This window comes from Petaurus breviceps, unplaced genomic scaffold (genome assembly GCF_028583685.1).
Source record: "Petaurus breviceps papuanus isolate PSGF00001 unplaced genomic scaffold, PetGlider_PUasm1.0 90822, whole genome shotgun sequence".
Taxonomy (NCBI): domain Eukaryota; kingdom Metazoa; phylum Chordata; class Mammalia; order Diprotodontia; family Petauridae; genus Petaurus; species Petaurus breviceps.
The window spans coordinates 5,266,195-5,327,602 of NW_027187351.1; the positions used below are offsets into that span (position 1 = coordinate 5,266,195).

The 61,408-nt window shown below is 38.0% G+C and overlaps 1 protein-coding gene across 2 annotated transcripts; it reads left to right on the plus strand.

Annotated features, from left to right (window-relative positions):
- Positions 1–852: 852 nt before the first annotated feature.
- FBXO9 (F-box protein 9) lies at positions 853–31,521 on the plus strand. Of its 2 annotated transcripts, XR_011164958.1 has the most exons (14): positions 853–1,032; positions 6,486–6,572; positions 7,460–7,618; positions 9,366–9,423; positions 16,814–16,913; positions 21,516–21,646; positions 22,585–22,699; positions 23,955–24,073; positions 24,316–24,406; positions 25,259–25,354; positions 25,492–25,585; positions 29,089–29,240; positions 29,915–30,010; positions 30,927–31,521. XR_011164958.1 is itself a non-coding variant. In XM_069070619.1 (13 exons), exons 1-13 carry the CDS (start codon positions 1,030–1,032, stop codon positions 31,033–31,035), a joined length of 1,314 nt encoding a protein of 437 aa, XP_068926720.1. In that variant the 5' UTR covers positions 864–1,029; the 3' UTR covers positions 31,036–31,521. The 2 variants fall into 2 exon arrangements, 1 of the variants encoding a protein (XP_068926720.1); XM_069070619.1 differs by lacking the exon at positions 29,915–30,010 and having other exon boundaries at positions 864–1,032.
- The last annotated feature ends 29,887 nt before the right edge of the window (positions 31,522–61,408 follow it).

The following is a 61,408-nucleotide window of genomic DNA, read 5'->3' on the forward strand; positions in this document are numbered from 1 at the left end:
CACTGCCTGCCTGTAGGCTGGGTAGGTGGACGGTCAGCCTTCCCTAGATGGCCGCACTGCCTGCCTGTAGGCTGGGTAGGTGGACCGCCAGCCTTCCCTAGCGCTGGCCGCGCTGGCCGCCTGTAGGCTGGGTAGGTGGACAGTCAACCTTCCCTAGTGCTGGCCGCACTGCCTGCCTGTAGGCTGGGTAGGTGGACCGCCAGCCTTCCCTAGCGCTGGCTGCGCTGGCCGCCTATATGTAGGACGCCTCAGCGCGCTGCCTCCTGAGTACTGGCCACACTGCCCGCCTGTGCGCCGGGCGCGGTGCCTCCCCGCCTCCCTACCTGCCTGAGTGTGGGACGCGGTGGCTCGCAGCCTGCCAGGGTGTTGGCAGCACTGCCTCCCCGCCCGCCCTAGTGCAGGGCGCACGGACGCGCTCTGCCTGCCAGGGACGCACGGCGGCTGGACGTCGGCAGGCCCTGGTTGGCTCCTCCCGCCCGCACCTGTTTCTGCGGCTGCCCCTAAAAACCCGACCGCGGCTGCCGCCTCGCGGGGGTCGAGCGAGAGGGAAGGGGGGAACTCTCGGGCCGCCCGTACTGGGCATGCTCAGAGAGCCTGGCGCAGTTTTCAGCGGCTGTGTATGCAGCTCGGGAGCAGAGCCGTGACCGCGAGCTGGCCCCGCTGACAGACGCCGCACCTCCCCGGGTAGGCCCCACCGCGCCTCGACTGGCCGTGGGCGTCTCCCCAGCCGGGCCCCGCCGCCCTCCGGTCCGCCCGCCCGCACCGCCCCCGGCCCGCCCCAGCCCGGCCGGCCGCGCTCTGGCGCCCTGCTCCGGGAAGATGGCTGCCGTCCGCCGGGCCCGCAGTCACTGCCGCTGCCTGGTGCGTTTCTCCGACCGAGAACTCTGCTAAGCCAGGCGGGCCGGAGGAGAAAGAAGAGACCGAGTCGCGACACCGCGCCCCTGGCAGGAAGAGGGGCCGGGCCCGCCCGACGCGGGGAGTCAGACCCCCGCCGACACCGCGGCAGCCGCCGCCGCAGCCGAAGCCAGCATGGTAATGGGGCCCGAGCGCGGCGGGGAGTCGTAGGGGGGGGGGGGGGGAACCCGCGCCGGGGGGGGGGTAGGGAAGGGAAACCCCTGCCCCCCCTTCCCCCCCCCCCCCCCCCCCCAGACCGGCTCAGGCTGATGGGAGGGGGACCCAGCTCCCAGTCCAGCGTCTGGCCGGTCCTAGGAGCTTACTCAATGCTTGTTGACTTAACGGAAGTGAAAAAAAGTGGGCTGGCTCCCTCCCACCCTCTCCTAGTCTTGTCAGTCCACAAGCATTCTAGGAAGGAATGAGACAAACATTTATTAAGCTCATACTATGTGCTGGGCTCTTTACAACTCATCTGATCCTCGCAAACAACCCTGCGAGGTAGGTGCTGCTGTTGTCCTCTTTTTACAGATGAGAAAACTGAGGCAGACCGGTTAAACGAACTTGCCCAGAGTCATGCCGCTAGCTAGTAAGGGTCTGAAGCTGGATATTTGCACCGGGATTTGAGTTCTTGCCACAGCCCTCCCTCTTCACTGCCCTGGCAACCTGTGGATTCCCATCACTCCCTTCCCTCACCCCCTCCAGGCAGTAAATAGTTATACCTATCCTGAAAATTCCAGAGGCTGCATTTTTTTGTTGAGGAACATTCAGCCTCCCTCCCCACCAAACCCCCAAAAGACAGGTTGGGTAGGAATCACCTAATTAAAGTGAGCCCATGGGAAAATTTTAGAAAGAAACTTCAGAGATCACAGCATTTGCTACTTTGGTCTTCTCTGGGAAGCCAGGTGAAATTTTCAGTTCTCTTTCTAGTTCATGGACATATTCTGCCTTTTTTTTTTTTTTGGTGTCGAGAATTTCAGGGAGGACAGGGCAGAGGAGCCCTGGGAACAGCAGGACCTAGGGCTGTGGGTGGGAAGGCCTTTTGGATAGGTTGTTCTGGTTGATAGCCTTACTTGCTGAGTTTTGGCAAAGGCTTCTGATGGGCAAGAAAGAACCCAGGCTACTGGCATGGGCTGTGTCCTTCCAGGTGGACCACTTTGTAATTATGCTTCAAGAGCCTGATGGCTGGGGATCTGTCTGGTACTGTTGCATACTTGGACTTGGAGCTTCCCATCTATATAGTCAGCTTTCATAGAATCATAGGATTCAGAGCAGAAAGGGAACCTGGAGATCTATAACAGCTATTCTTAAACTTTTCTGAGTCATGTTCCCTTTAGAGACCCCATTCTCAGAATAATATTTACATATGCATAAAACAAAGTGCGTAGAATTACAAAGGAAACCAATTATGTTGAAATAATTATTGAAGTGTTTTTTAAAAACAAGATTTTGGACCCTAGGTTAGGAACTCCTGAACCTATCCCTTCATTTTGTAGATGAGGAAACTGAGGGGCCAGAGATGGGAAATATATCTCTTTTGTACCAAATAAATTGCCAATTTAAGTAGTTAAATGTATAGTTTTAGCGACCAATGAATGGTCCCAAACTAAGTGGTTCAATTGCTGATAAATAGCTCTTGCCAACTTTTGCTCTCTTTTTTCTATTTCTTTTAATAGTGCAAGGAAAAATATTCTGACTTGCTGTAAATGAATAAGGGGGCTCCATTAACATGCTATAATTGTAAATTATTCCTGTAATTTTCCCCCCATATTATTATAAATTATTTAAATTAGTTTGGGGATAGTGGGGAAAGTATTAGATTGGAAAGTTTTCAAAGCAGAATGCTTTTCTAAAGTTTTATCTTTTAGAGAAGGATGATGGGAGAATAGTAGTATTCAAAAGAAAGAATATGAAAGTTAAATACTGTACTGTCACAAGATACCATCCCAAGGCTTTGGATCCCTTGAGTGTACCAGTATCTTGTTCCACCTACCATTTTGTACTTCATTTAGGGATTATGGGGGAGGATGTTGAAGGGTATGGAAGATAAAGGAATGGGAATTGGAGAGGATAAATGGCTATTAAAACTTCCACCAGTCTTGATGATGGTGCAGGAGGTATTCAGGTCAGGTTTAAAGTGTCTCTTTGGGCCTTTTGAAAGTAAACTTTTCATAGACCCTTCTTGACCTTAATTTGAATGTCCTAGTGAAGTTGGGTACAAGCGTCTGATGAAAACTTGCTAGCATCTCTTTTCTCCCTATCCCACACTTATTATTTCTTTCTTTGAAAACTGAAAAACTAAACTTGCTTCTAAACTTGGGATTTGATTCCTAGAACCAAAGCAAATTTGTTGAGCGCTGATTTGTTTTTAACTCCATAACATTTACTATTGATCAAACACTGTTCCCTTCCTCACAATTACTTTTCTGAAAACTCCTTAAAGGCTTAGCTCAAGACTTAAATGTTTACTATGTTAGTGAAAGGCTAGTTAGAGTCTGGCCACTGAAGATAAGAGAGAAAGGAAGACGTTTTCTATAGTTACTTATTTGCAAAGTAGTGCAGCAGGTTGAGATTACTGCACCTTACAAAAAACTAGTGAAAATATGACTAATGCAAAATTATTTTCTTTGAATTTTTTAAGCCATTATAAAGGAAACTCAAATACAACTAAAATTTAGTACCATAACCTTACTGTTTTTAGAACATTACTTTAAACTTCAGTTGTGTATTTATTCCTGGTGACCATAAGAGGAAGATACAAGGCAATTTCTTTGGTTGCCACAGTTTTTATGTGACTGACCACATTCAGTGTTGAGCAAATTCCTTTCCTATTTCTATAGTAACTAACAGCTTAACTTGTGGATAAGCTCATAAGAGCTCAGTTTTATTGGTAGTTGTAGAAGAAAAGACAGGGAAATATATCCTTATCTGATGTGGAGGGGAAAACTTTTTTGGGGTTTTTCTGTATTATTCACTAAAGCAACACATAAATACTAGTTATTCTTTTTAGAATTATTACTGATAATAGCAGTCTGGCTATACCCTACATTATGCACATCTAATATAGGAAAAACTGGATTAAAAAAAAACAAGTGGTAGGTAATATTAACAAATTGTCACCTTACATAATAATTTACTATAGCCCTACTAAAGAATTAATTTGCCTAATACATTTGAAAAATAATCCACTTGGTAGTAATTAGAATCACACATGTTTTTAGGAATATACCCTTATGGAAAATAAGCAATCTGGGTAATACCATGTTTCCCCGATAATAAGACACTTATTATTAGTTTTTTTTGGACAGAAAAACACCAGAGGGCTTATTTTCAGGGGAGGGCTTATTTTAATGAACATTGACAGAAATTTTAATAAACAGGTAAAGGTGAACAAAAAAGTGTACCTTCATTTAATAAGCAAATCACTGGGGAAGAACAGGATGATGCGCTCACTGCTGCAGCTCTGATTGGATGCAGCTCGGAGCCGTGCGTTTCACTGGGGGGGGAGGGGGGACGGTGCATACAGAGGGTACCGTAATGTAGCAGGGGATCACCTTCACTACAGTAGCAATCTCAATAGGGCTTATTTTCGGGGGAGGGCTTATTTTAGAGGAATCTTACACAGTAAGGGGAGGGCTTATTTTCGGGATAGGTCTTATCGGGGAAACATGGTAATTCATGTAGTGATTTAAAGTTTTAAAAGATGTTTTATTTCAACAATTTTATGTAACAGGCAGTTTTAATATTCCCGTTTTATAGTTGCAGAAGCTTAAGGCTTTGGGAGGTTATAACACCCACGGGCAAGCACCTAATACACTTGAGAGCCAGGATATAAACATAGGTGTCCTTACTCTCCGAGTTCATCTGTCTTTCAGCTACGCCACATTACCAAATACTTGAATGAAATATTCTAATTTACTGACTCTCAAACCAAAGAAAATAAAACAGAAAAATACCCTACTTAATGAATCTGGTCAACCTGGAACTTCACCTTTTTTTTTTTAAATATACTGAGAACAAAACTGATATGTACTATTTTCTGAGTAAAATTCCTTGGGGTAACTCATGGAAAATTTGTCCAGAAGTCAGGAACTACTTCATTTTCATGAAACTACTAGTAATTTAAGAAAAAAAATATTTTTAGGGCTTAGTACGTCCTAGACACTAACTCTTTGAGTCCTTTTTCTACTTCAGCTGGACTTAAAACCTTGTATTCTGATCACCTGCTATTGTAACTTGTACAATATACTATAAAGTACTCCTTGCCAGGTATGCGTTAATGAGCCAAATAAAACAAACCAACTAAAGACATTTATGTAAAAACAGAAACTTTCTCAAAATAAAAAAAGTTGGTAGTATGTAATGAAGGAACAGGTTTCCCGTTTCTTATTAGCTGGTGTTCTTTGACTATACATTTCTCTTTTTATCCAAATCCTTTGGAAAGTACCGAAACTGAAAGGGGAGTTAAAACAAGGTTACAAAACCAGATTATAATTAAATACAATGTAATATTCACTTTTCATAGCAGTTTCTAGGTAGGAAATCCCTTGGCCACTAGAAAGCCTCAGATGGGAAGTCGTGGGAGAGAGGTGAAAATCAAAACAGTACTTGTTAATAACATAGTTAAATGTATGGTGGTAGAGAAGGTAGAAACCATTGATGAAGATGAGATTGTGGAATTATTGGTGATGCATTAATTCTCAGAATCCTTATTTCTTATGAACACAATCTAATTTAATAACAAGTATTAATTAAGCACTTTCTCTGTGTCAGGCACTGTTCCAGTGCTATTGATACAGAGACACAAATCAGGCAATTCCCAAGTCAAAGTCCTCAGGGACCTTCCATTCTATTGGGATAAACTGCATATATGTTTATAGGATCAGGGATAGGATATGGACCTGTGATTTAATTGAAATGGGACCTCAGGTTCGGAAGCTCCCTCAGGGGACACCTTATCTACAATTTCTAGGCATAGAGGATTGCCTGTAGCTTGAAAGGTTGTGACTTGCCTGGAGTCACATGGTAGAGGTGGGACTGAAACCCATTTTTTCTTGCCTTTGATGCCATGCTAGTTTGGGACATATATACATACGTGCAGAAGAAATGTAAGGTAATGGGGGGCTACAAGGAAGAGGCAGTAGCAACAGCTGGTAAGATCAGGAAGGTCTTCATGTAGGAGGTGGTGAGTGAGCTGAACTCTGAAGGAAAGTCAAGATTCAGAATATAACATGTGTGGAAGAGCAGAAAGACCAGTTTGACTGTAACAGAGAATGTGAAAGGGAGAAATGTATAGTAATTCTGGAAAAACAGTAATGATAATAATTATAATAGTTAACATTTGTATAGAAGTTTAAGGTTTGCAAAGTAGTTTTACCTAATTTATTGCCCAGTTTGAAGATAGGTTGGAATCCAGTTCTGAAGACCTTTAAATGCTAGCTGACTTTGAACAGAAAGTGACATGTTGACTATGAAAATGAGTATATTGCTACAGTTGGACTGGCATTGTTTTTGGTGAAATTATTTTCAACAAGTCTGTCCTAGACACGTTAAGACCAGACTCTTAATTTTAAATACCTATGTTTTCCTCTCAGGCAGAAGCTGAAGAAGATGATTGTCGCTCTGATTCCAAAAGAGCTGAAGATGATGAAAATACAAGTCCTGAAGAAGCTAACCTGCAGGTATGTCATTTGTTGGTTCCATGAAACAAAATTGAGTACGTACTGTCACATGCTAAGAACTGAGCAGTTAAAAAGATGATTAAGACACGGAATGTCAAGGAATTTGTAATTCTATTACTGTGCCTTTTTACATTGGACATTTAGTTTTTGTTTCATTGTCTTTGGAAATAAAGAACCACAGTTGGAAGAAACTTTGAGATGATCAGTTCCAGCTTCTTGATTTTTATAGGTGACCAGTTTGAGCCTTCCAGAAATAATAGGAAATGGCGAATCATAAGTCTGAAAACCTGGTACTCACATTTACAATGCAATTTCCTTTTTTTTTTTAATTGCATCATAGTTTGTATTTTGGATTTTTTTTTCCTCTGTGGAAGTAAGAATCACCATAGTGTAGATTTATGTGTACTTTGAAAAACTTTAAACCAGGAGAAATTTTGATCATCCCAAAGAATTTTCACCAGTGCTTTTGTGTCAGAGATATTGATTGATGTATATGAATATCAGTAGACTTCCATTGAGTAATTCTTATTCTGTAAGTTATTTTTACAAATCTTAACTAAAATTTTGGCTTATCTATAACACAATTTCTTTGGAGTATTGTACTTGTTTCTTTTGGACCCTTACCCATGTACTAATTTATGTACTTTATTTCAAGTCGTTTGAAATTGAAAATTCTAAAGTAGATTTGTTATATATATATTTTATTGGTGAAATAAATTTTGTAATTTGGCAGACATAGTTATTGCCTTCTGGTCTTGTAATATTAGGTTTAAAAAATAGACATAGGTGTTACAGATCTATTTAAAATATTACTGTTTCAAAGTTGTGCTGCTCACTTTTTTAAAAATCTAAAATTATTTAATGGTGAATTTAAATGCTTTTTTAAGGCACAACTCCAGATGTTTCGAGCTCAGTGGATGTTTGAACTTGCTCCTGGTGTAGGTTCCAGTGGTTTAGAAACTCGATCATCCAGAGGATCAACAAGAGGGCCATTAGGGAAGGCCACAGATACCAAAGGAAAACAAGACCAGGCAAAAGAAGAAAAGGTAGGGTCCATGGGCCTTCTCTGTTTCAAGATCCTGACTGTTTAGACTACTAATGGATAGTCACTTGTTTTCTCTCAGCATTTGGGGAATAGGGGGATATTTAACTATACAAGCCTTGCCTTCCTTGGAGTAAATGATTTTTTTTCAGTAAATGTGAATTTGGAAAGATCTTGTTGACCACAGTAGTCAGTTTGTATTAGTTTGTAACTTCTTCCAAGTCAGAATAATTTGATAGTTTATCAGATTATCTATTATTATCTATTATTATCATTATTATCTATCAGATTAGCCAACTTTACCAAACTGAATGATTGGTACCAACATTGTATCCTTTGTTGGGCTCCTTTGCCTTTCTATGACTGTAGATGGCACTACTTTGTATTTGTTTTTCATCTTCAGGTCCTGTTTTGGGTATCAACTATGTACCTAGGATATCTCTTGGTCTTGCCAGTATACAGTATCCCAGAAGTCTTAGTGCCTTTTTAAAACTTTAATAGCTTAAAAAAAATACGCTAAGACTTTTGAAATACCTTGTATCAAGGTCTAGTGAGCTAGTGAACTCAGGTACATCAGTATCTATTTGAAAAGAAAGAATTCACTTGTCCAAATATTAACTTGTTTTACAAGAATATATATTACGCTTCTTTCTTGTGAGGAAGCCAAAAGATAAAGTAGAGCAAGTTTAGTGTAATTTCTTTTCCTCTTTTGCTCTGTTATTATATCCCTGTGAGGTGTCATTTTGAAAATCTTCAGCTAGAAATTAGTTCCTGTTCTTTCAGATGAAGCAGCTGGGTATGTTGCAATGGATAGAGCACAAGACTTAGAGTTAGGAAGCCCTGAGTTCCAAGCAGCCTCAGACATTTACTAGCTATGTGACCCTGGTCAAGTCATATAACCTCTGCCTCAGTTTCCCCATCTGTTAGATGGCAGTGATAATAATAGCACCTACTTCACAATGGTTTTTAAAATTTATTTATTTACTTTTAGTTTACAACATTCTGTTCCTCAATCCCTTGAGTTTCAAATTTTCTCCTGCTCCTTCTTCCCCTTCCCCCCATGGCAGCATGCCTTCAAATGTTGGATCTACAAATACCTTCACATTAAACATTAGTCAAGTTGTAAAGAAGGATTATAACCAAAGGAGTGAACAATGAGAAAGAAGAAATAAAACAAAACAAAAGAGAGCAAGTAGTTTGCTTCAATCTGCATTCAGACTCTGCAGTGCTTTCTCTGGATGTGGATAGCCCTTTCCATCATGAGTCTTTTGGAGTTGTCTTATAACCTTGCATTGCTGAGAGGACTGCAGTCTATCAAAGATAGTCGTCACACATATGGTGTGTCTTAATTGTATACAAAGTTCTTTTGGTTCAGCTCTCCTCACTCAGCATCAGTTTATATAAGTCTCTCCAGGTTATCATGAAGTCTGTCTACTCTTCATTTCTTGTAGCACAATCTACTTCACAATGTTGTTGTAAGCTCAAATAGCTAAAGTATATATAAAATGCTTTACAAACCATAAAACAATAATAGCTAATAATACTAGCTGTTATTATTATAAAAGAAGCAGACATGTCTTGTCTCATTATAATAATTTTCCATTTATATGAATTCTGACCTGTATATTCAAATAAATTTCCCTTAATATGTAACTAGACTTTAAATAATCTGTCAAGGCCATGCTGAATGAAAATTTATGTTTTTGACTTTGTAGTATTTTTTTTAATTAAATGTTTATATGTTTTTACAGGCTAGAGAACTGTTCCTAAAAGCAGTGGAAGAAGAGCAAAATGGAGCTCTCTATGAAGGTAAAATGCCCTGTCTAGACTAATACCATTTAAATACATAATTAGAACATTTCTCACTAGCAACTTTTTATTGTTCAGCGATTTTTGTCACAAGAATAAATTTGATGAGATACAAAGGGGACAGGATTTGAAGTCAGGAACATTTGGATTCAAGTCATATTTCTGACACATGGCCACAGACTTTGTGACCATAGACAAAGCCATTAACCTCTTAATGCTTTATAAAGCTCTCTAGGACTCTTAAGTTGCAGATAAATTGCTGATTTACATTGGAGGAAGGAGTTTCTGCACTAGAAGTCTCCTTTCCAGTGAAACCTCAAGTCTAGACCTTCTTTCCTATTTACCACTTTTATTTATTTATTCATTCATTAATTCATTCATTTATTTATTTAGGCCTTTTGGAGGGCAATTGGTGTTAAGTAACTTGCCCAAGGTACACGGCTAGTTTTTTTGTGTGGGTGTTAAGTGTCTGAGGCCAGAACGGAACTTGGGTCCTCCTGGCTCCGAGGCTGGCACTTTACTCACTGTGCCACCTAGCCACCCCCTACCACTTATATTTAAAAAGTCTGTTTTTGTGTTTTTATTGATATTGTCGATAAAAGTGTTGGTGCCAGAACAAACCAGTACCAGAACCATAAAGTTTTGGAACCAGTGAGGATTTAATGAAGAAACAAAAGGACAAGGCTTATAGAGGTCTCAGGCAGGGAATAGACTGGGGATGGGGCACCTCTTGATTAGATGGGGTTTGCTACTTGGGCCTTGAAGATGGGATTGGGGGATGTTTTTTTTTATTACCTGTGACAAAGAATAAAAAAGAAAGGTGGGAGGGAAACTAGTTCATTAAAACTAACCAATACACTAGCCCAGTCTAACAGTAAATGTAGTGTTCTACACCCTTGTCTCCCACATTTGATCATTGTAATTTTTCAGTGTCTAGTTTTGGTTTTGTGCTTTCCATTTACATTGTTGGAGTCATTATATACATATATTTCCTAGTTTTGCTTCTCTTTACGTTGGTTCTCTGTGTTCTTCATATTCATTGCTTCCTATGGTACAATTATCTCACAGTACAATAATCCACACTGTATTCATGTAACTCAATTTGTTTAGTTATTCTCCAGTTGATGGGCATGTACTTTGTTTGCTATTCTTTGCTACCATAAAAAGTACTGCTAGACATATTTTGGTGTATGTGGAGCCTTTTTTTTGTTTTTTGTCTGGGGCCTCCTTGTGCTATATACCTAGCAGTGGAATCTCTTGAGTTAAGGGATAACTGATTTCAGCCTTTTCCTTTATATAATTCCAAATCCATTTCAGAATGGTTGGACCAGTTCACAGCTTTAGCAACAGTGTCACTGGACTGGTCTTTCCCCACCTCCTCCAGAATTGATTGTTCCTATCTTTTGTCATCCTTTCTAGTTTGCTGGTGAAGTAAAATATCAGGGTTATTTTGATTTGTATTTCTCTTAGTATTGGTGACTTGAAGCATTCATTTATATCTATATGGCTGTTAATTGTTTGCAGTTCTTTTAGAAATAATTTTTGTTTATATCCTTTGACTACTTGTCTATTGAGAAAAAGAAAATCCCATTTTCTTCTTTTTTCTTTTTTTTTTGCCTTTTGGAGGGCAATAGGGGTTAAATAACTTGCCAAGGTTACATGGCTATTTTTTGTATGTGGGTGTTAAGTGTCTGAGGCCAGAACCGAAGAAAAGCAGTGTCTTCAGTGCATGATAGTGATTCAATATGTGCGTCGTAGATCCATCATTTCTGAAGGATAGTAAATGCTTTTTGATTGACACAAACTGAAATTGTGACACACATCAAACCTAGTGTTCATTTTCACAATAAAGTATTGATTAAAAATTCCTGAATAAAGGATTTAAAACATATCCACAGTATCTAAGGAAGTAATGCAGTTATTTAAGACCAAGAGCCATACCCTGATACACAGATAAGTGGTGAAAAGATACAGTTTTCAAAAGAGGTGCAAACTGTCAACAGCCATATAAAAGCTGTCTCTAAATCCCCAATGATAAGAGGCAAATTTTAAAAACTCTGGGGTTTTACATACATCTATGATATGGCAAAGTTTTTTTTTTTTTATTAAAAAAAACAGCTAAGCAGTCAAAGTTAGGGGGTCTGTTTAAATCCCACATTGCTGGAATTGTGAATTGGTTTGCCTGTTTTGCAAAACAAGTTGGAATCATGTGATAAATATAACTAAATTGTACCTTTGAGCTAGTGATCCCACTACTAGGCATTTACCCCTGGGAGGTCAGACATAAAATGCTAATATTTACCAAAATATTCATAGAAGTATTTAAAATAATTATTAAAGCCTTTTTTTGTTTTTGCACCAGTCATTTCCCAGCCTCCAGACTGAACCTTTTCATGTAGCAAAGAAGAACTTTTAACAAGCATTTATTAAGGGCTTTGTGACGGGTATTGTGCTAAGAGTCAAGGATAACCACCTCCTGCCCAGCCCCCCCCCCAAAAAAAAAAGAAAAACAAAACAAAGTGAAGTTAAGGAGCTCAAATTCCAGTGGGGGAGGTAACATGCAAACAACTATGTACCTGCAAAATGAATACAGTGTAAACAAGAGGTTAGAGCAAAGGCATCAGCAGTGGAAAAGACCAGGAAGGGCCTCTTGGATAAGGTGGGATTTGAGCAGAGTGTAGAAGGAAGCCAGGAGAACCCAGAGGCAAAGGTAAGGACATAGCATTCTAGACATAGGGGTCTGCCAGTACAAAGACATAGAGTTAGGAGTGTTGTGGGGGAGGAACAGCAAGAAGGCCAGAGTAGCTAGATCGTAGAATTCATGGAGGGTTGTAAAAGTGAAGAAGACTGAAAAGGTAGGAAGAGGTCAGGTTATGAAGAGATGTAAAAGCCAACTCTAGGTTTTTTATGTTTGATCCTGGAGGTACTAATGAAGCCACTGGAGTTTCTGGAGGAAGTGGAAAAAGGAGTGAAATGGTCAGGTTTGAGCTTTAGGAAGATTACTTGGGCATCTGAGAGGAGGGCCTGGAGTTCAAGGAGATCTGAGGCAGGAGGATCAACCAGGAGGCCTTTGTAGTAGACTAGGCATAAGGTAAAGAGGGCTTGGCCCAGGGCAATGGTTGTATGAGTGGAAAGGGTACATAGGAGTGATATTATGGCCATAGAAATGATAAGACTTGGCAACAGATTGGATATATGGGATGTACAAATGAGCAGAGGATGGTATCAAGGTCTTATATGGTGACCACATCTGACAAAGGACAATGATCTGCCCTAAGAGTTCCCCACCTTTCTGCCAGAAGGAGGGAATTATGTTCCAGTATCTGCTCTCCAGGACCATCTTTCAGTCACTCAAGGTTCATCTTCCTTTTAGTGATCTTTTCATTTACACTGTTGTAATCATTATATAAATTGTTCTTTTAGTTTTCTTACTTTATTTCATTCTGCATGGGAATATTTTTCTATGTTTCTCTAAATTACTTATATTCTTAATTTCTTATCTCATAGTAATATTCTGTTAAATTTGTGTATCGTAATTTTTTCGTCTGTTGCCCATTTGATGGATACCCATATTATTTCCAGTTCTTTGCTGTCACAAAATGCTGATATGAATATTTTTGTATTTATTGGACCTTTCTTTTTGTCTCTTAGTTCCTTGGAGGGAGCACTTGGGGCTCATTGAGTCAGAGGGGATGAATAGTTAGTTCATTTTTCATGCACAATTCAAAATTTATAATCCAGAAATCATTGAGCCAATTCACAGTTCTGCCAGTAGTGGATTAATACACTACCTATCTTGATACATCACTGACTGTTCCCTTTCTTGTCATTTTTGTCAATTTGCAGGTCATGAGATACAACCTGAGAGTTTTTTTAATATGTGTTCCTCTCACAGTTAGTAATTCTAGACTATGTTTTCACATGGTCATTTATGGTTTGCATGAATCTTAATTTGAAAACTAGTCTTACACTTTCAGAGAACTGGAAACAAAGTAGGCTTGAGACTGGTTATGGAATGACAGAGCACACTAGTTTGTCAATGTATTGGTATATTATTGGGCAGTAAGAATTGATGAATTTCAGGAATTCAGAGAAATATAGAAAGATGTGCATGAACTGATGCAGAAAAATAAACAGAACCATAAAGAACAATATACAAAATAACCATAATAATTCAAATCAAAAGAACACTAAAAAAGAAGCCAGATTCTGAGTAATTATAATGAGTGATCTTGACCTTAGAGAAGAGACAACAAGAAATAGATCATAGTGTGGTAGATGGAGCACTGGATTTGAAGTTCATTAGACTTGGATTTGAATCCTGCTTCAGAACTTTGGTAGCTAATGGGGCCCCGCCAGTTCATTTAACATGTATGAGCCTCAGTTTCCTCAGCTATAAAATGATGGAGTTGGACTTGATGGCCTCTAAATTCTCTTCCAGTTCTAAATGTGTGATCCCTTAGTAGCTGTGTGACCCTAGGTAAGTGTCATTGTAACCTCTCTGAGTCTCGGTTTCCTGATCTATAAAATGAAGGGTTGGATTTGATGACTTACAGGGTTAGCCTGGGTCTTCCAACCCTAAATCTGTGGTTCTGTGATTTCCTTTCTTATGACAGAGAGGTGGGAGATTAAAGGGGCAGAATGTTACATTAACTGGTAGAATTGTCATTGTGTCAGTTGTGGAAGAAAGTCAGCACTCTGTATTTCATTTTTAAAAAATAAATTTTTATTGATATCACACATTTTTATATATCACCAGAATTTCTCCTGCTGTCCCTTCTCTTCTGCCTCCAAGAGAGCTATTCAATATTACAACATTTTTTAAAGTGCGGGAAATGAAGAGGAAAAAGAGAAAAAAAAATCAATAAAACTAATTTATGCTTTGAAAGAGCCCAAAAATGTATGCAATATGCTATACCCATGTACTTCTGTACCTCTGCAAAGGAGTGGCCTGGGGGAAGGGGTATTGTGAGGATCAAATGAAATAATAGGTATTGAGCACTTTGGAAACCTTAAAGCTAAATAAATGCCAGTTATCATTGTTACTGTTGTTATTAACTTAATAATCATTAAATCACCAGGTCTCCAGTCTGGTGATGACTTCATTCCTTGAACATTTTATTACATTCCTACTGAGCTCAAGCAGTGTTTATAGAACAATGCAGAGCTTCCATAGTTATCTCTTGTTGGATTGGTTTTTTTATTACAAAGGAAGGGTCAGTTCTAATGTTGAACAAAATTAAATGTTTAACAATCTGACTGGGAGTGGGATTTTATATACATATGCTTTAAAATTTAATCGGTATCATTAATATTTTCTTAAGTCTAGACAATAAGCACAGTAAATCAAGCCCTAATTTGTAGCATTGCTGATTCCTAAGGTATAAATGATCATACTGGAAATTTAACAGGGTTCCAGGACACCTGCTAGTCAAGAGTGTCTTCCCATATTTCTTCTCTGGAGTTATACTTATATTTTGTAATTTTGCAACTGTATTCTGGTACTATATCCTCTTCCTTTCCTCAGCATTCCCTCCCCCCTAACTGATTGTCTTTTATTTATAGCATTCATTCTGAATTTTTATAGCACAGCTGAGATCTTAGTATCATTAGCTTCCACGGTTATTTTTCGTCAGGTAGTTTTTCTCTGTTATAAGGGATGGTTTGATTCTAAGGGGTGAGCTATATTCAGAAAGGACAATATAAAAACAAAAGGAATTAGTGAAATGTATCTTTAAATTTCAAAGAAATTTTTTTTTTTTAAGCAATCGGGGTTAAGTAACTTGCTCAAGGTTACACGGCCAGTTATTTCTGGGTGTGGTGCTGAGTGCCTGAGCCCGGGATTAGATCTCCAGGTGATCTCAACGCTGGAGCTGGTGCTCTTACTCTCTGTGCTACCTGGCCGCCCCTTGAAAGAATTTTTTTAAAAATTGCAAATAGACTACTAGGATGAGTAGAGGAAAGATATACTTTTATAAGGGATAGTTACAAAAATATGTATGTTGACATGTAGAGTATAGAGTAGTTTCCTTGAACTCATCCCATACTATTGCTTTTGAAAAGGTTTAGATGAGGAGAACATTCCAGGCATGGGGGAGAACAGCTAGTGAAAGTGCTTGGAGTAAGAAGATGGAACATCTTATTTGATGATATGAGGAACAAGCAGGCCAATGTCACTGGATTACTGGAGTACATGGGAGGGTGTAAACTTAAGAGGACTAGAAAGGGGAAAGAGGAATAGGTTGTGAAGAACTTTGAAGACCAAGTAGAGGATTTTCTCTTTCATCCTAGAGGTAATAGGGAGTCATTGGAGTTTATTGAGTAGGAGTGAGACTTGTGCTTTAGGAAAATCATTTAGACAGCTGAATAGAAGATGGATTGGAGAGAGAGACTAGAAGCAGACAGACCCACCAGCAGACTGAGTAGTGGATGTGTGAGGAGGACCTGACCCAAGTGGTCGCACATACCAGAGGAGAAGAGAGAAGGGGGCTTATGCAAGGGATGTAACAGAGGTGAAATCAGCAAGCTATGGCAACAGATTAGATATGGGACCTGACAAGGGTATATATTTTTAAAATGCACTGAATAATTAGGAAAGAAGATTAAGTAATTTTTAAAAGCTTTTCAGGCTTCTATTACTACTACTCCAGCATCAGTCAGGTGGTGGTTCCTTTAACTCCTTGCTTGTAATGGTAAGAAAAAGTACATTCTCTTTAGATAATTCTTAGCTGGCAGTAGTACTGTCCCTCTGTTGATTATTTCCTATTTATCCAGTATATAACTTGTTTGTATATTTCTTGTCTGCATATTCTTCCTCATTAGATGTTGAGCTCCACAGACTGTCTTTTTGTCTTTCTTTTTATTTCCAGGCTTAGCCCAGTGCCTGGCACAGAGTAGGCACTTAGTAAATGTTAGTTGACTATGACTGAGAAACTCCCCAAAATTGTGGAATGGGGAAATATATACAGGGGAAATTAGTGAAAATGGATTTCAAATCAAACAGATGTTTACTGGGCATTTTCTTTGCATATGTCCATTGTGCTAGATGTATATGGGGACTGGGTATAAAATACTTTTGGTATCTGCTCCCAAATAATTTGCAATCTAGTAAGGAGGAACAAATGTTGTAAGTATTTCAATAAGTATTACTATAAGTAAATACTTTTAAGTTAGACTTTGCATGATTTACCAGCTTTAGTGAGAAAAGGACATATATTTATTAACTAGATACCTTTCTAGTAATCTTGATTACTGTGAACTGCCAGTAATACAAAGGTAAATCATTCAGAAAACGGTATTTTTGGTGTGCTTAAAGAAAATCACCAAATTAAGCCACCATTAAGAAGGAACCTATGACAAAATGTGTTTAATTTCATTTTATTTCTTTTAGCCATCAAGTTTTATCGTAGGGCTATGCAGCTTGTACCTGATATAGAGTTCAAGATTACTTACACCCGGGCTCCAGATGGTGATGGTGTTGGAAATAGCTAGTGAGTATATAATTAGATCTACTCCATGGCAAAAGACTGATAAACTTAAGCATTTTTGTCCAGTTGACAAAATATATAATAATAGAATGGTGATAATTATGTAGTTTCAACCAAATTATATTTAGACCAACAACATTTTAGAAATATTTAAAGAATGAACATTTGGTAGTACAACATTGAAATAAAAATTCTAAACAGATCATTTTATTTTTCCCAAAATGGGTGATTGAGAAAGATTTTTTATTAAAAGCAAATTATTAAAAAGGATTAAACTGGATGACTTTTTAAGTCCCTTTATTTTAAATAGTACTTAATTTAGCTAAGGAAAGACTTGAGTATAATCAAACAGCCTTTTAAAACAATAATTTAAGCAAATACCTCCAATTCATATTCTTCATTCTACCTAGAATGCCCTTACTCCTGGCTCTATTTGTTCAATTCCTTCCATCCTTCCAAGACCCAGTTCAGGTGCCATTCTTGCCCTACTATGTTCTTTGATCCCTCCATCCAGAAGTAAACTTCTTTTTTGAACTCCCAGTAGCATTTTATATTTTCACACTCTATCTTGTATCATAGTTGTGTATGTCTTATCTTTCTTACTAATGTTTAAGCTCCTAGAGGGCAGAGACTATGTCTTATTCTTCTTTTACTTCCCTATAACATGTGGCACAGTATCTTTCATACCTAGTAGATACTCAATAATTTTTTAAATTAAATTTTATGTTTATTTTTAGTTTACATCATTCATTTCCACAAGATTTTGAGTTACAAATTTTCTCCCCGTCTTTCCCCTACCCACCACCCCAAAACAGCGATCCCACTGTATACCCCCTCCCCCAATCTGTTCTCTCCTATATCCTCCCTCATTCCACCTCTGACTTTACATTAGGGCAAGATGGATCTCTATACCCCAGTGCCTGTATATCTTATTTCCAACTTGCATGTAAAAAAATAATAATGACAATTTTTTTTAAACATTTGATTTTAAAACTTTTGATTCTAGATTCTTTCCCTTCCTCCCTCGTCACCCGCCCTTACTGGGAAGATAAGAAATTCAATATAGGTTGTACATGTGTAGCTATGCAAAACATTTCCATAATGGATATATTGTGAAAGATTGACTATATTTCCCTCCATCCTATCCTGCCCCCCACTTGTTCTATTCTCTACTTTGACCCTGTCTCTTTTCAAAAGTATGTGCTTCTAACTTCCCTCCTTCCCAACCTTCCCTCCCCTCCATCATCCTCCCTCTCATCCCCTTCCCCTCTACTCTCCTGTTGGGTGAGATACCCTATTTAGTGTATATGTCATTCCCTCCCTAAGCCAAATTCAATGACAGTAAGGTTGTCCCATTCCCTTTTGCCTTCCTGTTCTTCCCCTCAATTGTAACAGTTTTCCCTTACCTCTTCTATATGGGATAATTTACCCCATTCTGTCTCTCCCCATCTCCTCTCATTATATTCCTCTCTCACCTCTCAATTTCACCTTTTAAGTAATCATCTCTTCCTATTAAATTGATCCTATGTCCTCTGTCTATGTATACCTGTACACATATATAGACACACATATATATATTCATATAACTATATACTCTCCTATATACACACATGTGTGTATGTACACACACACATACATACATACATTTCTATTCCCTTCAACTATTCTCATACTGAGAAAAGTTTTATCAGTTACAATTATCGTTTCTCCATGTAGGAATGTTAATAGTTCAACTTTGATAAGTTCCTTATGATTTCTTTTCCCTGTTTACCTTCTCATGTTTCTCTTGCTTCTTGTATCTAATGTCAAATTTTCTATTCAACTCTGGTTTTTTCAGCAAGAATGCTTGAAAGTCCTTTATTCCACTGAATGACCATATTTTCCCCTGAAAGATGATACTCAGTTTTGCTGGGTAGGTGACTCTTGGTTTTAATCCCAGCTCCTTTGTCCTCTGGAATATCATATTCCAAACCCTTCAATCCCTCAATGTAGAAGGTGCCAGATACTGTGTTATCCTGATTGTGTTTCCACAATATTAAAATTGTTTTTCCTGGCTACTTGTAATATTTTCTCCTTGATCTGGGAACTCCAGAACCTGACTATAATATTCCTAGGAGTTTTCTTTTTGGGATCTTTTTTAGGAGGTGATCGGTGGATTCTTTCAACCTCTATTTTGCCCTCTAGTTCTAAAACATCAGGGCAATTTTCTTTCAGAATTTCTTGAAGGATGATTTCTAGGTTCTTTTTTAATCGTGGCTTTCAGGTAGTCCAATAATTTTTAAATTATCTCTCCTGGATCTATTTTGCAGGTCAGTGGCTTTTCCAATGAAATATTTCATGTTGTCTTCTACCTTTTCATTTGTTTGAATCTGTTTAAAAGTATCTTGATTTCTCATAAAGTCACTAATTTCCATTTGCTCCAGTCTAATTCTGAAGGAATTATTCTTTTCAGTGAGCTTTTGAGATTCTTTTTCCATCTGGCAAATTTGGCTTTTTAAGGCATTCTTCTCCTCATTGGCTTTTTGAGCCTTTTTTGCCATTTGAGTTAGTCTATTTTTTAAGGTGTTATTTTCTTCAGGTTAACTCTCTTTTCATGATTTTCTTGCATCGTTCTCATTCTGCTTCCTCTTAACTCTAATGTGTTAAAAAAAATTAAACAAAAATATTAAATTGTGGAGCTTAAAATGAGAAGTGAATATCAAACTCTAGATTTTAATCAGTGGAATATTTTTCTGTTTGGGCAGTATATTACTACTACTGAGTCAGACATGGAACAGTGAGTTTAATTAAAAGGTACTTTCATTTGGCTTCTTGGTAAATCTGGAAAGCAAACCTGTAAAATGAAGGGATCAAACTACATATATTTATACTACTTTAACTTTAGAGCTATGATCCTATAATCTACCCCCTCTATTCCACCCCACTTCCACCTCAGTACATAACTGAAGAGAAGGAAAGACACTACTACTAAAGTTTTATCTTTTGAGTTGCCACAAGCTCTTTATACTTTTAGAAACATTTTCCAATATAAATACTAAAGTTTCCAGAACCTATCTTAAATACAAAGTTTTAGAAAAACTGTATTAAAAGGAATTCACACAATTTGGTGTTTTTTTATTTTGCTTATATTGCTTTATAGCAAATCAAACTATTTACCAATTTGTGCTTTTAACAGTACAGTGTCCAGCAGTGGTGTCAAACTCAAATAGAAATCCCGAGGGCCATATATTAACTTAGAAAACCACAAATTAACGTTATTTGTGTTGTATTTTTATTTATTTTGTTAAATGTTTTCCAATTACATTTTAATCTTGTTCCCCAATGAATTTGACACTTCTAGTGTCAAATACACTCACAACTTTTCTCAGATGTGAGTGGGGTTAGTTCTCTAACAGTAACTTTTAGTAGCTTTTTAAAAAATTCATATAGGGATATCTGCATCACATTACTTGTTGAAGAGATTTTTGTTAAATATAATATAGAAATATTCTTCCTTTTAAAATAAACTTTTTTTTCTTTTTAAAGCAATTGGGGTTAAGTAACTTGCTCAAGGTTACACAGCCAGTTATTTCTGGATGTGGTGCTAAGTATCTGAGCCCAGATTCTATCCCAGGTCATCCCAACTCTGGGGCCAGTGCTCTTACTCACTGCGCCACCTGGCCGCCCCTTAAAATAATAAACTTTTAATGCTATGAGAAGTATTTAAGAATTGATCTCTTTTCTTAAGGAGTTGATGAGTTCCTTGCTTTTTCCTATAATTTTTTTTTCAGAAAATAGCACTTAAGTTTGCATAATAATATTTCATATTTATGTAGTACTTAAAGTTTGTAAAATGCTTTCCTTACAACAACCCTTTAAGGTTAGTGGTGCGATTATTATTATCTTTATTTTGTAGTTGGGATTCCTAAACTTAACTTGACCTTCTTGGGCAAAAAGCCCTTCTTGGCTCTCTAATTCTTAGCTTCTTCTGAACCTTTTGTTAAGTCTTTTTATCTTCATAGCTAACTACATTTGGGAAAGAAGGACGATGTTGAAAATTCATCTCTTTCCCAAAGCTCTTAACTGCAAGGTTGTTTGCACTGGTAGATGACTTAAAAGCCCTGCTTAAATTTTCTAATTGACTCTCTTCCTTTACTGAAGGCAGATGAAATTAGGACATATCTGTTGGGAAACTATTAGAAAGTGAACTGCCACCTGTGTATTACATCTGCTCTATTAGATTTCAATTTTCTTTCAAGAAGGACTTGATACATGAACCACTTCAACTGCATGATTTTAAAACTTTTGGCCTTTGAAGTTACCTTTTGTGCTTAGCTCTTGAAACCTGTGTACTACTTAAAAATAAAACTAAACTCTTCATTAAATCCTGAATATGCTTACAAAACACTCCCAAGCCTCTTGGAATCAAAATGAGCGTTGTTAAGCTTTTTTTCTAAAAGCCAGGTATGAAACTGCAAAGTCATTTCTTTGTGAATCAGGAGAAATCTATCACACCGTTGCCTTTCTTATAATGGGAGAACTCAGAAAAGACAGTTTTCAATATATAGGTATATAGATTGAAGTATTTACTTCATTTGTTTCTCCCCTTTCCTCTTTCCCCCTCAGCATGGAAGATAATGACGATGATAGCAAAATGGCCGATTTATTGTCCTACTTCCAGCAGCAGCTCACTTTTCAGGAATCTGTGCTCAAACTTTGTCAGCCTGAGCTTGACACCAGTCAGACTCACATTTCAGGTGTGAAATCTTGGATGCTATAACTTGACAAGAAATACTTTTTACTTAAGATGCATTGTAAGTGTAGTAAGCTTATCAAATCTTCGAATATTTTTACCAACCATATCTCAGTTGTTATGGACTGCAGTGTAGAAAGAAATCTAATTGCTTGATATGTCTTTTGACAATTAAAATTTAAAAATTTTGACACAGTGTATTAGTGACATTTCTGGTTTTGGGAGTGGGGGAGGGAGAATGTAAATTTGATAAGTTAGGTGTTTGAGTCAAGATTGTATATTATAATGGAGCTAGGAGACTTTGAAGAGATTCAAGGACCTTATATGCCAGCAAATATGTACAGGAATTTGGGGATAGTATAAATGATTAAAAATGCTTATACTTTATTTTCTTGAAGCAAATCTGTTAAATTAACCTTGGGAGTTTACAGACCCAAAAGAAAATTGGGATTTTCAAGCAAGTGCAAAAGATTTAATAGGATAATATTTTGTTGCTATCAAAAGCAATATGTATTAGACATGGACACAGGTCTGTAATATTTATTCTTGTTTAGACAACTCCCTGTATCTACTATGCTGTCAGGCATTACAAGATAACTTAAGGGGCATAGAGGTGGGGGAAATGCCTTGGGTAGTATTTGAAGCTACCTGCTTTTTTTAGTGGAGCCTTATTTTAGTTCCAAACTTTAAACAAAAAGTTGTTTCCTCCTTGAAGCAGATTGGAGTAATGAATCATCTTGCTCAGAAATGTGAATTAGGTGAAGTCAAATATAACCAATTTGCTAGACATAGAGAATATAATTTATCTATTTTTGGTTAAATAGAAAACACTGATTCATTGGTTTTATATAAAAACAGGAATGAGATAGTCATAATGGGAAAAATAGGAAAAAAATTTTTTTTAACATGATGGTCTTTCTAATGATTATATTTTGTTTGCAGTTTTGCCAATGGAAGTCCTAATGTATATTTTCCGGTGGGTGGTTTCTAGTGATTTGGATCTTCGGTCATTAGAACAGTTGTCTCTGGTTTGCAGAGGATTCTATATTTGTGCCAGGTATTAACTTTTTGAAACATTTAACTCAGTAACCAAATCACATATGTTGAGTGAAGGCTGCATCCATTATTAGTTGTATAATTTGATAAAGGGATATACTCAAAATCCTTAGTGTGGTATAGTTGAAGGAGCACTGGATTTGGCATTGGAAAACCTGGATTTGAATACTGAATCTATGTAAACCTATGTGACTTTGAGCAAGTCTAGGCCTTAGTTTCATCATCTGTAAAGTAGGATTGGATTACATAATGTCAAAGACTTCTTCTAGTTACAAATCTTATGAACTCCATGTTAACAATGTTCCAAATAAAGTTATAGTACAGTTTTCTGGTGGGATTTGTGTAACCTAATTATTCAGTAAGATAAATGTAACTTCATCTGTTTTCATGTAGAATAGTATGCTACTTTTAGTGGGTAGTTTGCATGCCAGACAAACTAATTTGAGAAATCTTATTTATACCATTAATTTTTATCACTTGGTATACTTTTTTCTTTGTCTCAGATGATACATATCAATTAATTTCGTAAATCTTTGATCAATAGTGGTTTACTTTTAGATCAGAGCAAATCACTAACTCTGTGTATGTATGTGGGGGAGAGATTAAATTTATTTTATTAACTGTTAATGGTTTTAATATTTTGCTGCCTGCTTGTGTCAAGCAAATGGGTGTTTTGACAAATGAAATTGGAAGAAATGTTCAGGGGTCAGTTTGGGTTTTTTTTTAGAATCTTATGTTTTTAATCTGTTTTAAAATTTGTATCAATTTCTTCATTTTACCATTGAATCTGAAATAACTCCCTATTTTATTGGATTTCCATGGCATAATTTAACCAGCATTAAGCACTCACTATGTTGCCACTTAATTTTTGAAGAACTTAGCACTCTTGTATTCCTTTAATTTTTTCTTATAGTTAGAGAACAACATTGTAGGGGTGGTATTAGAAAGGAGAAATTTTAATTAGAACAGATTTTTATGTGTTATCTCACTATGTAAAAGTAGTTAAAGCATAGTCCTTAGAAAAATATAATGGCTAAATAAAACTATGAAAGGAGTTTCAAAAATTAACATTGTTAGTTGTTGACTTCCATAGTTGCACACTGTCATTTCAGTCAAAAGGCAGTAAATTTAAAGTTAGGTAAGGACTTATTTAATCCCTTTGCACCACTATAACTGATATATTTCTCTATGTCTCCAAGTAGTAGGACTTATTCCATTCAGTATAATGAAGTTGGACATGTGCTCTAATTACCTAGGGACCCTGAAATCTGGCGCTTAGCCTGCTTGAAAGTTTGGGGCAGAAGTTGTATTAAACTTGTTCCTTACACCTCCTGGAGAGAGATGTTTTTAGAACGGCCCCGTGTTCGGTTTGATGGTAAGTTAAACTTTTAGAAGTCAGGAAGTATGGAAAAGTAGCATGAACCTTTATTAAATACCATGTATTTTTATTTGCTGAAATGGAATTGTAACAATCAGCATACCTAGTAGAAAATGTTTAGAGGAGAAAAGTGGGGCTAGAGGGACACACATAGATTTCTCACCTTATACACAATTATGGTTTTTAAAGTATTTTTCTTTTTATGACGTTGCTTTTAAGAATCTGTTCCTTTTTCATAGGAGTTTATATCAGCAAAACAACATACATACGTCAAGGCGAACAATCACTTGATGGTTTCTATCGGGCTTGGCACCAAGTGGAATATTACAGGTACAACTGTAGTAAACTGAGTGAGTGAAAAATTATATCTATCCAAGTATGATTCAGATAGGAAAATTGTACTTGTCCATTGCAAATTGGTTTGGATTTTTTTTCTCCTTAGTTATTTGCTCAGACACCATGTGGCATTCATACACAAAATGTCCCTGCTGCCTTTATTATTATTATTGTTCACAGAAGCAATACTCTAAGCACTTTAATTAGAAGTGATAGTTCAGATTCTCTAGTTACATCAAAAAGTGACATTTTGAACATTTCTCCTTGTTTACCTATTCAGTATATGGATATAAACTTACCAGAATCTCTTTTACCTTTATTGTACTTGTTTACCATCACCACCACTTGTTTATCTTGTGATTCCTCTTCAATGTCTTATTCTTGAAATGTGTCTTTTTCTGTGAGTCAGCATCTACCTATCAAACATAATATGACACCTTTTTCATGATTGATATTCTTTCAATGAGTGAAGCTCCAAATTTACATTTCTTCTAAAAAAAGATAAAAAGAACTTAAGTTTTTTATCAACTCCTAGAGCTGTCAGTCATCCTTATTTTTGCTATTCAATAAGTTGTATTTAGGCTGTGAGAAACAAGTTTTATAGACATAGAATGATGTGCAGAATCAGTCTGGCATCCTACAGATTAATATGTTTTAAAATATTTGGCTTCAGATAGAATAAAGCATCTTATTATGAAAGACACATTGCTTACCACCCACCTTGACCTTTTCACCTGAAGATCTTAACATAGAAAATATAGTTTGTTTAGCTTTTCCAGGTTTTATATATTGTATACGTGTGTCAGTAGTGTTTTGGAGTTCTCTTTTCTCTTTTATCAAACACAGATATATGAGATTCTTCCCCGATGGCCAAGTCATGGTGCTGACGACCCCTGAGGAGCCACAGTCCATTGTTCCTCGTTTACGAACTAAGAATAGCAGGTTTTTATTTGTTGAGTCCTTTCATCCAATCTACATGTTAGAGTAACTTGTTACAGAGTCCATCACTCATTGGTCTCCTTTCTCTTATGGCTTGTGTACATCGAAAAGCTAACTAATGGACTTGTCTCTTATTTTAGAACTGATGCAATCCTACTTGGTCATTATCGCTTGTCCCAGGACACAGACAATCAAACCAAAGTATTTGCTGTGATAACTAAGAAAAAAGAAGAAGTAAGTGTGTGTGTCTTGTTCTTTCCCAGTTTGTTTTGCATTCATAGCCACCAAAGTAACTGCCTAAGCTTCTTGCAGAGCCCCCCTCTAATATTGCCTTGGACCTGAGACCTCCCTTCATACCACTCCCCTCCAAAAAAACCTCCCCAAACTTTGTATTTATTTTACTTATATGTTAAATGTATGCATACATGCCCTGTTGGAGTGGCTTCTTGAGGGCAGGGACTATTTCACTTTTTCTTTCCATCATCAGGGTATAGTCCAGTACCTGACACAGAGTCAATGCATAACAAATACTTGCTGATTGATCACAAGGAAGATTCATTTTCTTTCTTTAGTTCAGCATTCATTAGTGCTGTTCCTTAAAAGACACAAAAAATGACTTGTTTCATTCATGACAGAATCATATATTAAAAAAAATAAGAATACCTCATAATTTGTATCTGAAGAGAACTGGAATATTTTCTAAATGCTGATCATTTTTAGGGTTTACTGTGAATTTGGTCATTTTAGGGCTAATGTGATAGGCCCTTGGAAACAGAGGGCCACCAGGCTGCCTAATGACAAGGACAGGCTCTCCCTTATCAGAAAAACAATAGATTAAAGATTCTCTGTCTACAACACTACAATTGTGTCTGTGAGTGGTCCGTGCATTTCTATCCTAGGGAAGAGAGGAAGAGCCAATCTAAAAAAAAAAGACAATTTGACCCTATCATCCTCTCAGACTATCACCCTATGTCTCCCCTCCCTTTCATAGTCAAATTCCTAGGAAAAAGCTGTTTCTACTTATTACCTCACTTCCTCTTCTCTCAATCAGTTCTCAACCCCTTTGTTCCTATCCTCATCATTCATTTGAAACTGCTCTTTCTGAAGTTACCAAAAATTTCTTAATTGATAAGTCTGATAAAACCTTTTTGTAAGCTTCAACCTTCTTGACCTCCTTTAAGCATTCAACACTGTCGATCACCCTCTCCTCCTAGATAGTCTGCCCTGCTTTCATGAAACTGCTCTCTTTGTCTCTTAATGTCTGACCATTCCTCAGTCCTCTTTGTTGATCACCCTTTCATATTGTGTCCCCTAAATTATGGGTATGTTACAAAGCTCTGTGATGTGTCTTTTTCTCTTCTTTATCAGTTCCTATGGGCTCAGTTATTTCCATGCAGATGATTTATAGGTATATATAGCCAATCCTAGTCTCCTGAGCTCCATATCTGAATTACCAATTGCTTATTGAACATTTCAAAGAGGATGTCCTGAAGGCATCTCAAACTGAACATGTCCAAAACATAACTCATACTTTTTACTCCCAACTCGCTCCCTTTTCTTATTTCTGTTTTTCTATTGAGGGCAACACCATCCTTCCAGTTATACATTTTATAACCTTAGATATCCTTGACCTCTCACTGTTGCTTATCCTATATATGTAATCAGTTGCCAAATCCTGTTGATTCTACTTCCCCAATATTGCTTGCATCTGTCCCTTTCTCTCCACTCACAGTCATCAATCTTATGACAGGACCTCCTCACTTGATTATTTCAGTGTACATAATTGGTCTTCCTACCTTCCAGTCCTTTCTCCATACATTTGTCAAAGCGATAGTTTTAAAATACAAGTGTGACCATTTTACTCTCCTTCTCAATAAAGTCTTCTCTAAAGCTTCTAGGCTCAGTTATAAATATACATATATATATATATATATATATATATATATATATATATATATATAGAGAGAGAGAGAGAGAGAGAGAGAGAGAGAGAGAGAGAGAGAGAGAGAGACACACACACATACACACACACACACACTCTGTCATTTAAAGTCTTTCACAACCTGGCTCCAGCTATACTTTTGCAGCCTTATGATACATTACTTCCCTCCACCGATGATGCTTCAGTACAAATTGACCTTGCTATTCCTTATACCCCAAATTCCCTATTTTGTCTCTGTACCTTTATATAAGCCATTACTAATGTCTGCAATGCACTCCTTCCTCATCTCTATCTCTTAATCTCAGATATCCTTCAAAACCCAACTCACATGTCATTTCTGTGAGGCCTTTCCATTGCCTCTCCACCTATTTGTACTTCCTCTGCTAATTACTGTGGGGTATGTGTGTGGGTCTGTGTGTGTGTGTGTGTGTGTGTGTGTGTGTGTGTGTGTGTGTGTGTGACTTCCCCTTATAAAATGTATATGCTTTCCAGGCAGGAACTGTTGGATCTTTTTCTTTATATCCTTATCACTTATAATGCCAAACATATAGTAGGTACTTAATAAACATTCTTTTGACTGATTGTTTGGTTGATTTGTTAGGGATACTGCTAGAAAATAACTTCTATTCCCATTGAAAATGAGTTAGAAAAAGCCTTTTTTTCCCCTTTTCTCTTGGAGAAAAGAAGAAAACAGTTCAAACAGATGTTTATGGCATCATGACATTTTTGGGTTTTTATTATCTTCACACTAACTCTGTGAGTATTCACTTTGTGTACTCTTCCATACCTGCCCTCTTCTCCATCCCAGGCAGTTATTTGTGAGCTGATAGAAAAAATTAACTGCCTATTGCCTTTAAAGGATTAATTGGTGCCTAAATACAATTGAATGTGTATGATTATAGACAAATAGCCCTGTAGCCCTATGTATCATGCAGTGAAATACATAGGGCAAGATTTGTTCTATGGAAAGTTCAGCATCTGCTGCTGCCCTTCCTGCCCCACCTCTAGGTGGTAGCTGGTGGTTGGGAAGATGGCCACAAAGGTAGCAGAGATCATGGTTGACTGTGGTTTTGACAATATTACTCCTAGGATAATGTCATAGGAGAGGTCTGAGCATGTACTAAACTTTCTCTAATCAACAGTTTGAGTCTCCATATAAGGGGAAGTAAAACCATCTAGTTTTATATTTAAAAAGCAATAAAAATTTATTAGTGTTCACATGTTAATGTGTTTTTTAAACTCAGTTGATGTATGATTTTTAGTGGGTCCTACCATGAAAATAAACACACATACACATACATACACACCTACCTCAAACAATAAATTGCTCTTATTTTTCTTTTCCTTTACAAATTTTTACCTTGAAGGGGGATCCAAGTGTGTCTATGTCCAGAAATGGACTGAGAGTCAGAAAACCTGGGTGTTCGAAGCTTTGGGATATTGTAAAAGAAGGCTGCCTTGTATCAGGGGCTTGGGAGCCAAGTTCTTATCATGGTTCTTCCACTGACTAGCTCTATAAGTATCATTCCATTCCCTGAGCCTAAGTGTTTTCAGCTGAAAAAAAAAAAACCCAACAACTCAGCACCAAGTCATTCTAGCCAACCTGTGTATTTTATAGAATTTTTGTGATTAACTAAATGAGATGTTAACTAATAAAGTGCTTTGAAAAGGCACAAACTATGGAAGTACAGGATTATTGATAATGTTATCTTGGTCTCTTTCACTTAAAACACTTACAAAAATAATCATTGGAGTAGAAAAGGTTCTTAGGTCTTATTTACCTTTTCTTTTATAGAAACCAATTGACTACAAATATAGGTATTTTCGTCGAGTCCCTGTGCAAGAAACAGATCAAAGTTTTCATGTTGGTCTCCAGCTTTGTTCCAGTGGCCATCAGAGATTCAACAAGCTTGTCTGGATACATCATTCCTGCCACATTACTTACAAGTAAGCAAATATCTTGAGTGTAATAAGGAAAAATGTACATGAAAAGGGTTTTATTTCTTCCCTAGGCTATCAGGTTTGGGATTCTTCATGGTAGATGAGATTCCTTGCAGGATAGGAGGACAATACTGATTTACTTTATATTGATTATATAGGAAAAATTCTTAATGCCACCCTGTCTCCTCCTTTTCTCCTTTGCACCTTTTAAACTTTGGTTTCTTTTCTCCTACTGCTATTTAGTTTGTTGTTGGGGAATGGGAACTAGTTTTATTTTTATATTAAGCAAAACTTAGGAACATTATTTTTCTCAGATCATCAAGTAGTGCATTCTTAGACCAGATATAAGTGATTCTTGGGTTATCCACTCTTCTGAACTATGCATGCCCCAATTCCCTTTCATTAGTAGTCACCTGGAAAATATTTATTAAGCACCTATCTTGTCATCATCCCTCTTCTCAACTCTACTTCATTGTGTCCTCATAGTCTGGAAGTGATCCTAGGTTCTCACATGCAAAGCACAAGCTCTCTTACCTCCTCCTAAGCTGGAAGGGCTTTGAGTACCAGACCATTGACAGACTATATCTGTTATCTGAGAATCAGCTAAGCTTAAGTTCAGAGAAACTCATCACCAGAAGGTTGGCCACCAGGTGATAATTTATTATTTTTTTTGGCCACAGCATTTCATGAAGACCATCTACTAAGGCATGCGAGGGGTGGTGATCTTCAACCAGGGAAGGAGTAACCCACACCAGTGAAACTACGGATCTTTTGAAGTATGTACCCATTACTGTGCTACATACTGGCTAGCGAGAAATATGAGACATGAGATAGTCTCTGACCCTCAGGAAGCTTACTTGGGGAGACAAGATCTACCGGTATGAAACCGTTAGTGAAAAAATAGTCTTAACATGTAAATGCTGTTATTATTAATTGTGTGGCACAAAAGCCAGTTTTTTTTAATTAGGGAAAGAGATTAGTTTGCAAAGATAATAAAATTATTTTATTTAGGTTTGAGAGAGCACAGGCATTTGACTCCCAATAAGATAATGTTTCTTAAATTTTGCATTTTGAGAGGTAGAAGGTCTGGGTACTATTTATTCGCAGTTCTACCAGCATGGTTTGGGGGCATAAAAAGATTGTTTAAAAATCATATCACTTTCAGATATATAAATAATAACATTCCCCACCCTTTGGGAAATTCCTACAGACATGAGAGACTTTTTATTTCTCTCCAATCCTGGCCTTCAATGGGGGCACACATAGTTCAAAGCAGTAGATAATCCAAAAAACCAGTTCTCCTACTGCTGTAGCCTGCTAGAAGCTCTCAAGCAGTGGAGAAGAACCAAGCTTAGAAATTATACAAAAACAGTTGGCAAGCAGCTTTAATTGCTTTTAACTAATATAAAAGGCAATTGGTCCCAGAAATAAGATGTGCAGTCTTGGCTCCTTCCTTTTTGATGCTGGTCAATTATTTAACTTTTGTTCTTTAGTTTCCTTCTCTTTTTTTTCCCCCTTAGCTATTTTTAAAAGAAAAGAGATTAGATTTGTCATTTTCCTCCCTTTCACCTTGATAATACTGTTGATCATACAAATTCTGAATGATTATATCCTATTTGCCATAAAAATATAAAAGGATTTCAAGAGAATTTAAATTAGTCAGAAATTAATATTTCGACCTTCTCTTTCTAGATCAACTGGTGAGACTGCAGTTACAGCTTTTGAAATTGACAAGATGTATACCCCCTTATTCTTTGCCAGAGTGAAGAGTTTTACTGCATTCTCAGAAAAACCTCTCTAAGAATTATACATCGTTTCTCTTATAACTCTTGCATGGGTCTAAAGTGTAGAGCAAAAGAGCACTTAAGTTATGAATATGTATATATTTGGAACTTATTTTAAATTGTTGGAGTTCTTTTGAGAAAAGTATAAACTGATATTTTTATTTTGGGGTAGTTGATTTGGGAAAGTGTTTTCTTTTGGAATTAAGATTATGAGTTGTCTTTAGCATTTATGTTGTCAGAAACAATATAAACTGTTTTAATCATGTCATTTTTCAAGCAGGTCTATAAGCAGTTATCCTTAAAGCAAATCTTCATCTGCCTGATGACTATAATATTTACATGAGTCAGGAATGGACTCTACTGAAAAAGAATTTTTCTGTACATGCAACATATGGTATATGTTCTCTGAAGGCTTAAAATGCAAAAAACAAAACAAAGCAAAACATTGTTCTACATTTGTTTGAAACTGAAGAGAATCTAAATAAATGTTTCTTTCAAGAAAATATACCTGGTTTGTCTTTTAAAAAAGTCATTCTCTTTACTCCAAAGCACAGAACATTAAGTGAACTAAAGGAGATTTGGAGCCATTTCTTCCATAGATTAGTATAAACAGCTACGCATCACACCCTGACCTTGGCTCACTGTCTCACACAAGCATGATAATTCGAAGGACTTGGCAAAAATGTGGTTGCCTCAGTGAAGTCCCATTACTTCTCCTGGAAAAGTAACTTATAGGGTTAAACCTCCTGGTTGAGTCAGGACCCTCATCTTTGCTATGAATGCACCTGTGAGCCTAGAGAATTCTGACTCCAGAAGACAAAGCCCAGAGGGGCCTAGAACTAGAGGCATAGAATGGAGTTCACATCATTCTAGCCCCTTTATCTTTACAGATGAGGATCTGGACCCAGAAAGGTGAAGTAACATGTTGTCAGTGAGCGACCAAATTAAAGCTGTAGTAAAAACTCCCTGTGGGTAGGAGGGAGGCAGAGATGAGGCAGAGAAGGGAATGAACTTTGTGCGAGGTGCTATGTATGCTAAGCACTTGACAGATACTCACTTTCATAGTAAGCCTTTCTTTTAGAGCTTATCTCTTTTCCATTATATCATGTTGCCTCACATTTATATGAGTGCTTCTTCATTATCCTGAGGTTTGGGGGGGATTTCTTATTCCCAAAGTTAGATTCCAATGTTAGAGTGGTGTGAGGGAAAGAACACCGAATTGGGAATCAGAAGAACCAAGTTCCATTCGTTTTAGGGAGCTCTGCTACCTAAATGTGCCTAGAGCTAGGCACTTAATCTCTGCCTTGGTTTCCTCATCTGTAAAAGGATGTTGATCTAAATGGCCTTTAAGGTCCCTTGTAGCTCTGATTGTATTTAACAGTAATGTGTTGCTCAAATATTTTTTGGAGGAAACCAGTAAAGCCAGTATATTCATCTCTTAAGAAGAAAAATTCTTTATTTACAATGGGATTATCCGATTTGCAGTCGTTCCTGTCAACATAAACAGGACATAAAGCATCCTAATTGTAAATCATTTAGAACTGGAAGGAGAATTCTTATGAGATGTATGGAAACCTTTGTGTGTGTGTGTGTGTGTGAATAAGATGAACATATTTATAGGTCCACATATGAGAAACTTTTAAAATCCATTTCATTGTCTTGGGACTATGGGGATGGGTTGCACCTATGTTTTCATTGGTATAGGGAACTCCCAGGAAAGAACTCCCTCCACCAGTGAAGGTCAGCGCCTTCTCTGAGATTTAGTCTTAACCTGGGGCACTGAGTGATTAAGCTACTTGCTTAACCAATGTGCCAGAGACTTGAACTCGGGCCTTTGAGGCTTTGGGTCCAACTCTTTGTTCTGTGCCTTGCTGCCTCTCACAGGAGCAAAGGAACATCCAATGTTGCAGGTTTGGGGAGAAAATGCAACTTAGCTTTGGTTGGGTACTTTGTATCAGATTTAAGTGATACTGTTGGGATGCGAAGAGGTGTAGCCGGGAAGAATTCTGAGGAAAATAGTGGCGTGGGTGAAATGAGCCAGATATTTACAATAGGGCTTTATTACTTTTATAGGAAAGATCAGTTACCCACACATCTGACATACTCATAAAGTCAAATATATTATCTACCCTGCCATTCTTCTCTCAGTCAGTGTGGATAATTGAGAACTAACAATAAGTAAACTTTGTTAATAGACGTTGCCAGTGTTCAGTATGCCAAGTTCATAAATCAGCCTTTGTGACAGCTAAGCGAATTTACTTTTTGTTCATTTTCAGTTGCCTTGGAGCTAAAAACAATATTTTCTTTTTTCCTAAATTCAATTTTATTTTCCCCACATCTATCATTGAGAAAACAAAACCAAAACTCATTCATTACAAATATGTATAGTCAAGCAAAACATTTGCACGTTAAGCCATGTTAAAACAAATGCCTAAATCTGCCAAGTCCATGTAACTTCTTTCTCTGAAGGGATAGTGTGTTTTATTAAGTAAAATGCTCTGGAATTGTTCTTGGTTGGTCATTGGATTAATCAAAATTCCTAAGTCTTTCAAGTTGTCTGTATAATTTTGTTATTGTGTAAATCATTCGCCTGGTTCTGCTTACTTCATAATTACATCAGTTCATGAAAGTTTTCCCAGGTTTCTCTGAAATAATCCCTTCATCATTTCTTAAAAACATAGTTTTGACATTTTATTCTTTTATTTACTTTTAGTTTACAAAATTAAGTTTCATAAGTTTTTGAGTTCCAAATTTCTCTCCCTCCCCCCCCCCAAGACAGCGTGCAATCCAATATAGGTTTTACCTTCACATTAAACAGTAGTCAAGTGGTAAAGAAGGATCATAACCAATGGAATGGACAACAAAAAAGAAGAAACAAAAGAGAGCAAGTAGTTTGGTTCAATCTGCATTCAGACTCCATAATTCTTTCTCTGGATATGGATGGCCTTTTCCATAATGAGTTTTTGGAGCTGTTTTAGAGCCAAGCCTATTAAAGTTAGTCATCACAGATACATGTGTCTGCAGTTGTGTACAATGTTCTCCTGGTTTTGCTTCCCTCACTCAGCATCAGTTTATATAAGTCTCTCCAGGTTATTATGAAGTCTGTCTGCTTTTCATTTGTTATAGCACAATAGTATTCCATCACATTCATATACCACAACTTGTTCAGCCATTCTCCAACTGATGGGCTTCCCCTTGATTTCCAATTCTTTGCCACCACAAAAAGAACTGCTATAAAAATTTTTGTATGGGTCTTCCTCTTGTCTGATCTCTTTGGGATACAGTCCTAGAAATGGTATTGCTGAGTCAAAGGGTTATAGCCCTTTGGGCATAGTTCCAAATTGCTCTCCAGAATGGCTGGGTCAGTTCACAACTCCATCAATGATTCCAATTTTCCCACATCCTCTCCAGCATTTATAATTTTCCTGTTTTGTCATGTTAGCCAATCTGAAAGGTGTGATGTGGTTGTTTTGATTTGCATTTCTCTAATCAATAGTGATTTAGAGCATTTTTTTCATGTGACTAGATAGCTTTGATTTCTGCCTCTGAAAACTACCTGTTCATATTCTTTGACCATTTATCATTTGGGGAATGATTTGTATTCTTATTTTTTTTAATGTTTTTTAAGCAATCAGCGTTAAGTAACTTGCTCAAGGTTACACGGCCAGGTGTTTCTGGGTGTGGTGCTAAGTATCTGAGCCTGGATTTGATCCCCAGGTCATTCTGACACTGGGGCCAGTGCTCTTAGTTGCTGAGCCACCTGGCCACCCCTAAGCAATTGGGGTTAAGTAACTTGCTCAAGGTTACACAGCCAGGTGTTTCTGGGTGGGTGCTAAGTGTCTGAGCCTGGATTCTATCCCAGGTCATCCCGACTCTGGGGCCAGTGCTCTTTCTTGCTGTGCAACCTGGCTGCCCCTATGACTTGTATTCTTAAAAATTCAACTCAGTTCTATATGTATTTTAGAAATGAGGCCTTTATCAGAGACATTGATTATAAAAATTCTTTTCCAATTTTCTATTTCCCTCCTGATCTTGGTTGCATTGACTTTGTACAAAATCTTTTCAATTTAATGTAATCAAAATTATCTATTTTGCATTTTGTAATGCTCTCTCTCTCTTGTTTGGTCATAAAATCTTCCCTTCTCCATAAATCTGACAGGTAAACTATTCCTTGCTCTCCCAGATTACTTACAGTATCGGCCTTTATATCTAAATCATGAACCCATTTTGACTTTATTTTTGAATATTGTGCAAGATATTGGTCTATGCCATTTCTGCCATACTACTTTCCAGTTTTCCTAGCAGTTTTTGTCAAATAGTGAGTTCTTATCCCAGAAACTGGAGTCTACATTTATCAAACTGTAGATTACTATAGTCATTGACTACTGTCTTGTGTACCTAATCTATTCCATGGATCCACTACTGTTTCTTAGCCAGTACGAAGTAGTTTTGATGACTGCTGCTTCATAATACAGTTTAAAGTCTGTTATGGCTAGGCTACCTTCCCTAGCATTTCTTTTCATTATTTCCCTTGATATACTGGATTTTTTGTTCTTCCAGATGAATTTTGTTATTATTTTTTCTAGCTCCATAAAATAATTTTTGGTAGTTTGGTATGGCACTAAATAGGTGAGTTTAGGTAAATTGTCATTTTTATTATATTAGCTTGGCCTAACCACAAGCAACTGATGTTTTTCCAATTATTTAAATCTGACTTTATTTGTGTGAAAGATATTTTGTAATTGTGTTCATATAGTTCCAGGGTTTGTTTTGGTAGGTAGACTCCCAAATATTTTATAATGTCCACAGTAACTTTAAATGGAATTTCTCTTTCTATTTCTTGGTGTTGTGCTTCATTAGAAATATATAGGAATGCTGAGGATTTATATGGGTTTATTTTATATCCTGTAACTTTGCTAAAGTTATTCATTATTTCAAATAGTTTTTTACTGATTCTCTACGATTCTCTAAGTACATCACCAAATCATCTACAAAGAGTGATAAATTAGTCTCTTCTTAGCCTATTCTAATTCCTTCAATTTCTTTTTCTTCTCTTATTGCTACAGCTAACATTTCTAGTGCCAAATTGAACAACAGGTGATAGTGGACATCCTTGTTTCACCCCCAATCTTATTGGAAATGCTTCTAGCTTATCCCCATTACATATAATACTTGCTGATGATTTTAGGCAGATGCTACTTATCATTTTAAGGAAGACTCCATTTATTCCTATACTTTTTAGTGTTTTAGTTTTTGACATTTTTATGATGTCTCATACAAATTTTTCTGTTATTTGAAGTTTATTTCCAAATGGTACTGAGGAATCAAGAAAGCACACACTTGAAGTTTCTGAAGCTATGCCAGAAGTCAATCCCTCTTTTTCCCTCAATCTCTTCCTATTTACATCCTACTAATCTTTCAAGGTAAAGGAAAGCTGAAAATCCCACCTCTATCAAGCCTTTTCTGATCCCCATTCCTCTCACAAAAAGTGATATCTCATTATATGCTCCAATTTGAATCATTCTAGTTCATATTTTAATTGTCTATGTATTGTCTCCATTACTAGATAGTATTTTACTTAAATTTTTTTTCTCAGCTAATATGCCTTTATTTCCCCCCCCCCCTTCCACATTCCCTTCCCACAATGAAAAAATAAAACTTTTCCAACAAATATTCATGGTAAAACAAATTCCCATACAATGTCTAAAACATGTACATCTCATTCTGCATCTTGAGTCCAACATACCTCTTGTCAGGAGATGGGTAGCATGTTTCATCAGTCCTATGGAATTGCAGCTGCTCATTGCATCAATTGGAATTAAGTTTTTTCAAAGTTGTTTGTCTTTATAATGTCACATATTATTTTCCTGGTTTTATACACTTTATTCTGCATCAGTTCATACAAGTCTTCCTAGTTTTGTTTGTTAGTTTGTTTTGAAACTGCCCCCTCCCTCCTTTTTGAGATTGGATCGCATATTTCATCAAGGCTGGAAATGCATCAGTCACTCATGAACCCAGTCCCAATGTTGTTTGGCTTAGGAGCTTTAACCTACTCCACTTTTTATGACCTGAACTTAGTTTTCATTAGGCCTCCTGCTTCCTGGGGCTCATTATATTGGTGCCAGACAGTGCAGATACCCATTCAGCTTTAGCCCTATTGACCTTCCAAACTCACAAACATACCTGGTATGTCAAAAAGACATACCAGCCTCGGCTTCCCCAATAGCAAGGATGACAGTCCTATGCCACTATACTGAGCTCTTTCATCACTTCTTACAGTACAAGAGTATTCCATTCCATTCATATACCATAATTTGTTCAGCTACTGACCAATTGATGGGCTCCACATTAGTTTCTAGGGTTTTTTTGCCACTACAAAAAGATGTACTGTGAATAGTTTTGTATGCAAAGTCCAAAGCTTCTACCTGCCATCCAAAAGAGTTAAGTATTTGGAGCATAGCAAATGGCCCCAGAAGCTGATAGACCTTGAACATGTAGTGGCAAGGACACCAAATGGACTAGGTTGCCCATGTGGAGTATCATCTAGGGCATGTAAACCAACACCCTGCCTATATCTGAATGGACTTGAAGTACAAAGTGTCCTGAAAGTGTTAATGAAGTCTCAAGCTTCAATAGCCTAAGTTATAATGTAAGAGAAAGCATCATGGATAAAACAAGATAGCTTGTTTGAAGGAAGCAAGCAGAGCAGATACATTCAGATACTAGAGGAGGTGATAAGAACAATGTTTCGCCTAGGCCAGGTCTTAAAAAAAAATCAGTAAATTGAAATTTAAGTTCTTTGCTTGATGGCTTATACTTCCATGCTTTGGATTTTAAAGACACTCTCTAGGAATTGTCCTATTAAGCAATAATTACGAAGGAGCTACAACTGTTGGGGACAATTTGGCTGTAGTGTTATTGTCCTCACAGCCCCAGCTCCCCAGGGTTTTTCTAGCTTTAGGGGGACTAGTTGTGGTCAGTGAAGAATAAGAAGTCAAGGCAAGATTGACTACCAGTCAATCATTTCTAAAGCAAACTGTTCTGGAAAGTACTGGGTTTGGAATGAGAGGCCTTGGGTATAAATTGTAGACTTATTTCTTAGTACCTGTAAGACCTTATTCAAGTGACAAACTTTTAGGGTCCCAGTTTTCTCATCTGTAAAATTAGATAAAATTTTAAATTCTTACTTTTAAATATTTTGATAATATAATTTGGGGAGTTGTTTGTTATTGCATCATTTCAGTCATATCCTATTTGAGACTTTCTTGGCAAAGATACTGGAATGCTTTGCTGTTTTCTTCTCCAGCTCATTTTACAGACGAGGAAACTGAGAGAAACAGGGTTAAGTGACTTGCCCAAGGTCATTCAGCTAGTAAGTGTCTGAGACCTGATTTGAACTTATATCTTCCTGACTCCAGGCCCAGCCTTGATCCACTGCCACCTAGCTACCCAACTTGGGGAGTTATGGGATGCTAATAAAAATTAACTTAGTTATCATTTACAAGTGACATAGCATCATAGGATATATGCACTGGATAAGATCTCAGCACTAAATTACAACCTTTTCATATTGAAAATGAGGAAACTAACCCAGAGAAGGCACAATGATTTATGCAAGGTTACACAGCTTATCATTAATTATATAGAGGTAAAATGACAACTCAGGTCTTCTGACTCCCAGTTTTATGAGATTGAAATACTGAATTTTTAGTGGCCACGTGTCAATGTCTATGGGTTGTGGCTCTTAAGAAAAGATGACAGAGCTGGAACTCTTTTGTTTCCTTGTATAGCACAATGTACAAGTGGTTAGTTAAGAGGCCTTGAAAAGAAAAACCTTTTAAGGTGACCATGAGAGTTGGACTACTGGGTGGTTGCCAGTAGGTGGCACTATAAACACAGAAATGTTTTCTTCATCTCATTCGTTGATGAAAGACAACTGCGTGATCATTTAAAAAATTTTTCTTCTTTCTTTTTTAAACATGACAAACATCAACAAACCTAAAAATGTTCACACACAAAGAAGAATAGGAAAAAAGGGGTTGTATGTTCATGCTTTTTCTTGAATAAGAAGAATAAGAAAAGTCAGGCAAGAAATCCGAGAAATATCAGGTTTTGATTCTATAAATTCTAAGATATGATGGAAAAGGTGTCATCCCTCCACCCCCTTTTTTACACCCACTCACCATTTATTCATTGAGCATATATTAAGAATCTATTAGGTATAACTAACAATATCAAAGATATGGAGCAGTTTCCTGCTGACCTCAGAGGCCAATCCAATCCACGCCCTTCATTTTACGGATGAGGAAACTAAGGCTATTATAGGCTAAGGGACTTTTCTAAAAGTGGTCATGAAATAAGCTGCAGAGGCAAGATCTGAATTTATGTTCTCTAACTTTATATAGAGTCAGTGTTCATTTCACTTGACCACCGGTACTCCCTCATGACACCAGATAAATGCATTATCCTTGACTTTAGGGAGCATATAGTCTAGTAGGAAAGACAGGATGTGTACAAATAACTGTGAAATAAAATTACTGTTATGATAAAGGAAAAGGACTGAATCTGTGATTTCTTTGCAATAGAGAAATCCCCAAAGCAAAACTGATATAGGTAAGTATCTTCTCTATAACTCACAGTCCTAGAGAGTCAGGTAGAGCATTGAGAGGTTAAAAAGACTGATTCAGGGTCCCACAGCCAGTTTGTGTCAGAGGTGTGACTTGAACCCAGTGTTCTCCTCACTCTGGGGCCAATTCTTAATTCATTATCCTATGCTGCCTTTCATTATTAATTATTAATAACTATAATACAAAATGTGCACGAGAGAGGAATAAATAAAATGCAATGATATGTCAGAGGAAGGAGAAACCATTCCTAACTGGGAGATCAAGGAAACCTTTATGAAGAAGGCAGTATGGCCCTTGAAGAATGAACAGGTAAAAATTACAAAAATAACTGAAATTTCAAAGATTCATTGGTATATAGTGATTTAAGATCTGCAAAGCACTTTATATGCATTCTTATTTCATAAGCTTGGAGTTGGGAGGGACCTTGAAGTTTATCTAATCCAACCTTACATGTTAAAGATTAAGGAACTGAGACAATTTGATTCCCACAAAACCCTGTGAGATGGGTACTAAAGGTTTCATTATCCTCATATTACAGGCGAGGAAATTGAGGTTCAGAGAGATTAAAGTATTTACCAATGATCACACAGTGAGCATATGTCAAAGTCAAGAGATGGAGATGAGGACATAGACATTCCAGGCACAGGGAATGAATGACGTAAGTAAAAACACCCAGGCAAGAAAGTCTGAGATATTAAAAAACCTGGGATAGGGTGGGGGTTGGGGGAGTGTTAATAGTGTGGCTAAAGACAGGAAAGCCAAATTGGATCTAGTTTGTAGAGGATCTTGAATGTCAGGTTTCGAGTTCAGACTTGAAACATTTTTAATTTTATTTTTAATTCCAAATTCCCTCCCCTTTCCTCCTCTCCCACCTATTGAGAAGGCCAAAAAAAAAAATTACAAATGTGTATAGTCATACAAAACAAATTCCCTCATTAGCCAAATCAAAAGAAAGGAAAAAAGAAAAGAAAATATGTTTTAATTGGTACCCTAAGTCCATTAGTTCTCTATCTGGAAAAGCAGAATGTTTCATCATGAGTCCTTTGGAATGGTATTGATCATTGCATTGATCAGAGTTTCTAAGTCTTTTCGAGTTGATTTTAAACTTTATTTAGTAGGAAAGAAAAGCCACTGAAGGTTTTGTGTGTGTAGGTTTTTTTTTCTTCCCAGAAGGAAGTGATATAATCAGAGTTGCGCATTAGGAAACTTTATCTGATAGCATGTAAGATGAATTTGAGGAATGAGAAACTGGAAGTATTAGATGCAAGATAAATTCTTGTTGAGTTACTGATTGACGGTGGTGTGATCAGTAAGTATGATTAAGGAACAGGTGTTGATCTCAGGCTCTCTAGGATTTCTAGAGACCAGCTAAAAAGTAAGGCTATAGTGGAAAGAACATTGGAATGAGCCAAAAAAACCTAACTTCAAATCTAGAGTCTGATACTTAAAGGTGATGCAACCATGATCAGCTCTCATAATTTCCAAATCTCAACTTCCTTATCTCTGAATTAGTAATTATAATATGTACTCTTCCTACCCTACTCAGCTGTGATGAGTAAAGTGTTCTAAGCAGAGTGGAAATGATAACAGTAGCTAGCACTTACATAGGCTTTCAGGCTTACAAAGCTTGAACTCATTTCTTACTGTCTCTATTAATCTAGACTTCCATTCCATTCACAAATCAAGACATCATCCTCATGATGTCATTGGTCCTATTCAAGAACGAAGAAGAAACAACTATAATTTTGGAATCTAGGTTAGAAATAACGAGGTCCTGACCTTGCCTGTGCTTCCTAGGGGTAGGGACAGTTTCATTTTTGTATTTCTATCTCAGTGCCTAGCACAGTGCTTGATAAATGTTTAATTAATTGATGGTAGTGTGGTGAATTGGCCACCAGGTGGCGCAGTGGATATCGTGCTGGACCTGGAGTCAGGGAGACTTCTTTCTGAGTTCAGATTTGACCTTATTTTTCACTGTGTGTCCCTGGACAAGTCACTTCACACTGTTTGCCTCAGTTTCCTTACCTGTAAAATGAGCTAGAGGAAGCAATGGCAAACCACTCCAGTATCTTTGTCAAGAAAACTCCGTATGGGGTCATGAAGAGTCCAATAGGACTGAAATGACTGAACAACAACAAATAGTGTGGCCAGTAAGAATTCTTAAGAAATAGCCCTTCTGGGTATGTGATAAACACTAGGGGGGGGATTTCAAAAGCAGGGGCCCTCCAGACCAACCCCGACCTGAAAAGGAAACCCCTCTAAAACATCATTCAGACTTTGCTCAAAGAACGCCAAGGGAGGGGGGCTGACATGTGCTCTACCTTCCCAAGGCAGCCCATTTCCCTTTGAGATAGTTTTTGTGTTTAGGAGAGATAATAGAACCAACCTTGGAGTCAGGAAGACCTGAATTTAAATCCTGCTTCAGACACTTAGTTGCTATGTGACCCTGGGTAAGTTCCTTTACCACTGTCTGCCTCAGTTTCCTCCTCTGTAAAATTAGAATAATAATAGCACTTACCACCCAGAGTTGTCTTAAGGATTGAATGAGAAGATATTTGTAAAATACTTTGCAAACTTTGAACCACTCTGTAAATGCTACCTACTGTTATGGAAAGCCTTAAACATATCACTTAACCTCTTAGTGGCCTAAACAACTCTCTAAGACCATGAGTTGCAGAGAAAGTGCAGATCTGAATTGGAAGAGGGAGTTTCTTCATTGGGAATCCTCTATATCAATGAAATTGTGGACTAAATCTTAGGAAGATTTTCTTTAAATCACGGTTAAAATTTTTATTTCTATGATTTCTCCCTATTACTCTGAGGCCAAGCAGAGTGTATCTTCCCCTTGACAGCCCATGATCAATAAAGAACACTGATCCAGAATTGCAAAAGAAATCAGAAGATGATACTACTGCAAACGTGCTGCGACATTGCAGTAGGGATGCTAGAGAGAAGGCTGGGCTTTTCCCCTGATGAGCTGGTTTTTCTGCACAGATTAACTTCTCCTTAGTGATGGAAATTTTAGCCAGCCATAGTTTGTTCAGGCTCACAGGAGCAAGAAAGTTGAAAGTTGCCATATTAGGGACTTCACAATGCCTTAGAAGCAAATTTTATAAAGATTAACTTAGAGTGAAGGTTAAATACTGTTTCCTCTAGCTATTTTCCCTTGGTCCTAATCTTAGGGAAGAAAATGATCAAGGGGTACAGAAATAGGTGGAATGAAGTTTGAAATGTTTGCCTGTTGAACAGTAGATGATTTCTAAGAGAATTGGAGGTTTTTTTTTTTTTTTACCTTAACACAGTCCTGAAGGGATAGAAGGAAAAGGAAGGCATGGTGTCCAGGAAGTGGGGTCAGAGGACATTGGCTTAAATTCTTGCTTTGCTGATTGGTACTTGTGTACCCTTGGATAACTCAGTTAATCTCCCAGGCCCTCAGTTTCCTCGATTGTAAAACAAAGGGATTGGATTAGCTAGCCACTACACTACTAAGGCCTCTTGCAGCTCTTAGGTCTATGATCCTATGATTTCTCTTTCCAGCTCAAAATCCTATGATCCTAAAAATGTTCTCTTTTTAACTTTTTCCCTCCTTTTTTTAAACAAGTCATTTATTTCCCTCCTGCCCAGTTCCTCCCAACAAAGGGAAAGGAAAGGAAAGGAAAGGAAAGGAAAGGAAAGGAAAGGAAAGGAAAGGAAAGGAAAGGAAAGGAAAGGAAAGGAAAGGAAAGGAAAGGAAAGGAAGGAATCTAGTTAGTAAACTTGCACAGCCCTCCCTCACCCAAATAAAAGCCAGCTGCAAGTCATTCATCATTTCCCTGATGCCATGGTCCTCTTCGAAAATGAAGGACAAACACAACCTGTGAGTAGACTGAGCTGCCTGAATGGGGATCCTGCTAGTTGGGTAACTCAGTTCATCCTCTCCCTCTTTCTCTCCCCCCATTTCTATCTGAGTTCTATACCATTGCTCCAAAGGTTCAAAATGGTCAACATAAAAACCTAACTAGGTACAGTACTGTCAGGTGGAAGAATTGAATTACCCCCAAAGAACTCAATTGACAAAGAATGTAGAAAGGAAGGGATAGCATGGAAAACGAACTAAAGTGTGTCTTCGTCTCCTGCTGGTGACCTGGGAAGAGCAGTCCCAGTAGAGGTTCTATTTGGAAGAGTTCAATAAGGGCCTAGAGATCCCATGACAGTTACAAAACACTCGCTATTGGATGTGAAGAGAAGAAAATGGTTTGTATTTAAAAATTTGAAGGACTCTGAGCTTAAATTAGTTCTCTCAAAATAACCACTGACATTTACATAGTACCCCAAAAGTTTATAAAATTTTCTCCCTGCAAAAAAACTTAGCTCAATCTGACTAATATGGAAATATGTTTTGCATGATTGCACATGTGTAACATATCAAATTGCTTACCATTTCAGGGAAGGGGGAGGGAAGAGAGGGAAGGAGAAACTTTGGAACTAAATATTTTTTTCAAAATGAATGTTGAAAATCGTCTTTACATGTAATTGGGAAATAGTAAAGTATTATTAAAAAAGAAGTGGGCCATAAAGCATTATTTTTCCATTTTATAGATGAAGGCCATAGAGACTAAAATGACTTTACCATAGAAGTATAGCCAGAGTCAAATCTCAACCTCCAAATCCAGAGAGCTTTCTGATATACCATCCAACTTCTCATTCTGGTTTAAGAACAGTCAATTTAAATGGAGCTACCTCTCTTGGGCAATGGTACTGTTAACATAGCCAAATAGAAGCATTGTGGGGTAGTGAATTATTAGAAATAGAGTAATGATCATCAAATATTTATTACGTGCCAAGCCCTGTACTAAATGCTGAGGATACAAAAAAAAAAATGAAAGAGTCTCTGCCCTCCAATTACTTACATTCTATGACTTGAGTTCAAATCCAACCTCTGATTATCATTAGCTATGTGACACTGGGCAAGTGGTTTAATTTCTCTAGGTCCTTTAGCTGTAAAATGGTTATAATATAAGCTGTAGCACCTACCTAAGGGCAGTTAGGTGGCACAGTGGATAGACTGCCGGGCCTGTAGTCAGAAAGACCTGAGTTCAAATCTGGCCTCAGACACTTAGTGACACTGGTCACTCAGACAGTGACCCTGGGTGAGTAACTTAACCCTGTTTGCCTCAGTTTCCTTATCTGTCAAATGAACTGGAGAAGAAAATGGCAAACCACTTCAATATCTTTGCCAAGTCAACCCCAAAAGGAGTCATGAAAGTTGGACACGACTGAAACACTATACCAATACATTTATTATTGAAGAACTGACTGAATATCCATAAATATGCATGGATATATGTGAATATTTTATACTAGAGGCAAGAGTACAAAATATCCTAAATCTAATACAATAAATTCCTTTTGTGAATCTCAAATGGTTTTGACTTTGATGATATGCCTGAAAAAGCTTCAGATTCTGGGGAATTTGATCTAGAGGCAAAGTGCAAAAAGAATATCTTGATTCTTCTTTAATGACAGAGGACAGAAGGTAACCTTTCTAGAAGGTCCATGGAAGCTATAAATAGCATATCTCTCACCTTTCACCTCTCACTTCACCTCCCACCTCTCTCTCCAGTTGTCTCGCTCCCATTCCTCACTCCCAACATTAGCCAAACAAGAATTAAAGGCATCAACATCAGCAGCAAGGTGGGCCCTTTCTGCCTCTGGTAAGGGAAAAAAATATTTCAGAGAACCTGAAGATCAGGTGGAAATATGAAAAGCAGCAGACTTTGTGTTGGGAAGAAACATATTCAAGAACAGGTTTTTCTTCTTTCTTCTCTCAGAACTGTCATTAAGATAGGCTTATAGGAGGCAGCTGGCCAGCCACCAGAGTGAATTTTATTTACACTTCGGAGTGAGGGGAAATGGCCCTTTCTATCAAACACAGATAGCAATATTTGTGCTTACCTAGTTCATAGGGGTGTCCTGAGGAAAGCCCTTTGCAAACCTTAAAACCCTCCCCAAATGGATGTTGCTGGAGTTTTTGTTCTTCTCTTGCCTTCCTTGCCAGGGCACATTTGCTTAATCCTTTTCTCTGGCCTAGTCATCCTCTCTGGAGCTGGGATTTCTATTCTGGTTCTAGATTTATGGGCAGTTTTTCTTTCTTTTATTGCCTTGAATTGTCCTAACTTATCTAAAGTCATTGCTGAGTGATGTGGACTCAAGGCTAGAGAGTCTGACCCTGAGTTCCTAGATCATAGGATGGTAACCCTAGCTAGAACAGAAAGGACCTTAGAAGTCAGGTAGCTCAGGACCCTCATTTTATTCTTTTTGATTTTTTTAGAGGGGCAGTTGGGGTTAAGTGACTTGCCCAAGGTCACACGGCTAGTAAGTTTTAAGTGTCTGAGGCTGGATTTGAACTCAGGTCCTCCTGACTCCAGGGCCAGTGCTCTATTCACCGTGCTACCTAGTCACCCCAGGACCCTCATCTTATAGATGAGGAAATGAGTCCAGAGAGATGAAATGAAACTTTTTGTCCAAGGTCATATAGGCAGTAAGTGGCAGAGCTCAGACACAAACCTTGGTTGTCTGACTCCAAACCCAGCATGTTCTTTCCGCTACACCCCACTGCTGGCCCCCTCTGGTCTCTTTTTTGTATCAAAGGCTACTGTTTCCCACAAAGACGCCCTTAACATGTCTCAGGGGCCTGGTTTTCCTCATTCTCTTTTGTTGAATTTTGCTGAGGATGTAAAATTACATTAGATGGCAGTGGAGGTGCCATCCAGGGTGGAGAGGCAGAGAGATGCTGAGTTGATGGTGAGGTACAGAACGGACAGAAGGTTGGACTGGCCAATCAGTCAGTCAACATTTATTAAGCACCTACTATGAGCCAGTTACTTTGCTAAATGTTGAAGATAAAAAGAAAGGTAAAAGATACTCTTTCCTGTCAAGGAGCTCACAGTCTAGAGAGTACGATGATACAAAGGCCAGGTAGGTGGTATAATGGATAGAGTACCAGTTCTGGAATCAGGAAGACTCATCTTCCTGAGTTCACATCTGGCCTCAGACACTTACTAGCTGTGTTACCCTGGGCAAGTCACTTCACCCTGTTTGCCTCAGTCTCCTCATCTGTAAAATGAGCTGGAGAAGGAAATGGCAAACCCCTCTTTGCCAAGAAAAACCCAAATGGGATCATCAAGAATTAGACACAACTGAACAAATAATAATATGCAAATAACTATGTACAAATAATAATAATAATAGCTAACATTTATATAGTACTTACTATGTGCCAGACAGTTTTCTAAGCCTTTTACAATTATCTCATTTGATTCTTTCAACTACCCTGGGAAAGAAATGCTATTATTATCCCTATTTACAGATGAGGAAACTGAGGCAAATAGGGGTTAAGTGACTTGCTCAGAGTCACCTAGCTAGTCTCTGAAACCAAATTTGAATTCAAGTCTTCATGACTCCAGGTCCAGGGCTCTATCCGCTGTACCACCTTGCAGGGGAAATAATCAAGGCACTAACATTAGGGAGGATCAGGAAAAGTTTTCCAGATATGTGGGGTTTTAGCTAGGACCTGAAGGAAGGCAGGGAAGCTAGGAGGTAGAGGTGAGGATGGAGAATATTCTATAGATAAGGAACTGAGACAAACAGGATGAAATGACTTATCCAGGGTCACATAGCTAGTAAGTGTCTGAGGCCAGATTTGAACTCATTAAGTCTTCCTGATTTCAAGCCTAGTGCTCTATCCATTGTACCACCGAGCTGCCACTAGGGATCACAGAGGGGTTCAATTAGACCCTGTCTAGGAGTGGTTCTGGCATGTCTTGATGACCTTAAAAGAATGGAAAGAGAATGGAAGAGGAATTTGAGAAAAGAAGGTTAGGGGAAATGATTTTACACAGAGTAGACATTTATACAAATAAGAAGGGAAATGGGGTGGGGGAGGGACGCAGTGGATACACTTAAACCTCACTTACCTGAACCACTGAAAAGAAGGCAAAATACACACACACACACACACACACACGTACTCAAATGGTTAGGTACAGAAATACATTTTACTCAACAGAGAAATAGGAGGAAAAGGGAAAAAAGAGGGAAGGGGAGAAAGAATAAATTAAGGGAGAGAATAGTCCTAATCAAAACAAACTCTAAGTATGTACAAAACTAGAATTCTTTTTGAGGTGGCAAAGAAGGAGGAATCTGAGGAGATGCCATCAATTGGGCAAAGGGCAAACAAATTATGTTATATAATTGTGATGGAATATGATTGTGTTGAATGTTTGCCAGCATAATAACCAATCAGGATTCCAGAGTCCTAATGATAAATGTGCTACCCATATCCTTATTGAAGGGTAAGGACTCAGTACAGAATAAGACATTATTATTTGGATATGGCTATTGTAGAAAGTTATTTTGATTAGTGATACATGTTTTCAGTAGGTTTAGTTTTTCTTGTTTTCTCAATTAGGTTAGGGGGAGTAAGAAGACAAATTTTGACTGATTAAAACAAATTAAAATATTTTTAAAACTGGCAAATTCTACAAATTTGGTCCTGACATTTTTTAAATTAATTTATTTGTTTTTAGTTTTCAACAGTCACTTCCATGAGTTTTTGAGTTTTAAATTTTCTCTGCCTCTTTCCCCTTCCCCCTCCCCAAAATGGCATGCAATCTGATATGGGCTCTACATATACATTCATATTATTTTCACATTAGTCCTGTTGTAAAGCAGAATCAGATCCAGTGGGAGGAGCTATGAGAAAGTAGAAACAAAACAAAACAAAATAACTAAAAAAAAAGAAATAAAGTAAATAGTATACTTCGACCTGCATTCAGACTCCATAGTTCTTTCTCTGGTTGTGGATGGCATTTTCCATCATGAGTCTTCTGGAGTTGTCTTAGATCCTTGCATTGCTGAGAAGAGCTAAGTCTATCAAAGTTAGTCATCATGATGTAACTGTTGCTATGTACAATGTTCTCCTGGTTCTGCTCACTTCACTCAGCATCAGTTCATATAAGTCTTTTCAAGTTTTTCTGCAGTCTGCCTGCTCACCATTTCTTATAGCATAATAGTATTCCATTACATTCCTATACCACAACTTGTTCAGCCATTCCCCAATTGATGGATGTTCCCTCAATTTCCAGTTCTTGGCCACCACAAAAAGAACTGCTATAAATATTTTTTTACATGTGGGTCCTTTTTCCATTTCTATGATCTCTTTGGTATACAGCCCTAGAAGCGGTATTGCTGAGTCAAAGGGTATGCATATTTTTATAGCCCTTTGGGGACAGTTCCAAATTGCTCTCCAGAATGTTTGGATCAGTTTACAATTCCACCAATAATGAATTAGTGTACCAATTTTCCCACATCTTCTCCATCATTTATAATTTTTCTGTTTTGTCATATTAGCCAATCTGATAGGTATGATGTGGTACCTAAGAGTTGTTTTGATTTGCATTTCTCTAATCAATAGTGATTTAGAGAATTTTTTCATATGACTACAGATAGCTTTAATTTCTTCATCTGAAAACTGCCTGTTCATGTCCTTTGACCATTTATCAATTAGAGAATGACTTATATTCTTATAAATCTGACTCAGTTCTCTATATATTTTAGAAATGAAGTCTTTATCAGATACACTGCTTGTAAAAATTCTTTCCCAGTTTTCTGCTTCCCTTCTAATCTTGGTTGCATTGTCTTTGTTTGTGCAAAAACTTTTCAATTCAATGTAATAAAAATTATCCATTTTGCATTTCATCATGTTATCTACGCCTTGTTTGGTCATAAATTCTTCCATTCTCCATAAATATGACAGGCAAACTATTCCTAGCTGTCCCACTTTGCTTATAGTTTCACCTTTATATTTAAATCATGTACCTTTTTTTATTTTATTTTTGAATATGGTATAAGATGTTGGCCTATGCCCCACTTCTGCCATACCATTCTCCAGTTTTCCCAGTAGTTTTTGTCAAATAGTGAGTTCTTATCCTAGAAGCTGGGATATTGGGGTTTCTCAAACAGTAGATTACTATAGTCATTGACTACTGTGTCTTGTTTACCTAACCTCTTCCTCTGATCCACCACTCTATTTCTTAGCCAGTACCAAGTAGTGTTGATGATTGCTACTTCATAATGCAATTTAAGATCTGGTATGGTTAGGCCACCTTCCTAGCATTTGTTTTCATTAGTTGCCTTGATATTCTGGACATTTTGTTTTCCCAGATGAATTTTGTTATTATTTTGCCAAGCTGTATAAAATAATTTTTTGGTAGTTAAATTGGTATGGCATTGAAAAAGTAAATTAATTTAGGTAGAATTGTCATTTTTGTTATATTAACTCAGCCTACCCATGAGCAACTGATATTTTTCAGTTATTTAGATCTGACTTTATTTGTGTGAAAGGTGTTTTGTAATTGTGTTCATATGGTTCCTGGGTTTGTTTTGGTAGACTCCCAAATATTTTATAATGTCTATAGTTACTTTAAATGGAATTTCTCTTTCTATTTCTTGTTATTGGGATTTGTTAGTAATAGATAGAAATGCAGATGATTTATGTGGGTTTATTTTGTATTCTGCAACTTCTCTAAAGTTGTTTATTTCAAGTAGTTTTTTACTTGATTCTCTAAGTACATCATCATATCATTTGCAAAGAGTGGTAGCTTAGTCTCTTCTTTGCCTAATCTAATTCATTCAATTTCTTGTTCTTCTCTTATTGCTAAAGCTAACATTTCTAGCACCATATTGAACAACAGTGGTGATAATGGACTTCCTTGTTTAGAACCTGACATTGTTTTATTTATTGTCTAGACTTAAGAAAGTGATAGAGAAAATGTTAATAACGTATATTTAACTTCAAAGTGTGTTATGCATTAATTTTTTTTTCTCCTTAGAGAACTGGTTGTTAAACATTTGTCAGCATACTTCTGGGATTATTTCTTCTAGTAGTGAAGGAACTCTTAGAGGCATATGTCTCAGTGAAAGCTACTACTTAGAATTTTTTGTTCTGCTGTGCACATGGCAATGCTTTTTTTTCCTTTTCTTATTTCGTATTTAAGTTTTAATATTTAAGCTTATGTTTCTTTTTTGTGTAATTTAAAGTTTTGCATTTTTATTTAAGTTTAAAAGAAATTAATTTAAAAAAAAAAAACTTTATCTAGAACTCCCATTCCTCAAGATCCCCTGGGCCCAAAGCCCTTTTTCTCTCCTTAACCTCCCATTAACACTTTTTCTCCAGCAGGACTATTCTAAGTACATGTCCAAGACACTGTCCTCTTGAAAAATTCAGGATAAGCTCCCACTTTTCAGTCTTCCTCTACCTATCACTTCAAGTGACCTTGAATACATTTTCTCTCTTCACCAGTTGATCTCTTACTTTGCCTCATTTCCAAAAATAGGAAGAAGCTAGATATGTAGGCCATGAGGTAAGACTGTGTAGCTTTTAGGATATGTTGACTACCATGGATCCTCAAAACCTATCTCCCTACTCCCCTTCCCTCCACCCTAGCTAGACAGGTGATCCTTGTCTGAACTCCAGGGCTAGCATTAAGTACAAAGAATGAATTTGTCATAGTGGAATTCTAGTCATTAGCAAGTTCATGGGAGAATTTTTTTGTGGGGATTGGAGACAGGGGCATTCTTGGTCAAACTTACTCCATTTAGGGCTGGTTTCTCCTTTATTCCATAGCTCTAACCTGGTCTCCTAAACTTAGTTGTGTACCTTGCAATAATTACAGGGATTTAGTTTGTTTTTGAGTATCACTTTTTTCCCATTTTTTCAAATGCTTTATTCACTTCTGATTTACATCATTCATTTCTACCAGATTTTGAGTTATAAATTTTCTCCCCATTTTTCCCCTACCCACCGCCTCAAAATAGCAGTCCCACAGGATATCCCCTCCTCCAATCTGCTCCCTCCCATATTTTCTCCCACACCACTTTCGACTTTCCCAGTAGGGGGTGCTTCCAACTTCCCTCCCCCCCAGCCTGCCCTCCCTTCCATCATCCCCCCTCACATCCCCTTCGCCCCTACTCTCCTGTAGGATGAGATACCCTATTTAGTGTGTATGTCATTCCCTCCCTGAGCCAAATTCAATGAGAGTAAGGTTGACCCATTCCCTTTTGCCTTCCTATTCTTCCCCTCCATTGTAATCATTTTCCCTTGCCTCTTCTATATGAGATAGTTTACCCCATTCTGTCTCTCCCCATCTCCTCTCATTATATTCCTCTCTCACCTCTTAATTTCACCTTTTAAGTATCATCCCTTCCTATTAAATTGGTCCTGTGCCCTCTATCTATGTGTACCTGTAAACATATATACACACATTCACATATGTATTCATATGCCCATATACCCTCATATATATATATATTACCTTCAACTATTTTCATAATGAGAAAAGTTTCATTGATTACAATTATCATTTTTCTATGTAGGAATGTTCAGCTTTGATCAGTGGCTTATGATTTCTTTTCCCTGTTTACCTTCTCATGCTTCTCTTGCTTCTTGTATCTGGATGTCAAATTTTCTATTCAACTCTGGTTTTTTCATCAAGAATGCTTGAAAGTCCTCTATTTCACTGAATGACCATATTTTCCCCTGAAACATGATACTCAGTTTTGCTGGGTAGGTGACTCTTGGTTTTAATCCCAGCTCCTTTGCCCTCCGGAATATCATAGTCCAAGCCCTTCGATCCCTCAGTGTAGAAGCTTCCAGATCCTGGGTTATCCTGATTGTGTTTCCACAATATTAAAATTTTTTCTTCCTGGCTGTTTGTAATATTCTCTCTTTAATCTGGGAATTCCGGAACCTGGCTATAATATTCCTAGGAGTTTTCTTTTTGGGATCTTTTTCAGAAGGTGATTGGTGAATTCTTTCAACCTCTATTTTGTCCTCTGGTTCTAAAACATCAGGGCAGTTTTCTTTGAGAACTTCCTGGAGGATGGTTTCTAGGTTCTTACTTAGATCATGGCTTTCAGGTAGTCCAATAGTTTTTAAATTCTCTCTCCTGGATCTATTTTCCTGGTCAGTAGTTTTTCCCATGAGATATTTCACATTGCCTTCTATTCTTTCATTTGTTTGGATCTGTTTAACGTCATCTTGATTTCTCATAAAGTCATTAGCTTCCATTTGCTCCAATCTAATTCTGAAGCAATGATTCTCCTCAGTGAGTTTTTGAGATTCTTTTTCCATCTGACAAATTCAGCTTTTTAAGGCATTCTTCTCCTTATTGCCTTTTTGAGCCTCTTTTGCCAATGGAGTTAGTCTATTTTTTTAGGTGTTATTTTCCTCAGTCAGGCTGTTGACTCTCATTTCGTAATTTTCTTGCATCATTTTCATTTCTCTTCCCAATTTTTCCTCCACTTCTCTTATCTGCTTCTTAAGGTCCTCTATGGCCTGTAACCAGCTCATATTTTCCTTTGAAGCTTTTGGTGCAGGAGTTCTGAATTCACTCTCTTCCTCCTGTTCCATGCTTTGCTCCTTTTTGTCCCCAAAATAGGAGTCTCATGTTGGAGTCTTCTGTTTGTTTTGCTTCCTTTGTCTGGTCATGTTGCCCCTTAGTCACTTGACCCCTGGGCTTTTTGCCACAGTAGGACTCTGCCACCAGACAGGAGAGCTTTCGTCTCAAACGCTGGGGTTTTCTCAGCTGCCAGAGGTATTAGTTGGGTGCCCTCTCTGAGGCCTCCACACGCTCTGGAAAGCTGGTCACACACCCCAGGACCTCCACCCTTGACCACAATCCAGATCCAAGCATGATAAAGCAAGAGCGATTACCACTCAGACTGGTTGCTTGGTCCCCCTACACTCTGAAGGCCAGGAGCTGAAGCTGCCACGTGGCACTGGCTGGCTGTGCAGGTGTCTCAGTGGCTTCTCACCCCGGTGGCAAAAGCTGATGCACTCCCACTTACTGGGTCCCAAAGTCCAGACTGCACTGACCTCTCACTTTGTCATTCACATCTATGTGTTGATAATTCTGGAAACAGCCACAGCTGCTCCTGATCTGGAGTCCCTCTGGCCAGTGGCTGGTCAGACCCGCCCTGGGGCTAAAACCTCCAGCTCACACGACCCTGGGCTCAACTCCCAGAGCACTGTACTTGCCAATTCCTGCCGGCCTGCCAGGCTGTCCTCAGTGGTAGATTAGGTTCTCTGTGTCATTTTGTGAGTTCTGCAGCTCCAAAGTTTGTTCAGAGTCCCCTTTTTACATTGATTGGGGAAGGTGGAAACCGGAGCCTCTTGGAGGTCCTGCTTCCAGTCCCTTGAGTATCACGTTTGACCACTATAATTCCAGTAGCCCTTACTACTGCCATCACTCAGCTCTGACTGTCAATGGGAACTCTGATGGAACCTCTGGATCTTTCTAGCTCACAAGATGCTACCTGGAAATATATACCTTAAGGTTGTTGCTTGGTCACCTTCTGATGGTGGACAAACACAAAAGAGTCAGAGATGGCCATTATGCCACAGTTGGCTGGGTGAGAGACAGAGTAGCTGTTTCCCCCCCTACCTGGCTCTCTGGGAGGCAGGTCAAAGCAGGCTTCAAACTTAAGAGGGTGGAAGGGAGAAGGTGGGACTGGGGGTGGGAGAGAGAGACAGGGAGAGAGAGATACAGAGAAAGACAGAGACAGACAGAGAGACAGATAGAGAGAGACATAGAGGCACAGAGATAGAGACAGACATATAGAGACAGACAGACACAAAGACAGAGAGACAGAGAAAAAGAGAGACAGAAAGACAGAGAAAGAGAGATAGAGAGAAAAACACACAGAGAGACATAGACAGAGGCCCAGAGGGAAACAGAGGCCCAGAGACAGACACAGAGTGATAGAAATACACAGAGACAGACAGACAGAGAGAGAGATAAGCAGATCACCACCTTTGTACACACATTGAGTTCAAGCTTAGCAACTACTGAAATGTCAGTTTGGGCTCACTGGCCAACCAGAAGACTCTTCATCACAGAGTATCAGCCTCTCCATCATGTATGGCCAGAAACAGATTTCCCCCAAGTTTCCACCTTGTCACTTGGCCTAGAACCAAGCAGAGAATATTTATACATGTTTCAAGGGCTGGTTCCCATTGGCCAGTCCACCTCCATTGAATTAAGAAAAAGTGGAATGTGCTGGTGGAGAGGTAATGGATTTCCTCTCCCTTAAGGTCTTCAAGCAAATCCAGAATAGTTTGGGTGGGGAGAGGGCAAGGCAGGAATTCTTGCTCATGGGTGGGTTGAGCTAGACAGTGTCTAATGTCTAATGTCCCTCCTGAGATTCTTTGATTCTGCCTTTGGTGACCTGGGACTGAAACTCTTATAGGATCAATGAAAACCTGCTCATTACCACAGTTCCAAGAACTGCCCTACTGGTAGAAGTCATTCCTGTCTTCATATTCTGAAAGAGCAAACCCTCTTTATCTATTGTGTTGGTATGAAAGATAGAGCAATGGACATGAGTTTGAATCTTGCCTCCAAAGGTTTGCTTAGCTATAAGACCATGGGCAAGTCACTTAATCTCATTTTTCTCATCTGTAAAATGGGGTTAATAATGGCACCTACCTTACAGGATTTTTATGAGGAACAGATGAGATCGTGTATGTTAAATCACTTTGTAAACCTTAATGTACTAAATAAACCCATTATTGCTATTTCCACCAAGGTGCTGTGTTATATAAGTGTAGTGATCTCTATAAGTGAAGGAATGTGTCAGTGTCACACCAAGGCCTGGAATTGCTCTAGGATTTCTTGCTAACTAAAAAATTAGGATTCATTTGTAATTATGGTCTTTGAAGGTATTTTGGAAAGAAATACTTTTCACTTGAGCACTTCCTTGTAAAAAGCTAGTCAAGGCAGGCATGAAACATCCTATGTGTGGGTGATTAACCAAGTTCTAATCATGAATTAGGCCCAGTGTCTTATTTTAGGCCTCAGTGTTTCAGTTCCAGTGATTCAAGAGTTTATATGAAGCCTATCACATTAGCACTTGTACCTCCTGGGAATTTAAAATAAAAGAAATTAAGTAAGTAGTCCATTGTATTCAATTTTATATTTTTTTATTCTGAACTAAACACCAAAGAAAATTAATGTTTCTATCTACAAATTAGAATGGAAAAAAAAGCACAATTATATATGAAACTTCAAATCTTTTATGTATAGCTTGCTTTCCCTTTTAAGTAGATAATAAATTCAACATGTAACTTTCAAATCTGTCCCGACTGTCTGAAACTTGTCTAGTGTGTGGACAAGGATATAGGCCTAATTAAATGCCAGGGTCCTGAACAATGCCTTTTTTTTCTTTTTTCTTTTAAATGTTACATTGATGTTTTGCAGGTGAATTTGTTTTTTGTTGGTTTTTGCTTAACTACTATCATTTCCCAATACCTCCCTCCCTTTTCAGAAGGAATCTCTTAATCAAAATATCAACCATATCTGATAAGATATTTAGCTTTCTGCATTTATAATCCACCACCTTTCTAGTGAGAGAAGCCTCTTTGTTTTTCCCAATAAAATTTGGAAGACGCTACTTACTTTTCGATTTTTTTTCTAAACCTAAATGCATTTCATTTTATCAGAAGTAAACATTTGTAGAAAGCAATTCATACTGTTGTAAAACACCTTGCTAGGCTCAGATTATTCATATAATAATTATAACTGACAATAATTTTTCACTTTAACTTTTGAACATTTCAGACACTATCAACTCATTTACTCCAAAGAATAGCCATGTGAGGTAAGCATTATAAATATTATCTTCACTTTAGAGATAAAGAAACTGAGTTACCAAAAGGTTACTTGACTTACCTATGATTACATAGCTAGTAGGTGTCAGAAGTGGGATTAGCACTAAGGTCTTTCTGAACATTAGAGCAAGAAAGGATATTACACATAGGTCATTTAGACCAAACTCCTAATTTTGCAGGTAAGGAAGCTGGGACCCAGATTTGCCCAAAGTCATACCACTAGTTAGTGATCAAGTCAGAATTCAAGCCCTGGTATTTTGACTCACAGCCCTTTGATCTTTCTACTATGTCACAGGATGGCCATTGTCATTTGAAATGTTCTGATATAAAAATATCAAAAGCAAAAAGTCTCAAAGCTATATTTTTTAAATGTTTCATTTTGTTGCTAAGCTGAAATAGGACTTGTCATTCCTGTCTTTGTTGATGCAACTTTTGGCATGAAACAGTTGCCACTGGAGTAGTTTCTCACTGTTACATCTTCTAGTTTGGAGAATGGAAGGTAGTTACACACACACACACACACACACACACACACACCAGGCTATGAATGACATGCATATTTACACTCTGGGTGCTGTGGTTAATTGATATTTGTTTTAATTTGAAAGCTATTTAGTGAGAGAGAGGTAGCCAGGTACAGTCAGTCAATAGAGAGCTAGCCTTGGGGGCAAAAAGAAAGATTTGAATTCAAATACTTGTGTCCAATGTTGTTGTTCAGTTGTGTCCAAATACTTGTGTGTGATGTTGTTGTTTAGTTGCATCCAACTCTTCATGACCCCACTTGGGGTTTTCTTGACAGAGATACTGAAGGAGTTTGCCATTTCCTTCTCCAGTTCATTTTACAGATAAGAAAACTGAGGCAAACAAGGTAAAGTGACTTGCCCAGGATCTCACAGCTAAAATAGTATATGGGGTCAGATTTGAACTCAGATCTTCCTGACTTCAGGCCTAATGGTATATCCACTGTGCCACCTAGTCTCTGACAAACACCAGCTGTATGACCATAGGTCACACACTTAACCTTTCAGTACCCCAGCATCCAAACTACAAACTAATGTAGTTTGAAGTTTGCAATTCCAAGGTTCAGTAAAAGGAAAGACAGAGTGGCACAAGACAGAATGCAGCACAAGACAGGAGTTAGCAGAGAGAAAGTAAGGCAAGCCAGCTTTATTAGTTTAGTAGTCACAGTAAGATGAGCAGTTGTAACAGCAAGCACCCAACCATACCCAGGATGGCTGCTGGTACAGGTTCTTTGATCTGTTTTTCTAAAGGAAAGTAACTCAAAAGGTGTTAACAATTGTTAATCAAACATATATATCATTCACTTAGTTCAGGGAAAAAAAAGTCAGCACCCTGAACATCAGAAAATACAAAAAGAAATTACAAGCAGAAAAAAATACACAGAGAAAATAATACAACTTAACAGATCAACAGACAGGGCTTCTGGATGTCTGACCATTATATACATACATAGATAGTTATTGAGAGAGAGAATCACTAACATGTGGGTTTTCAAAGCCAGGGAGCTCAATGGCTTCCTAGAGTCTCATCTGGTCAAATCATATAACTCTTCCCACAAATGATCCCCAAAGCAAAACCTCACCTCTGAAGTATGTATAGCCTTCTCCAGGGTCAGAGGACATTACAACCTTCATGACTCATGCCTAATTACAAAGTAACAAAAGGTGTGGGCCTTCCTGAAAAACAAGCCTCCCCTAAGCAAGATTCTCTTGTTGGACTCCAAGAGCAGCCCATTAAGGGTCCAGGAAGATCTTCACATTCCCTTGCCATTTCAGCAGTCTAGTGGATCAGGAAGCTATTGAAGTCTTTACCCTTAGTAACTTAGATATTGAAGACTATCAGCTAAAAACAGTTTACTGATGAACATAGATAGAGGCAATTTCCACACAGAAAGTTCCCCACCTAATGAAATCATACAGCCAGACCAAAGGTAACCAATCATTTGAAAAATGAATGACTATGAATTAACAAACCAATGAATGAATATGTAAGTGAATAATTGAATGAAAACCAAGACTATTTAATGTATTGACAAACATGTAGGCTAAATAATCAGTTCTATAATCCTGATTTGGAATATGTAGTGAGTGCCTGGTAGGCATTCAGAAATTGTAAGAAATTCAGTTTAGGTTGACTTGATTTTTCTAAGAGGTATCCTTTAGTGTAATGATCAATCAACCCACAAGAATTTTTTAAACTTTTTCAGTTTTGATGCAGAGACACTCAGTGGTACAGTGAGTAGAGGTCTGGGACTGGAGTCAGGAAGACTCATCTTTTCTGAGTTCTCAGATACTTACTAGCTGTATGAACCCTGGGCAAGTTACTTCACTCTATCAGTTTCCTCATTTATAAAATGAGCTAAAGAAGGAAATGGCAAACACTCTAGTACCTCTGTTAAGAAAACCCACAAAAAGTCAGACACAACTGAACAACAAAAATTTGTTATTTATTAACTATGTTAATAATAACACTATGTTAATAGTATATTGGCTTGTGGAGGCAAGAAAGATATCTGAATTCAGGTACTTCCTAGCTATGTGACCCTGGGCAAGTCACTTGATCTGTTTGCCTTAATCCACTGGAGAAGGAAATAGCAAACCACCCCAGTTTCTTTGTCAAGATACTGTCCAAGGGTCATGGAGAGTCCCCAAACAACAACAACAACAAAGAACTCTTGGATCATAGTGCCTGTGTCCTCCCTCTCTTGGCATTGTAAAATTATCCCCCATTTTAATGTGAAATGAGAAGTTACATCCATCTCTCAGTGGTTTTTTGTGCTGCTCTTCCCTCATTCCCCAGGTGTGCCAGTCATAGAACAAAACAGTGGCCTTGCTCTCTTCCTTCTGAATAATATATGGTACTTACTATGTGCCAGGCACTGTGCTGAGTACTTTAGAATTAGTTTCTTTTGGTCCTCACAACAACCCTGGGAGGCAGATGCTACCATTATCCCTATTCTACAGATGAGGAAATTGAGGCAAGCAGAGGCTAAGTGACTTTCCCAGGGTTCACATAGATAGTGAGTGTCTCAGGCTGGCTTCAGGTGCCCTGCCTTACTTCCAAACTGACAGCCTTCTATCCTTTGTTTCATGAGCTTCACGCATTGTTAGGAGACTGTTCTTATTCAGAGTTCTCTTTGCCAACAGAGGAAAGCTATCAATTAATGATTCTCTGCCTGTCATGGTTTGTAATAGCAGAAATCTTCTTTATCTGATCTGTACCCCAAATTTGTGGACCATGGCAGGTTTAAAGTTGTTCTGTCATTTGACTTTCATAACCACCCCTGGAGGGAAGCTTGGTGATCGTATATTCACAGACTGTCAGACCTGGAAGGGACCTTAGTGATCTCCTGGGTCAACCCCCCTCATTTCCAGATGGAATCAATGAGGCTCAGAAAGATCATGTGATACTGTGAGTGTGCTCCCTCAAGGCCGGAGTGTCCTTCTACCCTCTGTCCTGGGCTCCTTCCCTTCCCTGGCTTTGCTAGCCTGTTGCCACTCCATTAGGCTGCTGACCACCAACACCAATTGCTCAATCCTCAACCCTTGCTCAATCTTCATCTACGCTTCTAGCTAGCCCTGACTTTGCCTCCCAAGACATTGCTTATTTTATGAGATTGGGGCCAGAGATACTGAGCTTCATTAATAGCCTTTGGCAAAATCATGTAGCCACTCCTTGGGAATATTTTTTCTCTCCAGAAAAAAATAAAACAACCCAAACCCAAGCTTTTAGTTGCATATCTCATCTTTGCCAGAGTGATCAGACAGACCAGGGAGACCCAAGGCCAGGGTGAGCAGTAGGTTCAGATTGTTGTTTTGCTTATGGTACAATTTTCCCTTGACGCAAACAATGCCAGGCTTTGATGTGGGGGTAACTGGTTTTTGAGAAATGTGAAGAATTTGTAAGGAAGCTAACATTTACAGGTGCCCTTTTGACCTTTTATGATACAAACCTGCTTTCTCAGTGAGATTTTGGTGTGGTAGCCAGGGGAATTAGAGTCAGAGGGTGTGGGTTCAGTTCTTTTCTCTGCCCCTACACTGTGACCTGGTGCAAGTCACAACTTTCCTGGGACTCAGTTTCCTTATCTCTAAAATCAAGTGATTGGATCAGAAAAGACTCCAAGGTACCTTCTGCACAATGATCCAAGAGTTCTTTGTTGTTGTTGTTTGGGGACTCTCCATGACCCTTGGACAGTATCTTGACAAAGAAACTGGAGTGGTTTGGTATTTCCTTCTCCAGTGGATTAAGACAGAGATTAAGTGACTTGCCCAGGGTCACATAGCTAGGAAATATCTGAATTCAAATTTGAACTCAGATCTTCCTGATTCCAAATCTAGCTCTCTATCCACTGAGCAACCTAGCTGAAAGTAAAGAGTTCTTTATGTCAATCCAATTTGTTATACCCTTTGTTATATGGCAGAAAAATATGGTGAACCTATAAAGAGCACTAAATTCAGAGTTAGAAGCTCAAGGTTCAAGGCCCAGCTCTGATATTTACAATGTTGATAAGCCACATAAACTCCATGAAGCTCACTTATCTCAATAATGATATTTGGGCATTGTTGGTGAATTATGTAGACCTCTTAGGAGTGGCATACCTGTGAGCCCTCATTCAGATGACTGTGGGTCAAAGATAGGAGACCAGGCTGAAGGGAAAAAGATTGATTAGCATGCTAAGCAAATCTGCTCTCGTTAAGGACAAATTCACATTCCTAAAACACAAATTTGTTTTTTTATACTATTTCAGGCCTGCTTAGAATACACAGTCAATCAGTAGCATTCTGTGGCAATTTAGTATTTCACAGGAGAGGGAAGGAGAGAGAGACAGAAAGAAAGACAGAGACAGAGGTAGACAAAGACAGAGAGATGAGAGAGAAGGAGAGACAGATTGAAAGAGAGGAAAAGAGAGACAAAGACAAAAACAGACAGAAAGGAGTGAAGGGAGGGAAAAAGAGAGAGAAAGAGAGAGAGAGAGAGAGAGAGAGAGAGAGAGAGAGAGAGAGAGAGAGAGAGAGAGAGAGAGAGAGAGAGAGA

Excerpts from the sequence above, each read along its gene's own strand:
- FBXO9 (XM_069070619.1), top strand. Across the intron at positions 21,647-22,584 it reads CAGTCAGACTCACATTTCAG|TTTTGCCAATGGAAGTCCTA; the intron begins GTGTGAAATCTT and ends TTTTGTTTGCAG. Across the intron at positions 24,407-25,258 it reads CACCAAGTGGAATATTACAG|ATATATGAGATTCTTCCCCG; the intron begins GTACAACTGTAG and ends TATCAAACACAG.